The sequence below is a fragment of the Micromys minutus genome (assembly GCF_963924665.1).
Source record: "Micromys minutus genome assembly, chromosome: 5".
Classification (NCBI taxonomy): domain Eukaryota; kingdom Metazoa; phylum Chordata; class Mammalia; order Rodentia; family Muridae; genus Micromys; species Micromys minutus.
Genome location: NC_137974.1, coordinates 78,047,442 through 78,114,102, shown reverse-complemented (window position 1 = coordinate 78,114,102; position 66,661 = coordinate 78,047,442). Strand labels below are relative to the sequence as shown.

The 66,661-nt window shown below is 49.8% G+C and overlaps 1 protein-coding gene across 1 annotated transcript; it reads right to left on the bottom strand.

Moving 5' to 3' along the window:
- Positions 1-15,753: 15,753 nt before the first annotated feature.
- Positions 15,754-52,698, bottom strand: HS6ST1 (heparan sulfate 6-O-sulfotransferase 1). The gene is made up of 2 exons (XM_080917528.1): positions 51,963-52,698; positions 15,754-18,681 (listed from the first exon to the last, which is right to left on the bottom strand). The coding sequence occupies exons 1-2, from the start codon at positions 52,487-52,489 to the stop codon at positions 17,973-17,975; spliced, it is 1,236 nt and encodes a 411-aa protein (XP_080773654.1). The 5' UTR covers positions 52,490-52,698; the 3' UTR covers positions 15,754-17,972.
- Positions 52,699-66,661: the final 13,963 nt, after the last annotated feature.

Sequence of the window (66,661 nt, the reverse complement as noted above, 5' to 3'; positions counted from 1 at the left end):
TGCTCTCATACTTTCCTTTGGGCTAGATTCTTCTTATTTTGATTTTTGTTTGTTTTTGTTTTTTGTTTTTTTTTTTTTTTAATTTTTGGTTTTGTTTTTTGTGGTTATTTTTTTGTTTGTTTGTTTGTGTTTTTTTTTTTTTTTTTTTTTTTTTGGACAAGATTTCTCTCCGTAACAGTCCTGGCTGTCCTGGAACTTAGTTTGTGGACCAGTCTGACTTCAAATTCACAGAAATCTTTGCCTTTGTCTCCCAAGTGCTGGAATCAAAAAGTGTAGGCTACTACACCTGGCTTTTTTTTTTTTTTTTAATGTGACAGTTTTATCATGAGGAACAAAGCCCTGACTATGTCCTTCTGCCTGGGTGTATGTTAATCAGGACGTAGACAGTTCACGGATAGAAATTGGGTCCCTGTAGTGTCTCAGGCTCTTCTGATCCCGTGGGTTTTGTGCCCTAGCTGACCTTGTTGCTTAGCATGGATGGATGCTCATTTTCCAGCTATCACACGTGCTTCTGGCAACAGGACAGAGGGAAGGGGACTGAAGAGTATACTTTGTCCTTTGCAGGGAACTTTTCTATAGGCGTCACATTGAATCTGCATGGGTTTCCATGTCCTTGGTGGTGAGGAGGGACAAATTCTAAAAACATAGACTTTATGAAAATCAGAAACTTTTCTTCAAGAGAGTAAAAGGACAAACCAAAGACTGGGAAAGGTGCTCAGTTAAAAGCACAGAAGAGGGCAGGGGACTATTCCATGGGGATGACACAAGTTTGAATCCCCGGAACCTGGCAGAGCCAGGCCTGGTGGCATGCGTGTACAATCTCAGTGCTTCTACAGGAAGATGGGGGTAGAGTCAGGAGAACCCCCCACCCATGAGAAACATATTGTCTTCTCCATTGAAAGGTCAGCTGAGGGCTGGAGAGACATTTCCAAGGTGAAGTTCTAGCGGACTTGGGTTCTTTTCCCAGCATCCGCATTGCCGGTCACCATTCTTGTCACTGCAGTCCCAAGTGGATCCTGTGAGAGGTCAGTGGAAGGTCAGAGGGAAAAAAAAGATAACATTCATCTGGAAGAGAATAAGGTTCCCACCCGGAAGGAGAACAACCTCTGGAAAGGGCTTAAGCGACAAGGCCATCTATCAACCAGGACCATCAATCAAATCAAGGCCGTTCTGTGAACAATGAGTCATGTCTGACTATTTTGGACAAACAATGCTGTTTTGAAGGGTACTTTCAGTTTGCAAAGAGGAAATAACATATAAGAAAGAGAGTCAAAGGGGAAAAGGGTCTAGAGGTTTCACAAAGGGACCAGCTCGGAGGACCTCCTCTTCACAATAGGGTGCTTTCTGCTCTTTGCTTTCTTCCTCCATAAATCCCTATTTCCACCTTTTCTGTGTCTTTCCTTTTGGTCCCTGGCCATTCTATTATCATTCACCTTTGGGAAGAACCTGGATACTGCAGACTGTTCACCCTACGGTAGCCACAACTCCAGCAACAATCTGACCTCCTGGCCTCTTGCATACACACACACACACACACACACACACACACACAAGAATCACAGATAAAGACACAGAAAAAAGACCATATTGTAGTGGTTTGAATCAGAGTGGCCCCCAGAAGCTCCTCTGTTTGAATGCTTCGTCCCCAGTTGGTGGAATTGTTTGAATCCCCATATATAAATCTCTAGTCTCTAGTTCCTGAAATGTAAGTTTGCCTGTGTTACAGTGGGGTCTGGGCTGGATGTTGCGATTCCTGGGTCTCCAGTGCAGACGCTGCTGGGATAGCATTGGGAGTTGGGAACGGCGTCCACAGGTCCACGCTTCCCCACAGAGTGTGTAAAGGCCAGACAGGAAGGGGATGGCGAAACAGGGATGAGGGCAGAATCTAGTTCGGTTCTGAGTGTGTGGGGTGAGTACAGAGGGGCTAGAAGAGAGAAGGCCTTCTCTGGGAGATTTGGATGTGGCTCTTTACGAGCAAGACCTCCCCCCCAAGGTTATCCTTGATGCTTTCATCAAGGTCCTTGCTTGCTCAAACTGCTGTATTTAATGGTAGATGTGAACACATACATCTTACTCAGGGCGAGCCAGGGATTAAATACATTTATCGGAAAGGAATGCCCAGGAAGGGAAGTTCATTGGCTAAACACTTGGGGGGCTATCTGGCTATCTCATTAGCATGGAGAACTCCAGGTTTACCAACTGTCATAGTCCTTTCAGTGGGGTGTCATGGTTCCCTGTTCCAGATCAGTAGTTCAGCAGGGAGTGGGCCTCATGCCTACTGTTCTCGAATCTGAGACTCCCTGGGATTTGGGCCTGCTCAAACTTACCAATTCTTCTCTCTAGTGGCACGGTCCACTTGGCACTACACCAGGGTTGGCCTCTGGCTCCCACATGTGTGCACACGTGTATGCACATATGCAAACACATTGAAGGAGAGAAGCTGGGTTGACGAGGCTGCAGACAATGCTGGAGAAAGAGAAATAAAGCTCAGTGTTGGCAGATGGATATAGGTCAAGGGATGGGGGGATGGAGGGAAGGAGGCAGAGTCCTGGGACTGTGAGAACAGTGAAAGCATCCCATATGACACATGTCAGCAGACACAGACCCTGATGGGACCCAGCCCATGCAGGAGCGACTGGTTTACTCTGAGCTCTGAGACAAGGCCTCACTTTGTAGACCAAGATGACCTCAAACTGATACACAATCAGCCTGAGAGGGAGATGGAGGCGTTCTCTGTCACCACAGGAGTTACAGTGCTTGGGGCTCATAGCCACATGGAACTTCTGCTGAGTCAGGGGCCTTTGGGTGTAAGGGTCCAGGATTGGCTGAAGAATGACACCCCAGTTTCAAATATGCAAATGCAAAGAGTGTTTTATTCTGCATAGGTCCAGCGTGCTGGGGTCTCCCAGTTACCAAGATAGAGAGACCCCGAAGTGAGCTCACATACTCAATCTAAAGCACCTTAGGGGAATCCTGGAGTAGGTGGGCTTTGTCTTACTCTATCTCCAAGGACATTCCATTACTGGAACATGGTGGCTAGCTGGAAACTGCTGACCCATTGTCCTTGCTTCAGGCCAGGAGCAGTTTGTGACTAGCTGCCTGAAGGCTGGGTTCTTAGGCCTCGTCTCTCTCACTGCCCGTTTGAAGCCTGTCATGGGATCAGCCTAGCCTTCTCATGAGTTCTTGTTCCTCAAACTCAAAGGATGACATTCACAGACTATAGAAGGGGAGTATATGTATGGCAGGGAAGTTCCCAGAAAATAGGGTACTACCGGGCTGCTAGTCTGGAGCTTTTGATAAAGCCGATGGCAGAAAAGGGGGTGAGGCCTGGGATGGGGTGGTCCAGTTGTCTGGATGTGTGTCCAGGTGTCTCTTTCCTATTTCAGTCAGTCACACCCTCCCCTCATGGGGCTGTGAGACAGAAGCTTTCATTTAGAAAAGAACATAATAAGGAAGCAGAAGACTGCCCTCCTGGCATCCCTGGCCTCTTGCAAGAACGTCCTGAAACTGCCTTGAGGTCTGTTCTATCTCTCTTATTCATAAAAGGCTCTAGCCCAAAAAAGCAACTTAGGGAAGAAATGGTTTATTTGTCTTACAATTCCAGGTTCCAGCCCATCACGGAGGGAAGGGGTTGAGGCAGGAACTCAAAGCGTCACGTTCCAGAGGGAGACCAGCAAACCCCTGCTTATCAGTAGTTTGACCCAGCCTGCCTCTTGCCTTCCTTGATACCTCACAAGCTAAGATTGTCTGAGAGAGCTGTTTCCTTAAAGATTGTCAGCAAAGGCCTTTGCCTAAGAGCTGCAACTGCCAGCCAGACCAGTTCCTGTGGAACCCCACTCCTTCCAGACTCTATCTTATCCTCTCAGTCCAATGTGCAGCGGCATGTGAGCACCCTGAGAGGGAGGAAATGGAGAACACAGAATCACAGTGCACCCCAAAGCTCATACCACACATGGTACCCAGAACCGTGGGGCACAGTCAGCTGACGCTGTTTCCAGTACCAACAGTCATCTCTGGAAACATATACACACACAAGCAACGTTATAAAGACTGAGCAGGGCTGAAGAGATGGCTCATCAGTTAAGACCACTCACTGCTCTTCCAGAGGTCCTGAGTTCAAATCCCAGAAACTACATGGTGGCTCACAACCATCTGTATATGGGATTGAATACCTTCTTCTGGTGTGTCTGAAGACAGTGACAGTGTACTCACATACATAAAATAAATAAATACATCCTTATAATTAAAAAAAGACTGAGCAGGTTGTGCTAGGTATTCACACACACACAAACACACACACACAACAACAACAACAACAGTTAAATAAAAAGAATATAAATTTGAGTGACACTGAGCTGGGTTACATTGGAGGAATTGGAGGGGAGAAAGGGAAGGGGGGTGGGGAATGATGTAATTATATTATAATCCCCCAAAGAGAAAAAAAATATATCTAAAAAAGAAAAAATACCAACTAGTCCAGAGTTCCTGCCCTACTTGGCCAGCTTCTATCAAAACTTCCGGGGACCTTTCGCATGCTCCACCATGCCCAGCTTTCAACTAGCCCATTGTGGGAAACTGACAGCTTGTTCTAAAGTTCAAATACACAGGGAGATGTCCCCCCAAGTTCCAATGTGGTGCTGTAAGAAACATTAAGTATTAGTCTTTCCAATCAAACACTGTGTTTAATTCGGCGGGCCCTGCCCTGTGCCTGGGCAGCACATTGGAGCTGCTCCTGCTAGCTCAGGGACTCTGGGAGCCAGCCCCAAGGGCATAAGAGCAGGGCGAGCTGGCTCTGCCCCTTGCCAGCTGCAGCACTGGGCGAGCCAGCTGGGTTAGAGCTGGAGAGCTGGCCCTGGTGGTGTGGGTGCAGGAAAGCGGACAAGCTGAGCAGCTCAGATACCAGCCAGGCCCAGACAGAAAGCTTTGAGTTGGCCCACCCCAACATCTACCCCATTGGTGAACTGCTGGACTGTGTGAAGGGGCTGGTCCTACAGATCCACAGCTGCAGGATCTCCATGACACAGAGCAACAACAGGTCATTGGACAGGAGTCCCAGTGGGGATCCAATACTGATGGTACTGCAGGAACCAGAGGTCTCTAACCAGATCAAGGACTCACTGCAGTGAGCATTTGCAAGCGGGAAGTGTGGACAGAAGGATGTAATGTGGGACACACTACAGCTTCCAAAACACATGGAAGGTTGCCAGGGTGGATACAAAGGGATGGGGATGTGAATTAGGTTGTGGTGCTTGATGGGAAATTCACAAAAAAGTAAACAAACATTAAAAAAAAAAAAAAAAAAAAAAAAACCCAAAAAACCCTCCTATGTTTAGGGAAAGGAATTCAAATCTTTTTAACTTCTTCACCTTGTAAGATTTTTATGCAAACGTAATCAGTGTAATCCCTTCCACTGGTTAAAGTCTGAATTACAAATGCCTTCCTTTGTGATAGGCCTGCTCCAGTGTGCTGTGGCTCACAGTGTAAGGCAGGAATTAGGGCTGCAAGGTTATTAAGGGAGTCCCCCAGAGATGACCACTCACAGTTTCTAGACAATTGAAAAGTCTTTATCCCAGCTGCTGGGAGCACACTCAGGTATTTGGGACCTAAGAAAGTCTTTTACAATTAATACCCGGGCTGAAGAGATGGCTCAGTGGTTAAGAGCACTGACTGCTCTTCCAGAGGTCCTGAGTTCAATTCCCAGCAACCACATGGTGGCTCACAACCATCTGTAATGGGATCTGATGCCCTCTTCTGGTGTGTCTGAAGACAGCTACAGTGTACTCATGTACATAAATAAATAATCCTTTAAAAAAAATCCCAAACCATCACACCCCAGGATCTCACTCTGCAGCTTTGGGGGGAGGAAGGCTTCTGCACAAGCAGGTGGTTTAACAGAAGCTAAGTTAGCTGGGACATCTTGGTCTTGGGTCCCAGTATAGAAATTTTACAGGAGATTCTCCATCATCAAGAGCAAATTCTAGTTAAAATAGAGGCATGAAAGATGGAGGAAACTATGCACTGTCTTACCTCGTCATATTCCTCACTGGTTCTATGGGCATGAGTCAAATTGTTGACTCGTCCTGTCTCTAGTGAGGCATATTGGCCCTGGGGAACAGTAGCTTCACTGAGCTTATTCTCTGGTTGACATAGTTGGCCATGCAGTTAAGCCATATCAGAATAGGACTCAATGGTCCAGCTGATGCTAACAGTAAGATGGTCTGCCCTGGGGACCCAGGAAACAGAGACTGATACCGATTATCTGATAATCTGATGTATGGTTTTGTTTTTTGTTTTTTGTTTTTTCTTCTTCTTCTTTTCATTGAGGTTTTCTCTGACCATGGCAAGGTTTTCCCTAATTATCACAGCTTGATTGGCATAGAACCAGCAAGTTTCTCCTAAGGCCATGCAAATCCCTCCCTGTTTCATAGGCCCCTCAGTTTAGTGCTATCCTTAAGAGAGAATTAACTTGGCTTGCCATCTTGGAAATAGAATTCTCCAAATGGCTTGGGTCTAATTCTATCTGGGAACTGAGTTCCCTAAAGTTTTGTTTCCCCAACAATCAAGACTAAGGTGCCCAGGGCTGCCACACCGACTATTCCAGGGCCTATTAAGATCAGGACTGGGATTGGGGCCTGTTAGAACTTTGTTAACATTGAATCAAAGTCATCTCCTTCTTCATTACAGACATATACCTGGGTATACAAAAAGTGGGGGTGTAACTATTTAATGAGTCAGAGGAGGAACATTTAGTCAAACTGTTACGACAAGCAAGCTAGGTAATTTGAGGTGATCCTTGGCAGGATGATTCACATAAGCAGGGCAAACATAAAATTGTAATCCCTGAAGGCTTTCTTCAAGCCAGCCTTCTCCACTACCTGGTTTACTGAGCCCCTTATTATGAAATATAATGCAGTGAGGGGGTGCCTGGAGGACCCATGCCAAGGTGCAACCCTGAGAAATTACCCCATGCAACAGACTCGGTATAAAGGGGTTTATGGCAGGAAGGGAGAGGAGTGTGGACCTGGAGAAGAGGCAGAGGCAGCAGTAGACATGGAGACAGGCAGACAGATGGGAACAGAGCCATGGGAACTGGGGGAGGGGGCGGCGAGGAGCAGGGGGGGAAGGGGGAAGAGAGAGAGAGCTGAACCTGGCAGCAGCAGCAGATGATGATTTAAGTCATTGCTAGGTTCCCGAGACATGTCACAAAATTGCCTGTACGCTAACACTCAGCCCTCCCCCAAAACCATATTGTCCCGTGCTTACAAAAGAGAGGGAGAGAACCACACACAAGAGTCTCGAATCTCTGTTTTTCTGAATTTACATGTTAGGTTGAGGTTGATGGGGATTTTGTACCCCAGATTAAGAAACTCTGGGTCAGCCTTTTCTTTAAGGGGTTCAAGTTGACAGCTCATCCATCTTCAGTGACCTTGTCCAAGGAATGACACCAGCTACCTTGACAGCAGTTGGAGTGGCCAGAATGACTGGGCAGGGTCCGTTCCAGACAGGTTCCAGGATCAGGGGAGGGAACGCTGTTTATCCCAACCATGTCTCCTGGATGGAACCGGTGGACGGGTTTGGAGGTTGGAGATGACGAAATTCCCTTCACAGTCTGGTCAATGGCATGATGAGCCACACCCATCCTGAGAAGGTGTCTACAAACACCAGCAAATACTTAGAGCAAAAAAAGAAAAAGAAAAAGAAAAAGAGAATAGATTCAGGTTTCAGTAAAGTCCGACTCCCTAGGATTCTTTAAGCCCAGATCCTTGAGGGACCTTTCTTTCCCACTCTGGGGTCTACCTGAGTAAAGACACCTAAAACATGTCTTTAACCAGGCTTTTCAAATTTGAAACATTATATCTGGGTCTGAGGAATTCAGCACCATTTTTTTTTTTTTTTTTTTTTTTTTTTTTTTTTTTGTGGCTCCTAACTGGGCAGCTTGGCAGAGATACATAACTGGTTACCTTCCCAGAGTCAGCACCCAACACCCCTGTTTATTCTATTTGGTTAGTTCTTGCTTAGCCCCATCCATCTTGTCCCGGGGTGTATTCTGGGCAGTCTAGTAAGCTGGGCTCCAGCAGCGCTGCAAACACCAGGGGAGGTTGGCTGGCTCTAGGACCACTTCCTGGGTGGTTCTGTTGCTTCTGGCTTCTGCAGAATCTTTCTTTCTTTCTTTCTTTTTTTTTAGATTTACTTATTTATTTATTATATATAAGTACACTGTAGCTGTCTTCAGACACACCAGAAGAGGGCATCAGATCTCATTACAGATGGTTGTGAACCACCATGTGGTTGCTGGGATTTGAATTCAGGAACTCTAGAAGAGCAGTCAGTGCTCTTAACCACTGGGCCATCTCTCCAGCCCCAGAATCTCTTTCTTGGTATCCTTTGCAATGAACAATGGACCCCCTATTGGGTAACCGGATCCCTTTCAATAGGACTAAGTTTTCTTCTCTATTTGTGATTTCTTTTACTGTTAGGTTAGCAGAGATCTTTACCTATATGGAGCCCCACTGGATATGGGCCATGGCAAACGCATATCATTTATCAGTGTGTATAGTGATAGCCTTGTTTTCCCCTCAGTGGAGGGTTTGAGCCAAAGCAAAAGTTTAGATTGTTGAGCTAAGGTTTCCATTTAAAGATTGTGCCCAGACACGTTTGTCTTCGGCCACCACCACTGACCCTGCATGCCTGATCCTGTTTTTGGAAGAAAACTGTTCAGAACTGAGAAGACCTTGTCCGGTGTCACCAATGGGACATCAGTCAGATCAGGCCTGACGGACCAGTTACCTCAAGACATGCAGGAGATTTGTGACATCATCACAGAGTTGAGGGCTGATGTCTTGTGGAACTGAATGAGGGTTGACCCAGAAGCAGGGTTTGGTATTGGGTCACCTGGGCATTGGACATCCTATGATCACAGTGGCCATGTTTCTTTCTTCTTCACATGACCTGTATCTTGGTGCCGTATATACTTCCTGAACAATTTCCAGAAGAAGTTGGAACCTTTCATTTCTTCAAATCTAAGTTCCAGTGCTTTCTCCTTATATCTGGGGCCAGACAAAAGTGACATTAGTAGCTCTCTGGTTTTCAGGGACATCTGGGTCTATGGGAGTAAACACCCGATATCTCAGAGCTTGTCCAGAAGCCCAGCAGCTAATTCATCAGCTCGCTGAGCAACCTGACGACCGTGGCTTAGTCTTACGTTGGGTAAGCTTCTGACTGCTGCTTTTAATCCTCCTACTAACGTTTAAAAAAGGACATCCAACGTCTTCTTGCCTTGAGATAGCTTTGAACCGGCTGGTCAGAGAGGGTTCTTGAGTCTTCCAGTGATACAAATGATTGGTAGACAAGGAAACATAGGTGATGAAGGAGAAAGAAGTTTAACTTTCTACTTTTCCTCTTGGTGTGACTGAGAGAATTACTTCCCCCTTCCCTGGGTACAACCAGCTGCTTGGAGCAGGCCAGTGAAGAAGCAGCGGCTATTTCTCCTGCCTGTGAGCACTCCGAGACCCTCTCTACTTTCAGACAGAAAATGACCAGGACCCTCAGGCCTCAAACAGGAGTCAAGGGGTTAAACAACTCAGAAGTGAGTAATTTCAACACAACTGAGAAGTGTGTGTGTGTGTGTGTGTGTGTGTGTGTGTGTGTGTGTGTGTGTATAGTGAAGGCCAATTTCCTCTAACTAGACTGGAGGTTTTGGATTTCTCTGGACAACCTGGCCAGGTCAAAAGGATTCAGGTACCCAACAAGAGAGCACAGGTCTTAAGCTGTGTGTGCGTGTGTGTACATGCATATGTGGTATGTGTGAATGTTTCTTGAACCAGAAAAATCCACTGGTTATTACCAGGAAATTGGGGCTACCACCATGGTTTAGGAGCCACCGGCATTGCCATAGTGATAGCAGAGCAGCTGCTGTAGGGCCACAGTTGCCACCGGAAGGAACACCACAGTGCAAACGGGCAGCCTAGCATGGTCCATGAATCTGAGAGGTAATGGTGCCCCACCTAAGGAGCAGCTATGGCCGTGGTATGGCTCACTCTCCCTTCATTTCTGATCTGTTTCTCCAATCAACAGAACTGACAGAAACACAGAGTCACACAGAAAGGCAGTCGTATAAACACACAGTGAAGGCCACCACACATTCATTCACCTGAACGCATTAGGGGAGCCTGGTGATGTCACAGGATCCCAGGCAGTCAAGTCTATCCTCCCCTCGTGTGTTCTACCCAGACAGTGCCTCTTATAGACCAAATATCTTCTGGAGGCATTCAGACAAGATGACTTCTAATTTACCTTTTTTCTCCTGGTGATGGCATGGGGGTGACTCAGGAATGATTGGCAGTCATCAGCGGGAGAGGATTTTCCTGAGGTCCTGAATCATCTCAGGGGCCACATTCTCTGTCTGAGTCAGGGTTTCTATTCCTGCACAAACATCATGACCAAGAAGCAAGTTGGGAAGGAAAGGATTTTTGCAGCTTACACTTCCACATTGCTGTTCATCACCAAAGGAAGTCAGGACTGGAATTCAAGCAGATCAGGAAGCAGGAGCTGATGCAGAGGCCATGGAGGGATGTTACTTACTGGCTTGCTTCCCCTGGCTTCCTCAGCTTGCTTTCTTATAAAACTCAGGTCTACCAGCCCAGGGATGGCACCACCCACAATGGGCTGGGCCCTCCTCCCTTGATCACTAGTTGAGAAAATGCCTTACAGCTGGATCTCATGAGGCATTTCCTCAAGAGAGGTTCCTTTCTCTGTGATAACTCCAGCTTGTGTCAAGTTGACACAAAACCAGCCAGCACAATTGATCCCTTGTCAACTTGACACACAAACACATCACTATTAAGCTTCAACCCTTACTTTCTTATTCATCCCCAAGGCCTAAATAACTTTAAAAGTCCCACAGTCTTTACAGATTCTTACATATTAAAATTTCAACCCCTTTAGAATACCCAATCTCATTTAAAATTCGAAATTTTTTTTACAATTCTAAGTCTTAACTGTGAGCTCCACTAAAATACTTTTCTCCTTCAAGTGGGAAAAATATCAGGGCACAGTCACAATCAGAATCAAACTCTAACTGTACAATATCTGGGATCCACTCATGATCTTGTGGGCTTCTCCAAGGGCTTGGGTCACTTCTCCAGCTCCATCCTCTGTAGCACTCTAAGCTCAGATTGGTTTACTTCACTGCTGCTGCTGTTCTTCGTGATTATCCCATGGTATTGGCATCTCCAATACAGTGGGGTCTTCTGCTGCAACTAGGCTTCACCTATAGCCTCTCATAGGCTTTCTTCATGGTGCCAAGCCTCAACTCCTTTGCATGATCCTTTCAGTCCTGAGCCTTCAACTGTAACTGAGGCCGCACCTTCATCAATGGCCGTCCATGGCCACTCACAGCCCCAAGCCTCAGTTGCTTTTGGTGATCCCTTCATGACTTCAAAACCAGTACCACCTGAGTGACTCTTACACATTACCAAGTCCAGCTGCAGCACGACCTTGGCCATCTCTGGGAACACAGCTTCTTTGTGCTCTTCCCAGAAGATTTCACCTCAGTGATGCTGGTCTCTTCTTAATCATCGCTAATTTCTTAGCTTTAGCTGATCAGCATCAATTGTCCCCGTAGTCCCTTCTATTTTTCACTTTAAAGCTAGAGCCACATGATGCTTGTAGGAGCTGGAACAAGGCCTCCTTGTTTTATTACCTTATCACTACCTTCTGTTTTCAAACTACTTCACTGCCTCATCTTGGCTGTCCTGGATGCTGCTATGCTCACACCTTGATGATACTGGACTGAACCTCTGGACCTGTAAGCCAGCCCTAATTAAATGTTGTCTTTATAAGAGTTGCTTTGGTCATGGGGTCTCTTCTTCACAGCAGTTAAACCCTAACTAAGACACTCTCTAAGAGTCCTCTCTAGCTGGTGTACTTTTCGGGTGTACTGAGGCCCCAAAGTGTTCATTCTTTGGGGATCTCACTGGGGCTTCCAAATGTTACAGAGAGCTCACCAGATATGACCACTCTGATATATTTTATAGCCAATTGAAAGCCTTTATCCAGCTCTCTGGGACTCAAGCATTCAGGACCTGTGTGTAGCCATGAACATTTATATCAAAGGGCCTTTAAAGGCAAAATCCATATCCTGATATCTTGCTCAGAAGTTGCAGGTAAAGTTTTGTGCATGCAAGCAGTTTAACAGAAGCAAAGTTAGTTGGGGCATCTTGGCTTTGGATCCTTGGATAATTTTCCAAGGGATTCTCCATTAAGGAAATTAAATTCTAGTTAAACATAAAATGGCCTCAGCAAGAATACAAGGATGGTGGAACCTCTGTATTCTCTTTTCCTGTCACACAGTCCTGATTTCTTGAGAGTTCCAAGGACTGAGGGCAACATCCATGTTTGTGATCCATGGTGTTGATTCTGTTAACTATTCTGTTGACAGCACCACAGCCCATGTACTGCTAAGATGGGTATATTGGACATCGAAGTGAAGATCATGTCTGGGACCCAAGTACTAACTTTGACCCCAAGATTCCTCTGTCTAGCCAGGTGAGTATTGTGGAGACTAATTATGAGATCCTACATGCCCTGTCCCTTCATCTCAGAACAGAAGGGTTGGAAGCCAGAGATGCCTGTTACATCCTAGCCAATAACTACAGCATAACAGGTTCTTGGCAGCTACACGTGAAGGCTGGATATTGGTCTGCAAAGACATTTAGTAACATTTGGCGTAGAGACAAAGAAAGAGAACTTGATAGTAACTTTATTCATAAAGACACAAACCCTTAACCAACCTCATATCCAAAGTCAGGAAGACAAAGAAGTTATGGTAGCTTTGTATAATGCAGATATAGAAAGAACAAAGACCCATTGCTACCAGTCATGCCTGGCAGGGGAACTGACGAGCTCTGGACTTGCCTGACATCTTGTGTCGCAGTTTGGTAGTGAGTGATGCCAAAAGTGAGCATCCACAGTTCGGAGTAGAGACAACAGCCCATGGAAGCCAGTACACCTCTCAGGCACAGCCCAGATGAACTCAGCTGATCCCTGAAAGGTAGTACACAACACAAACATTGCGAGATGCATGTATTAATGTATGGCACATGTACTGTCCTTCAGATAGAAGAGAACAGCAGGTGCTTGGTAATTGAGGCTCTGAGAAAGGATGTTTTTCTCTTTGTTTGACAAAAAAGTGTTTTCCAAAACTCTCTGGCCCCTCAGAAATCACAGGGTTCTGGGGAGTACCGGAGGGTGTGGGGTGGCAGAGGGAGGGTATAGCCTTACAGGACTTCAATAAAGAAGCCCTTAGGGGTCTTATATCAGGACCCTCCCTGGATAGAAGAGGACACACCTTGGCTTTCTGCCAGGACTGGGGGGGGGGCTGGATGGGGAAGGAGGGTGAAAGCTGGGTACATGGTGTTGCTGGGAGGTGGGTAGACAGTCTCACTCCCTTAGGGCAGGCTAAGGGACTGTAGGGGGATGTTGGGTGTGCTAAGGTGACAGAGACCCAAGGGTCAGGACACTCCTAGAGTCTCTGTGCTTTCCTTCAGCAGAGCCTAGGCTGCCCTAACCCCACAGCCAGCCACAGAGGAGAGCTGACAAAGGGATATGGGAGGAGGGGTATCAGTCTGCATGGCACAGAGGTCAAAGGTCAACTTTCCGGAGTCCATTCTTTCTACCGTGTGAATTCTTGGGCTTGGACTCAGCTTTATTTTAATCTCTCATTTTCAGGAGCTTTGGGATGGGCAGGACAAGCTGTGCAGCAGACCCCTGAGACCCCCCCCCCCCGTCTCCATTTGCCCAGTGTGATGATTCCCCTAGCATTGGATTTTATGTGGGTTCCGGAAACAGAACTCAGATCCTCGTACTTGGGTGGCAGGCTTCTAAGCTCTCTCCCCAGCCCGACCCCTCTTAAGATTTTGCTATCCTTCTTCATGTGGACTCGGTGGTCAAGGACCGAGATAAGGCTGGGATCCACATACCCACCAATAAGCTTGATGCAAGGCCCCAGTTAGTGACAAGGGTTCCTCTTGGTGTCAAGTTAGTTTCTGTGGGTTCTGTAGGGTTGTTGGGGTTCCTGGTGACTCTTCACCTTCCTTTATAGGAAATGGGGAAGACTCAGTTCTTCCAGGCCCTGGGACAGAATCAATGTCCAGCAGCACCAGGCCCCTACCTATTGTTCAGGTTCAAGGTGGTTAAATTATTAGATGGGGATGGTATGGGGGTCGTGGATCTTGTAAGAGATAAGTGGTTCATATTAGTTATAGTATCAGTGGGGCAGGGAGACGGGAGCTGGCTCAGCACAGCAAAGTGTTTGCCACAAAAGAGGACCTGAGTTCATAAATATGTCTAAGAGGAAACAGGAAGCTGAGACAGGAGAATCCCCCAACACTTGCCTGGTGTAGGGAGAAGAAAATAAAGAGATCCTCTCTAAACAAGATGGAAAGTGAGATGTAACACCTGAGGTCACCCCAGACCGTTGCATGTGTCGAGCTGTGGAATTCTTGTACCTTTATTTACACATATCCTCAATCAATGGTGCACTGGGGAGCAAGGGAGGGTCTGGGCTCTAGTTAAGCCATACGGGAGAAGCACAAGAAGCAACTGTGGTTCCGAAGACAGCTCTGGGATAAGGATATACTAGATAACAATCCTGCGTATGGATTATGCCTGGGAGGATCTGGCGGTTGTGTTGAATGCTGCATCCGAGTGTCAGTTTGGTAGACATGTATGTAAGGGTTTCAGGGTGGGGGAGTCTGATGTCCATAACCAACCTTCAGATATTTCAGGAGGTATGAGAGTGCACGTGTGTCTGGAAGATGGAAAACGAAACGCTGAGCTAAGAGTGTGAGGAAATATTACTTCCACTGAAGTCTCAGGGCTCGTGGTTTCCATGATTGGAGTGTCCCCTAAGGAAGGCCTGGTGCAGAGCTTAGTCCACATTGGGGGTAATAAAAGTCGGACTTCCTCTATGGCATTCAGAGGTGGGACCATGTAAGAATCAACTCGGGTAGGACGTGAACAGATCCTGTGGCTCTATCAGAGGACACATAAGTTCTTTTAGTGTGTGTTACCCAGACTATAATCTCTGCTGTCATTACTCAGGTGCCACCCACCTTGTTGATTTGAGTCAGGGTCTCTCAGTAGACTGGAACTCACCAAGTGGGCAAGGCTGGCTGGGTCCGTCGTTTTGGGTTTTTTTTTTGTTGTTGCTGTGCTGTTAGCAACAGATAAGGAACTAACAGGGAGCCGCTGGTCTAAGAACAGCTCCTCACCTCTCAACATAAATATTTTCTATCAACTCATAATTTCTTATAATGAAGGATAAGCCTAGTTTTATTGAGACAACTGACTTCAGACTTCCTGTCAGTCAAGGATGACCATGACCCGAGTCTCCTGCCTCAGCTCCTGAGTGTTGGGAATCAAACCTAGGCTTCCTGCATGCTAGACACGGCCAGCCGAGAGGCATGACCAGAGACTTCTCTTTGAGTGACAGATGGCACAGTCACTGATGTCGGCGACAGTTCCCCCATTTCAGTCACCTGGGCACGTTCTATAATCAATGATGAACCTTTCCACCTTTTGTGGTTTATGAGTGTTTTTACTTACCCAGCACCTCGCTTTGTGTAGGGATTGGGGTGGACCTGTACCCGAGAAGCCTGTCACTCCTGACTAAATATGATACAGGTAGTCACCCTGCCTGGGAGGACTATGTCACCACAGACCACAGCACACAATGACCTTTTCAGGGTTTATTCATCTGCTAATGTTCAGTCTCCATCTGGACAAAGACAATTAGAAGACAGCCAGTTGCTTTTCCATGATCAATTCCATACCAATAACCAAAAGATTCCTTCTCAACACTTTTTAAAAAATTTTTTTTAATAAGAAGCTATAAATAAATAAAGCTTTAACGCTCCTGGGTTCAAGTGGAATAGTTCCAGTTCAGACTCGTCAGCTGGACAGTTCTGTGGTCCCTGCTTCCCACTCTAGGAGGGGGTGTCTGCGGGGCTGCAGGGTGCCTTGGGACTGAGTTATCAGCTTGTTGGATTTGCATGGCCTTTTAGCCCCAGGAAACAGTCCTGCAGGCAGAGTCCTTGGAGCTGGAAGGATGGGGAAGCACCCTGTTCTGAGATGCTGAGAGTACCAGGAAGCTGCGCCCCAAAGCTGGTAGCCTGAACCTTAGGCAGGAGTGGACAGTTGAGGGACTGAGGATGCCTCAACCTGGCGCTGGCCTGAGATGGAAGGGAATATTTTTCAAATGCAGCAAAGATTGAGACCCGTGCTTCCGTGTGAGTCAGGATGGCGGGGCATACGTTAAAACATATTCTAGTATGTACAGAACAGATCTTATGTTCGGGTCCTGTATACAAGAAGGTTGTGAATGGGGCAGGGTATGTGGAGCTGGGGTACTTCCTGACAGAAGCAGCAGCAACCAACGTGACGTGACCTGTAAAAGATCCCAGGGCTCCCCAAATTGCTCCAGGCTCCCCACAGATATACAGTCACCCTGAACTGGGCATCTAAGCCAATCCCTTTCAGTGACCTTGACCTCCTAACTCATCTTGCTACCTACATCCTCAGAGATCAACCACCATAAAGGTGGCCGCGGACTGGGCTGGACAACGCATATCAGAACTCAAATCCTGCCTGTGGACCCCAAGGTCAAGTGCCTGAGTGTAGGTCTCATACCACACACATGTGAAAGTTAACCCATTACTCTAGGGCGGCAGTGACACCTGCCAACATCTGGAATATTGCTGTGCTACATAAGGCCCCCCTCTTGTCTGTGGTGACCCACCCCTTCTTAGCCTGAGTGTTAAGTGAGGCAGAGGCAGAGGCCGGGAGTGGGCCCTGTCCTGTCTCAGGGTCAGCTCACAACCCTTGGCTGCATGCATAAGGACTCTGCAAAAGCCATGATACCTCCACTGAGGGCCTGCCAGGGCCTCTTAAAGAACATAAGGGACAGGGAACTAAGCAAGTGCTTTAAAAAAAAAAAGCTCGATATGCAACATGGCTTCTAGTATGCTCCCTGGCTGGCTCGTGGGGCTGCTGGAAATAGCCGGGTCAGACTTTGTGAAGGGTAGGAAGATGTAGGGAGAGCCAGAGTGGGGAGGGTTATGCAGACAGGCCCAGAAAGGACACCCAGAACGGTCTTCCTCCAACCTTAACCGAGAATGGGAAAGTCCCCATCCTGGCCATCCATTACCAACTCAGGTCGCTGTGGCCCTGTGTCCCGGCCAAAGGATGCTTTTATGCACGGGACTGAAAGAGTTGCTGGTATGGTAGGAACATTGGCACACAAGCCCTTGTATAAATGTTTCAGTGATGGGGGAGGGGCAGTGCATCAGAAAGCATAGGGATTGGTGGGGGGAAACTCTCGGTGTCCATCCCTTTCCTGCTTGAACCTGGTTTCCCCAAAGCCAGGATACACCGTGAACTCTGATCATGGCCCAGAGAGTGCAGTGGCCAGGTGCCAGACTTGAGTCTTCTCTGCCACAGTTGGGGCTGACCCTGACCTTGAAAGCAGCTTTGATGGGTGGGGGTTGGGGGAGCACTCCAGGTCTGAGGACGCCTCTGAGATATGCTTGTATTCTCAGAGAAAAAGTCTCCCCAAGATTCTGGGTTATTAGGGTTCCCCAGAGGTCCAGGAGCTTCAACCAAACTATTAGGAGCTAGTAACATGTTCCTAGAGGGCTGGTCATTGGGGGCCAGTGCGTGCATAGTAGGTGTGGGAGTCTCAGCTGAGCAGACACATCCCCTCGCCAGTCTTTTTTCAAATCTTTGTCAGTTTTTAACTGTGACATAGGGGCCAGGAGAGCAGGGAGGCCATCTGCCCCAGAGGTCCTACCTTGCCCACCAAGGCCTAGGGCATCCCTACTAACGCACTTCCCGCTGCACCGGACAGGAAGAACTGTTGGCCCCATTTCTTTCCCTGTTAAATCTTGCCCATCACTCTCTGTCCCCTGACACTATTACCACTTCTCAATGATATGGCTCATGTAGTCCTCGGTGGGCACGCGGCCTGGCTCTTCTGCGTCCTCCCGTGGCAGCGCTTCCTTGGAGCGGTGCAGGAGGCGCTCCTCACGATTGCGCAGGCGCTGCTCCCTGCGCTCCAGTTGTCTCTTGTACTGATAACGCTGCTGGAAGAGGTCCTTGGCATAGTCATACAGTTGCATGTCCAGGTCATTGAGCTCCTCGATGTGCCGGATAGTGTCCTCATCTACCTCCACACCGCCCGCCCGCGTACTGTTGTACTGCATGAAGGGCCGGATGAACTTGAGGTTGAACGTCCGCTCAAATAGGTACTGCGTCTTGCGTTGGAACTCGGTGAGGCCGAAGAAAGCCATGCCGCGCAGGTTCTTCTTGGCGCTCTCGAGCAGCAACTGGGCCCGCTTGCTCTCGGGGATGAAAGACAGGTTGTAGCAGCCCACCAGGCTGAGGTCAGCCAGCATGCGAACCTGCCGGTTGTTGGCCAGGTTGTAGGGACAATCCATGAACTCCTGTAACGTGCAGCCCGACCAGTCTGTGCCCTCGTAGCAGGGCGGCAGCTCCTCCGGGGTCGGTGTGCGCCCGTCACACATGTGCAAGGAGGTCTTCCACGTGGCCCCGCGCTGCACGTGTCGCCATTCACTCAGGTAGCGGGATACGGGGTCTCGCAGCAAGGTGATGTAGTAGAACTTTCTACAACGAGAACGGGGAAGAGATCAGTAGCGTTTGAAAGGGGACAGAGCTGCGCTCACTGTGGTGATTGTGGCTACTGAACTCCTGAAGGGTGAGCTGCTCAAGGAAGGGACTGGCAGTTTCTCTCAGTGGGTCAGATGGTGGCTGTACCCCTCAAAGGTTGGAGCGGAATGAGACCCATCTGGCCTTATGCCTGGGACCTATACACCTTGCTGACATGTTGTGTGGTTGCCTTTGACCTTCGGAAGCATTTTGTGTTCCTGGTGTCAGATGCCCATCAGTACTGAACTAATGGTAAGTCTAGGGTCAGACATCTCAACAGGGCTGCCTTCCTCCTGGGGTGAGCTCTGTGCGGCTGAGAGCCAGCAGCCCCCAGGTCTAAGCTCCCTCACGTCAAGCATCTGCTATGCCCCATCTCATGGTTCATGGCACCCCGACTTCAGCAACAGGCCAGGTACATTAAAAAGTCCCACCATACTATCTACGGTCCTATAAAATACTATGTCTTCTATCTGTGTGGTCACCTGGTTTATTGAACAGACAGACTGGGCTCAGAAGCCAGGTTTTGCCACAGATACAACAACAATAATAATAGTAATGATAATAATGATGATAATAATAACATTTATCAAGTTTTCAGAAGTAAGAACTGGTGTTAGAGAGATGATCAGTGGTTAAAAAACATTTGCTGTCCTTCAAGAGGTCAAAGGTCTGTACCCAGTACTTAGGTGGCTCACAACTGCCCGTAACTCCAATTCTAGGAGATCTGAGGTACTTTTCTTGCTTTCTCAGTTACTCACACACAGATACACATACATACTGACACATGTGCAGACGAGCTCACACACACATACACACACACCAAAAGAAAACCCCAAGAAACTACAGTCATAGAAGTTTATGTTGAAGCCATTGATAATTTCATTGTATTGAGATAGTATAGCTGGAAATTCAAGACAGAGGCTAGAGCTAGTGTGTTCTGAGGGTGAGTCCCCCAGGACACCAATTCTTTGGGATGGGCTTAGGACAGCAAGGATATAGGTCTTCAGTGCTGTGAGTTAGTTGTCTTTCATAGACATGATACAAGTTCTTAGGGGCGAGCAAGACGGCTCAATGATTAGGAATACTTGCTGTTCTTGCAAAGGACTTGATCAGTTCTCAACACTCACGTCCTGGCTCACAACCATCTATAACTCTGGCTCCAGGCACTCCAACACCTTCTTCTGGCATTACCAGGCACCCACACATAAATACAATCTTTTTGACAAAAGGAGACAGGGGTTGGAGAGATGGCTCAGTGGTTATAAGTATGCACTGCTCTTCCAGACTAGGACTTTGTTCCCAGCATCCACATCAGGTGGAGACTCCTTGGGATAGCACCTCTGCAGCTGAGGGCTTCAAGTGATGTCTCCAGGCCACGCCCCACTTCTTATCTGCTTGTAATTCTGGGAAAGTTGGTCTGTTTCAGCCTGTCTAGGCAATTCTAGGCATCTGATGGTGCCCAGAGTCATGGTGTGTGTGTGTGTGTGTGTGTGTGTGTGTGTGTGTGTGTGTGTAGGTGAGAGTCAAGGAGAGGGCAAGGAGACTATAAGACTTTCTTTCTTCCTTTGTAGCTCCACCCACACCATGCTGGGCGGAACCATTCTACAAAGTACATTCAGTGCTAATGTCAACCGGAGAGGTGAGGAATCTGGGCCAAGGGGTAGGGGAGCTGAGGGCACCTCCTCCAGCCCCCACATTGCCACCTGGCATCTGGTGGGTGATGGCTGATGCGGAGCTTGAAGGGGAAACAGAAATAGTAAGCTTCCACATTAATTGGCACGATTAATGGACTGACTTAGGAAAGATTAGGGACACAGGAGTAAGAACACAGAGCCTGGAGCCTCTGCCTCTGATCTGAGACGACAGGGCTAACCCAGCCTGCCGATCTCTGCTTGAGTGAACCTGCTTGCCCATTCCTTTTTTCTGGAAGAGGTATATGTCTGCTCTTCTCTGACGAGCAGTGACCACCACCCAGGCCTGCTGAGACATCAAGTTCTTCAAACTACAAACCTGCAAGTCGCAGCTTCTATAAACTCAGATCCGGAGGGGGAAAAAAATCACCTCTGGGAAAATCATGAAGGATCACTCTGGAATGGTCATTTATATAAAATAATGACAATGCCCACCTCTGCTGACGCTATGAAATACTTCTGATGGAGGCCGTGTCTCTTGAAGCAACAGCTAGAGCCTACAAGTGCATGCCAATTAGGGTTTCTGCCCTTTATCTCCAGAGGACAGAATTTCTCACTGGGGAAGGTTGAGCTCCCTTAATAGACTCTGGGGTCAGATCTGCTGCATGAAGGCTGTTCCCAAACCTCTACAGAAATACTCATGTGATGGACATGAAATGGTAGTACTCAGCCTTTCTGACAACAGCCATGTTAACACCTGTCCACAGACTGGTCGTCAAGGACTCGGGAGAAACACTGGCTCCTAACTAATACTTATGAGTTCTCTAGCATGGACAGGTGGGAACAAGGATATGGGGGTGCCAGCCCTGATTGGGGGTGGGAGGGGGGGTCACTGGGGTTGTGGGCAGCACTCCCAAATAGGATAGGGCGGAGAGTCTTCTTAGCAGAATGAGACCATACAGTTTTGACATCAGGAGGGACAGTGGGGGAGGCCAAGGCAAGGCCAGACCACAGAGTGTCTTCCTCATTTGTAGGTGGCCCAGGAGGGACTGGGAGGGGTTCAGAGAGTGAACTGTTTGCTGGACAATCACAAGGATTCAAGTCTGGGTCCTAGCACCCACATCAAGGCTGAGCATGGTAGCATACACCACAATCCCAGCATTTGAGGGGAACGGGAGGGGGATGGGTCGATCCCAGCCAGTCTAGCTGGTTCAGTGAGAGGCCCTATCTCTAAACATGAGCTGGACCATGACAGAAGACAGCTTTGGTGTCCGACTCTGGCCTCCATATGTACCCACACAGGTGAGAACACCCCAAGACCTGCACACGCTATGGAGTGGGGGGAGAGGGATCAAGGAGGAAGTGAGAAAGAAGAGGCTGGGTCAGGAATGGCCTCAAGGATAAAACTCACAAGCAAAGCAGACCTCAGAGGACTGTCTAATAATGGAAAATTCCGGTCCTGCAGACGGAAGTTTGCCATTAGCTCAGGCATATCTGGATCTATCACTTAGATCTTTTAAAGACTGGGTCTTCTTGTCAGTCGCCTTACTTACTTAAGTAGCCTAACTGGCCTGGAATTCGCTTATACTGACCAGGCTGGCCTCCAACTCACAGCAGTTTGCCTGCCTACGGAATGCTGGGGTTCATGGCATGTACCATCAGGTCTGGCTAACTTAATTATCTAGTTATGGCTAGCTTAATCTTTTTCTGAGATGTTCAGTCATCTTAACTGTGTGTTTGTGTGTGTGTGTATGCACACTGGTTTGGTGGATCTCCCAATCATGTACCTTCAGGACAAGGAAGGCACCACTGCCTTTTGTAGCCTCTTAAGTAAGTTAAAACTCACAGGAGGGGGCTGGGCAAGATGGCTTAGTGGGTAAAGACATTTGCTGCTAAGCCTCTGGGTAAGACTAGCCAGAGGTGCAATGGTCAAGATTTCAGCCATGGGTCCTAGAACTCAGACCCTGAGACAAAGACAGACTTAAAACAAAAAACAGCACCAGATCAGCTGTGTCATCCTGATCAGCCCAGGCTGGCCATCAAGTCTCAGCAGTCCTCCTGCCTCAGCTTCTGAGTGTTAAGATTCTAGGCATGTGCCACCAGGACTGGTACAATTCAGTTATCAAGCAAATGATATAGTACCGTCTACTCGAGTGAGCAGTTTCCCAGGACCTGGCTCTCATCCGCCTCCTGACACTGTATGCAGGGACAAGCAGCCCTTCCTGGTACCTGTGGGGCTCCCAGCCCATCAAGTTTTAGCTGCTTGTTAGTAGCTGGAAGTAGTGTGTGTGTGTGTGTGTGTGTGTGTGTGTGTGTGTGTGTGTGTGTGTGTGTGTGCTTCTCTCCAAATGCTGCATAGGAGATGCTGGTTTAAGGCCACCCCTCTGCTAATACCCAAAATAAAGTGGCAATTTCTGTTGAGTCACTGAATCTGTTTCCAAAAATGCCCAGGTTCAATTCCAGGCCCCATGACATCAGGGGTCAGGAGCTCTGTAGGCAGAGGAACAGGCAGACCCTGCTCACAGCCTTCCTAAGAGCTCCTTCCTTTGAGCTCCTTTGGCCTTCAGATGCCCAGAGCAAACAGCCCTTGTGGAACAGTGGAATGGAACCCTTTCTTGGGTTGGAGTGAGTAGAGCTGAGCCCTTGATGGCCCTCTGCCATCTGCTGATGCAGCTAGCTGAAGAAACAGGAAACAGCTACCCTGAGTTGTAAGCAGTTAGCCCAGCATCAATCACTTGGACCCTGAAAGAGCTCTGGCCTAAGCTCACTTCTTACACACAGCACAAAAGGCAATGGGGAGAGAGAAGTTACCCTTCAAGATGATAGCATCCGAGGGGGAAGAAGCCCAGAAGGTGATGTGCAGCTAAGTGTGGTTGGGTGACTAAGCCTGGACATCACGATGTCCCTGGGGACACTCTTTGTCCTCTTCTACCCTGGCTGGCTGGAGTGTGGCTGTGGCTGCTGAGGGAGAATCTGCAGTCAACTGGGGTCTGCAAGCAGAAGCTCCATTTTCTGGCCAAGTAAAGGCAGGAGGAAGAACATGGGTCTCTGGTGTCTCCACGGCTGTACTCTTTCTGGCCTGTGTCTGGCCCCTTTTCAAAGGGAGGGATATAAGCTTCTACCCTGTCTTTGTCTCTGACCTAATCCATCTGCTTAGGCCCCCACATGGAGGACCTTATACAATGTGAGGGTAGGCTCTTGGGTTCAGGGCTACAGGGTCCAGGGGGTATCAGGGTATCAATAATAGTCACATTTATTAATCTGGTGAGTCCGAAGGCCAGGCAAACATGTCCATTTAGTGTGTGCCTGGAAAACTTCTTTTTAAAAAAATTATTTATTTTATGTATGTGAGTACAGTGTAGCTATCTGCAGACCAAAAGAGGATATCAGATCCCATTACAGATGGTTGCGAGCCACCATGTAGTTGCTGGGATTTGAACTCAGGACCTCTGGAAGAGCAGTCAGTGCTCTTAACCACTGAGCCATCTCTCTGCCCCTTGGACAACTTCTTGATAGTTGTCCAGTTCATAGTCTGGGGTAGTGTAATTCAGCTCTGAGCAGACCCAACCACCACCACCACCAACAAGCAAAACCATCACAGGTCATTTCTGCTAAGATATGTCAGTTATAAGCCAGAGAGGTCCTCATGAAGGAGACTGAGCCAATCCTGAGAGGAAAATGCTGCATCCCAGGTGAGTGACTTTAAACAAAAATTGGCATTGCCCTAGGGGCCAGAGCTTACAGCTTGGACACCTCTGCCATACTGTGAGCTCTTGGACAGGTTCCCCCTGCTTCATCACCTACCCCCCATTCCATCCTAGACTCTAAGGGTAGATAGTCAGGGGCAGGAATCCTAATAGATTCTTGTTAGAAAAAGATGCTTGGTGCAGGTCTCTAAAGTGGTGGCCTTTAGTGGCCATATTCACAACCAGAACTGTGCAAGGGCTGGCTGTTGAGTGTCCTGAGCCTCACGCCTGTGACCAGCCAGCAGGGTGGACTCCTGGCCAGGGCACAGGTGCTCCTGTCTGTGTCAAGAGGCATCTAACCTCTTAATAAAGTCCTGGGGATCCCTCGCCTGCTCCCTGGACTCAGAGGCACCCTCTGCTGCAGAAGCAGCTCTCTAAAGGCATGCCCTGAGTCTCTGGGAAAGATGCACATGGAAATGGCAAATCAGACACGCTGCTAAGAACCCCACTTCATAGGCTGACAACTGGCGGGGTACAGAATGCCCTCACCTACAGAAAAACTGGCCTGAATCAAGCTGGACACGGGCAGCGATCTGTCCTGTGCTCAGCCCTGTGGCCACTCCGGAGACAGCCTAGCAACCTCATCCTGAGTACTGGTCTCTCTCAGCCAGGTCCACAACCGTCTTTCCTGCTCGGCCTTGGCCTTCCTGCCAAGAGGCAGGGTGCCTGGCTTGGGCCTTCCTGCAGACTTCTATGGCTAAGCACACAGCTCAGGCATGCTTTGGGGCCTCTACCCCATCTCCAGGGTTTCCCCTTGAGTCTTCCTAATTTGTCCCCAGCCACACTTGGCTCCAGGTCACTGCCATCTACCTTGTACACAGAAGGTGCTCACCCAGCCTGTGCACTGAGCTCTCCCCTGCCTTACAAGCCCCAGACATGCCAGTGTCTACACCTCAGAGAGGCGGTGCCTTTCCTGGGCTAGAGCCAGGACACGGTGATGCAGCTAGACCTTCCATCCCCTTCTTTGGCCATTGGTGCTCCGGTCAAGTGGACTCCTGTACTGTTCTGGGTGTCTGAACATGTGTATCATCAAACCCATTTCTGGTCTCAAGCATCCCCCCAAAACTCATACTGAGAGGGTACCCACTGCTTGTTCCAGTTAACCCACTCACTGGACTCGGGTCCCGGGGCCACTCTCTCGGGGACGTGGGCTCAGAAAGCAGAGCATGCTCATTTGAACTTGGTCCACACTATTTTCTCACACAGGTGTGAGGCGGTAGGCACCGTGTGGCTCCAAGCAGCGTGGGCGGTGGGTAGTATGTCCCAAATGTCCTGCTTGGGTTGGGCAGACCGATGAGGCCCAGGACCAGTGCAGGTCCTTTCTAGGGAACTAGTTTTCTATGCTTCTGTCTTTTGTGTGCATACACACAAGCGTGCCCACATACATATGTGCCATGGTACATATATGGGAGTCAGAGGACAGTCTCAGGTGTAGGTTCTTGGCCTTCAAAGTCCGACTTTCTTATCACCCTCTGATACCTGTGTTAAACTAGCTAGCCTGCTGGATTCCAAGGACCCTCCTGTCTCTGTAGAAATCACAGATTTCCACCGGCAGTTTTCCAGGATCCTAGATGCTCACACTATACATCTGGTTCGAGTGCTGGTTCTGGGGATTCAGACCCAGACCTCCTGTTTGTGTGACACTGAAGCCATTTCCAGCTCTCTGTCTCTTAATGTGAGTACATGGGGCCTCCCTTGTCTGCAGAAAGCTGTGGTCCTTCAAGTTTTGCTGTGACCTTGCTACAGGTTCTGGGGTGAGGCTGATCCTATTTCCTGGAGCTAGGGTGATGTGTGACCCGAGTTACCTGGGGCTCCATCCCTCTTCACTGTGGCCATTGGCCCGTATATTTGGTGAAGGCCCAAAACCCTTTAGCCCATGACCATGGTATAGAGGGGCAGAAAGACCAAGGCAGACCTGAAGTGACTTCTCCAACCTGCTTTTTTCTGGGTGGGCAGACCCAGTGGGGCCAACAAGCCTTGGCTGGCACAGACCAACAAGGCATAGGGTCTGCCTTCCTTGGTACTAGGCACCTCTGTACTGAGGCCTCCCAGGGCCTCTGCTCAGCTTTGGAATCACAATCAAGCTGCTTACCAGGTAGGTCACTGGGTGGCAGGGTGGGTTGTGGTTGATCTTGCTCTATTATCCAGTACCTAGTTCCTGCCGGTCCTATGCTGGTCTCGCTTCTGAGCAGGGACCAGGCCCTGGCTATTAGAAGTTCTTGGAAGAAAAGAATGCCCAGGTAGCGTTCATTCAGGTGTGGGTAGCATACGGAGGAGTGCCAGTAGCCTGTGGAAAGTGGCTGCCAGGCCGAGGGACTGTGTCTGGATACTGCATACCTGCAGGACAGCAGAGCCCATCCAAGTCACCCTCCTCACCTCTAACCACAACAGGTATGATGCTTATTAATGTCAACTTGATGGGATGTAGAATCAAAAAGGAGATAAATGTCTCACCGTGTGGGTTAGCTGAGGTGAGGAGACTAGCCTGAACGGAGTCAGAAGCAGCTCGGGGAGCTCATCCGAGATGAGCGTCAACACCCATCTCTCTGTAGTTGCAATGGGACCAGCTGCCTCCAGCTCCTCCCACTGTGTCCTGCTTGATTCAACTGTGAGCCAAAGCACCCGCCTTCCTGAAGTTTCTCTAGTCAGATATTTTGTTGCAGCGATGAAGAAAGTAGCTGACAAATCCTGTCCATGACAGCCACCCACCCAGTGGCTGGCCTTTCTCTGTAGGGTGCATGGGAATGGGGTACTCATTCCTGCCCTAGCGTTCAAGACTCTACACCCACTGTCCCCAACCCCTAGCACTGACTGGGAAATGGGCCAGCAACGGCGGATGGACGGGTGGACAGGATGGTCATTCAGCCACCCGGCTCTGCATCTGTTAAAGAGGCTGACAAAAAATATCTACTTCCAGGACTACGAATATTTGGTGGAGCGGTATCTATTAAAGAACACCACTGGTTTGGGAGTTGGGGGTGGGAGATGGGGGCTAGGGAAACACATAATCTTAACACCCCCCCCCCAGTGATATGGGAGGCAGAGACAGGTGACCCTTTGAAGAAGCTCATTGGCCGGCTAGCCAGGCGTGGCTGAGTCCTGGGGCGGGAGGCCTCACTCAGCCTTAAGGAGTGCTGCCCTTTCCTAAAACATAGGAGTAATGGAGTATCATTTCCATGACAAGGACAAGGAAGAAAGGACAGGATAGGGCCCTGTCATGAACAAAATGAAATCTCTCATTCTTGTTTCAAGACACCAAACTACTTAAGACAACCAAAGTGAGAAAGTGCATCATTACTGGTTGAGCTATAGGAAACCCTGATCTCCCCCCCCACACACCCCGCTGGCTGCACCTAGTGGCTTAGTGGGAGTGTGAAAATCTTTGCTCACTTTATAAATGAAGCTGGCTGCTTTACCAAGAAGCCTCACTGCCAGAGAGCCGCACCCACAGAGAAACTGAGCTATTGTGTGGGCATCTGGGCTGCAGCACAAAGATCCCCAAAGTCCCTTCTCCCTAGGACAAGGCAGGGAATCGTGGTCCCACCCTCGGGGAAGTGCAAACTATTGCAAAGTTCCTAGAGCCATGCAGATCCCATGAGGCTCAGACAAAGCCCAGCAGAGTTCAGAGCTGCCCCAGGCCCAGTTTGTGTGCTGACTGGGAAGGCACAGGTGATGTCCCTTCTGCACAGCACACTTCCTGGTTGCCCGCTGGACCAACCTCAACCCTTCACTATCCCAAGCTCCCTACTGGGGCTCAGAGGACTGGGCTGGGGCTGGGATACCAGGCCCATGAATACTTTTAACCTGGCTTCTGTCAGTATGGCTGGCTCAGGGGAGGTTCTGGGAGAGCCTTGCCCAGGAGAGGCTGCTGGAAGAGATGCTATCAATGCCTTCAAGCAGGACAGACCATAAAGTTAACTCTGTGAGAGCTACCAGCTCTCTTGAGGGAAGAGGAGAGGGGTGGTTAGGTTCAGGGGTTCTCATTTTCTGTGCCCTGCCAGTCTTGCTGCACGGCTTTCCTGAAATCACCCTAAGCAGGTAGGTGGGGCCTTGTCCTGGCATCTGTCTGAAGCATCTAGGCAGGGCTCCAGTGAGTGGGACTCTCTAGTGAGAAGAGGCTGCTTCGGGCCCCAGGCCAGGGAAGAGGGGAGTAGGAGAGGCCTGCTGTAACTCATTCATATTTTACACCCACCTGCCTGGTACTTTTTGGCTCCTGATGCAGGGCAGGCAAGATGTGGCTTATGCACATTGCATGCACACACACACTCATACTCTGAGGTCAAGGGAAGGGGACAGAACTCTGTTTCTTTGCTGGGTGTGTGCAGGAAGGGGGTGGGCACGGAGCTGCTCACTCAGTCTGAGACCTGGGGACCGGGAGGGATGGGCAACTGGCTCTTTTGACCTCCTCGCCTCTGAGGGGGGTGGGTGCTTAGAGCTCATTTTGTTCTTTCTCACATCCTGCAACTGGCTTCTACCCTCTTCCCCCATGAATACCAGGCCAAAGGGGAAATAGAGGCCTCTGAGGGCACGTGGGCTCTGCCAGTGTGTGTGGTATATGTACTTGGCTGGGCCAAGGCACCCATAACCAGTTCCCATCTGTTCAGCCGCTAGCCAGGCAGTGTCCAGCTCTGGTTATCTGTGCCAGGCACGTTGCTCCGTATACACAGCCAGAACCCCACAAAGTGACATGCAGTGTGCCACAGCTTAACAGGAACATCCCTGCCAGGACTGAAAGTGCACAGGACTTACAAGCCAAAGCCAGTGACAAACTGTACCTAGAGATTACATGGCTGATGGGAGGCATAGGCTGGGGCCTCTGTCTCTAGTGCCCGGGGAGATTTTATTTTTTCTGCTTTCCTTGTATTTTTCCATTGTTCTTAATAACTAAAGAAATAAAACAAAACAAAAAAAAAGTATACAATCTAAAGTGACTCCAGAAAGTTGTTCTCTGACACACACACACACACACACAAACACACACACGTGTGCACACCTATATGTACACTTTAATCTATAAATTCATGTGTCTATCTAGAAATTGATTTTTTAAATATAATGTATTTATTTTACATGCATTGGTGTTTTACCTGAATGCATGTCTCTGTAAGGGTGCTGGATCCCCTGGAACTGAAGTCATAGATAGTTGTGAGCTGCCATGTGATTGCTGGGAATCGAACTCAGGTCCTCTGGAAGAACAGCTGAGCCATCCCCCCAGCCCCATGAGTGAGTTTTCATACACGAGCACAAAACCGATGGTTTGGTGAGGGCTCACTGTCATCTCAGCTGTGTGAAGATCTGACTGTGTGCGCATCTGTGAAAAGCACAGGTCAGCACTAGGTGTCTTTCTCTTTCCTTTATGTTTTGAGGCAGGGTTTTTCACTGAACTTGGAGCTTACCAGTGTAGCGAGACTAGCTGGCCAATAAGCCCCAGGGATCCTTCTGCCTTGGCGCTCCCTGTGCTGGGGTTGCAGGCCTATGCTACCATGCCCAGCTTCCTACTTGGACACTGAAGGCCAGAACCCACTCATCCTGAGTCTGCGCTATAAGCACGTTACCCATTAAGCCATCTCCTTCTGATTTGGTATTTTTCCAAATTAAAAAAAAAAAAAATGCAGGGGAAAATTCCTACAAAAATGCCAACTTATTTCTACTGACATTTAAAAGAATAGATTACCCAATGTTTGGGTGCTGCCTACTGGACAGGAAAGGAGATGCCAATGCTCTTTGGGGCATATCCCAAAGCCAACAGAAGTGTAATGTTGAAGCTCAGACAAACCACGAGAGGACAGCTCAGATGTCAAGCATCTGGAACAGAACTACTCATCTTCAAGAGAACATAATGTGGCTGGGTCAGGTCCTGACAGGCGCACTGGTTACTTTTTTGTTGCTATGTTAAATGCTCAACAAAAGCAACTTAAGGAAGGAGGGTTTATTCAGGCTAACAGTCTGAAGGTGTAGTCAGTCCATCATGGAGACGAAGGCAGGGCAGCAAGAGTGTGAAGCACGTCACGTCTCACCCGAAGTCAGGGAGCAGAGATGGTCACTGCTTGGCTTCCTTTGTCCTGTCCGTCACTCTAGGACCTGGGCCTACGGAATGGTGCCAACCACCAGGAGCAGGTTATCTTTCCCACCTCAACGCGCCTAGCACCTAATCCAGACACTCCCCACAGACTCGCACAACAGCTTGTTTCCATGGCGATTCTAAATCAACAACTTGACAATCAAGATACGGATCACCAGGTATGCGAGATGATCCATCGTTAAAAAAAAAAAGAAAAGAAAAGAAAAGAAAAACTCCCCGTGGTGGGCTCTGCATTTTGCAGATTATAGACCTCAATAGGGATTCAGGAACATTTGCTAAAATGGAATGCCTCTTAAGTTTGAAGTCCCCAGGAAAGTAGAAATACAGAATCCCCATCATATGAGAATTCCTCAAATACAACCACGCCTCCCACATTATTTCCCTGCTGATGTGAGGTGATACAGGATTCAGGGGCACCACTGTCCAGGGTCTCTCCTATGTGCACACAGCACATAGGGCAGCAGGAAGAAGACCTACTATAAGGCGGACAACTTTACTCCCAGCAGTCTTTGCCTTGGGTCCTAGCTGCTAAGCTGTGTCTGTGTTCACAGAGACTTTGTCCTAGAGGCTGGAGATGGCAGTGGGTGGGCAGTGGCCTCCTTACCCATCTCCTCCTTGTACTGGCCTGGCCTCCTGGGCACCAGTGAGCTCAGCAGTGCGTCAGTCAGGGCCCAGTTCAATACCCTCAGGGAGGCTCTGGCTGTGACATTGGGGCCTTGGGGCCTCCAGGGGCTAGTACCCTGCCTAGAGGAGAATATACCTCTCTAAGGAGCAGTGCTGCCTACAGCGAGTTTATTCATGTATGTGGACTAAGCATGTGTGTGCGTGTCAGAGGGCAGTCAGTTCTCTCCTTCCACAATGTTGGGTCCCAGGAACCAGAGTCAAACCATCAGGCTTCCCAGCCAGCACTATGTCCCAGTGAACCTTCTCACTAGCCCATGGCAGGGTGTTTAAGGATGTGCATATGGGCAAGGCTGGGCCTTTCCAATCCTCTGCTGCCTTCGTCTGTTTCTGTGGGAGGGCTGGAGATGGACAAGGGACAGGGCCTGGAAGCCTGCCTGCATGCCCATGGTTACTTCTGAGGACATACTTAGCTGGCTTCTAAGGTGTTCCCAGAGTTCCTCCCTGCCCAACTCTGGCCTGGGCAGTACCACAAAGTCCTCTCCGAAGTTTCTAAACCCCGGGGAGGATGTGTAGCCCAGATGGCCTTACAGTATTGAGAAGTCAGGCTTATCCTAGGCTGGGTCGGTCCCCGCAAGGAAAGGGTTAACAGGGAGCAGCTAGAACAGGGAAGTGGGAGGCAGAGCAAGTACAATAGGGACTTAGCCCAGACAGTGCCCTAGGCCCTCCTCCGGCACTAAAACCAGGCCAAGAGGATCTAGAGGATCATCCAGGCTGGCCTGGACAGGCACAGACTTGATGGCTCTGGGCCCCCATGGCTTTGACCTGCTCTGGCTGGGAGCAGTAGGGTTTCTGAAATGGCAGAAAGTGTCAGCTTCTGGCCCATATGTCCTCCAGACACTCCGGTCAGGGGTGGGTACAACCACACCCACCAGGGTAGAGACGCCAGGGTTTGAGGCTCATCCAGAAAAAAAAAGGCCTTCCCTTCCAGCAGCCTGGGAGCACACTTTCTGGTAGTTAGCCATGAGAGTTCACTTTGGGTGGGATGCTAAGAGTTGTTGAATGGGCAGACTGAGGCCCAGGGTTGTGTTAATATGCAGTGAGGGCTAAGGGGGGGGGGGCTGGCTATCCTGTCAGGTATAGGGAAGGACAAGCAAGTAGAGGAGGCTAGACCCCAGACCCCAGACTGGGATCCAATGGGCCAAAGGCACTATGGCCTGCTGGAATGGGAGGCAGTGGGAGGAGCATGTGGTGTGGTGTCAGCTGACAGGCCCCCAGTGGAAACAAGGCTTGACTCACCCAGGAGAGGCCTGAGACAGGAGGGTGAAGCTGAGGGCAGCCTGCAGCTGAAAGCCTGTCACTACTGTTCCTCTGGTGATGGGGAACATCACCAGCACGTGATGCCCGCCAGCAGCTACAGAGTGTTCCCATGCTTCCTGGAGGGAAGGAGACAGGCGCTGAGAGTCAGACGTGTGCACCCCTAGACCCCGAGAGCCGAGTCCCTAGGCTGTGCAGAGAGGTGTGAGGTCCGGAGAAGGGGAGAGAATCCACTCACAGCACAGGGCACCACAAGCCCTGGATTGCAGAGTGTGGGACATCCAGTGTCCGAGTTATACAGCAAGAGCGCAGAGCTAGAACTCAAGAGTTCCCACGGATGCTGTGACCACATGGTCCCACTGTGTCTGCCACTAGTTTGTCTCCTTAGACTTTCAAGGTGGGGGCCTGTCTCATGTGCAAAGGGTGTGCCCCTGGGAACAGAGAGACCCTTTGGCACCTTGGATTGGGTATAGGTGACAGTGAGGTCACATGCCCCTTTGCAGAAAGGCTGCCTCAGCCTTGGCCCTGACAGCACTCTGAGAGGCTCTGAAGGCAGGTCCCAGCTCTGTTACTGGAGCACCACTAAAGCTCATGTTATTTTTCCTTTTAATTAAATCTATAGTAGTATTAGAGTGTGCATTTTTGTGTGGTGTGTGTGTGTGTGTGCGCGCACCATGGTGCATGTATAGAGAGCAAAGAACAACTCTGGAGTCTCTTTCCTGCACAGTGAGCACACTGTTTGCAAATGTTCTCCCCCCAACACCCGCTTCTCTCTTTAAAAAAAACAAAACAAAACAAAACAAAAAACAGGGCCCTACAGATCGCCCAGGGAGCACCTGGAGTCCTTGTCACAGCTGCAGCTGCACACCTCTGCACAGCCTCCATGGGGGCCCACCCCAGCACTGCACACATGTGCCAAAGCACACACCTCACCACGCTCTTCAGAAGCCAGCATAGGCCACACGCGCCACCCCACACCTATCTTCTAAGGGGGTGCCTGCTCTTAGCCAGGGCCTGCTTGAGGGCCCTATACACACCAGGCAGAGAGAGCTGTGCTGTTTTCTTTTCTTTCTTTCCTGCTTTGTTTCTCTACTAGTCTGGTCCCATGGGGCCTGGGTGGAATGATGAGGCCTCAGCTAAGCCTCTGAGGTGAGGCTTGGCATGAAGCCCACTGGCCCACAATCCCAAAGCCACTCCCTAAAGCTGAGAGCAAATACATCCCGGGCAGTGACTGTCTTCAGCTCGAACTGGGTGGGGGGTAGGGAGGCCCCGGTCGGAGCAGCAGAGAAGGAACTAGATAATAAGTAAAATTAAATAAGTAATCTGGGAGAGGTGTACCCTGAGGGACGGTTCAAGGGTCAAGTCTCCTAAGGTCACAGCCTCTGGGTGTGTGCATCCTGTGATGTAGGGTGGGTCTGGGTAATGGGAAGACCAGAACAGGCAGAAAGCAGGCCCTGGTTAGGTGTCAAATTCCCTTCCCTGACACTTACCCTTTTCGTATTGTGACTAGCCTTGGCCTGACTGCCAACACAAAGATGCGGATAGAAAGACAGATGGACAAACGACACACCAACACACATACACACACACCACACGCAAGCACACACAGAGTTTCTCACAAAGGGCAAGACAACAAGAAGCTGTGCAGAGGCTTAGACAAAGTACTGGGGCCATCATCCCTCTGAGGGGTCTCTAGGGTCCTCTGGGCTGGTGGAGGTTCCCACACACACGGGAGTGGCCTGCTGTTGAGTGTGTGAAGGCACTGACTCCTGACTGTCCTGAAACTGCTGTGAGCAGTGCTGTAGGCTCGGTTAGAGACCCTGTGGTATCCAGGTCAGTAGCCCAGGACTCAGGAGCCTCTACAGCCCTTGGCCACCCTGCACAGGGCTCTTGTTAAACCAGGTCTCTGAGGCTTCAGAGATGACAACCAAGACAAGGAAAGGGCTCCGGGGCATCAGAAATAAAACAAAGACACCCACTTGCTCTCTCTAGTCAACATGATCCCAGAAATAGGCAAGGAAAAAGAAATAAAAGCCATCCAAACGGGAAGAGACGCGTAGAGTTATGTTTGCAGAGGGACTGTTTTATACACAGAAGACCCCAGATAATGGGAGGAAAATGACAACCGATGGATCTGGCAGTGTTGTAGGTAGGATAGAAATTTAAAAATTGGTTTTATATACTAGTGATAAACAATTTGAAAAGGAAGCGAACGGAACAACTACTTTTACAGCTGCATCAAGAGCGAGCTTAACCAAGGAGCCCGGAGATTTGTATACAGAGAGCTGTAGTGCAGGACAGACAGACAGTCGTGAAACCCAACACGGACAGAAGAGGCCGCTTACGCAGATGGATTAGAAGACCCAACCAGATCTGTGGATCGGCAGATCACTGTACCCCTCAGAACTACAAAATGCTTGCTGTGTATACGGAGCTCCTCTTAGAGTCACATCTTAAATAAGCAAAGTATGTCATAAAGAGCAAAGTTAAAGGACAAACTTAACTAGAAAACGGTGGCAATTAAAACCTTGTGGCGCTCACACAGAGATGGGAACAGCAAGGAGTTACACAGAAATGCTTATATATATATATATATATATACATATATATATATATATATATATTTGCACATATTTCGCAGACACACAAATATGTACGTGTGCAGACAGACACACACACACACAAATTCTGCCTCCCACAATGATTCAACAAAGATGTTAAGATAATTCCTAGGGAAACGGATGAAGACCTAGACCACCATTTCCTACAGAATGAATTTGAAACCTATTGCCTGTGGGGGTTTGACTAGGTATGGCCATTCAAACTCAAGTGCTTGAATGCTTGGCCCGTAGGGAGTGGCACTATTAAAAGTGTGCCCTTATTGGAGGAAGTGTGTCACTGTGGATGCTGGCTTTGTGATCTCACACACACTTGAGCTATGACTTGAGAGTCTCCTGTCACTGGTGAATAAGATGTAGAACTCTCAGCTCCTTCTCTAGGACTATGTCTGCCTATGTGCCACCATGTTTCCCACCATGATGATAGCTATAAGCCAGCCCCAGTTAGAGTTGCTGTGGTCATGGTATCTCTTCACAGCAGAGGAAACCTTAATTATAAGCCACCACTCCATCCCACCTTGTAGGGCTGGGGATTGGAACCCGGGCCTGGTATAGGCTAGGCAAGTGCTTAGTCTGTACCTTGAATCCTTAGAATTTTGTCTTCTTTTATGTATCAAAACCAATGCTAAATGGGTCATCAATGAGCTAAAAATTAAATGAACATTGGAGGAAGTTTATGAGGTTGGACTTAGACTAACGGGGCTTCATTGTAATTAAAAACCTTTTAAGTCAAAGTCATCAGAGTGAAATGACAATCTGCTGAACAGGAGAAAATGTTTGCAAATGTTGTATTTGGAAAGATCCATATCCAGAGATCCATCATATGTAAAGAACTCTTATGACTTAATAAAACAGCAACCCATTGAAAAATGAGTAAAGAAGTTGAACAGACATTTCTCCAAAGATATGCAAATGGCTAAGAAGTATACAAGATGCTGACCACCAGTGTGCATGACAGGACTGCTAACCCAAACCCCAGCGAGAAGGGGCGGTGGGCAAAGCTTAAGACACACGCAAAAGAGGATCCAGTTCCAATCTCCAATAAAAAGCAGGGCATGGTACCACATGCCTGGAACCACAGCACTGGGTATGCAGCAGAGACAGGGGAATCTCTGGAACTTGCTGGCCAGATAGTCCATCTAATGGGTGAGCTCCAGGTTCACCGAGAATTCCTGTCTCAAAAATATAAGGAGAGGGCTGGATGTGGTGGTACACCACTTTAATGCCAGGACTCAGGAGTGGAAGCAGGAAGATCTCTGTGAGTTGGAGGGCAGCCTGGTCTCCTGAGCAGGTTTCAGGCTAGCCAGGGACACAGTGACACCCTGTCACAAAGAGGCAAAAACAAACAACAGCAAAACTAAACAAATAGAAAAGTGGAGAGAGATGGAAGGAGATACTTGACATTGGCCTTTACACACACACACACACACACACACACACACACACACACACGACTGCATAGACATATACTCAAAACCACAATTAGGTGCCGCTTCAAATGCTCTTAAAACCAACCAACCAACCAAGTATTACTGGTACACAGCCACAGTCCTGGCTACTCTGGAGGCTAAGGCAGAGAGGATTGCTTGAGCCCAGAGTCAGAGGCTATACAGTGTGCTATGCTTGTAAGCAGTAGTAACAATGGTGGGATTGGGCTGTGAACAGCTATTGTGGTCTAGCCTGGGCAAGGGGAGCCGTTAGCACAAAACGAAGCAGCTAGAAAATGAGAGCTGGTGGTGAGTCAGAGGACAAATTAGAACCCTGCACATTCCTGTTGGGGAGATAATGAAGAGCTGTGGACAAACAGATTTGCTACGCAATCCTGGAATTCTCCTTTTGGATGCACACCATCCAAGAACCAAAGGCAGAGAGGTTCGAGGAGATGTTTGCACACCCACATGGACAACAGCATTGTTCCCAAGAAGGAAAAGCAGCCAAATAACTACTGAGGGACAACCTAGCAAGACGAGCATATATGCATGCACAGCGGGGTATTGTTCAGCCTTAAACAGGGAATTTGGGGCCTGGGGATAGCTCAGGGGATAGCAGGCTTGCCTCACAAACATGAAGCCTGGAGTTCGGATTCCCAGCAACCACATAAAAAGTTAGGCAGGCGGCAGTGTGTCTGTAACTGTGGGGCTCAGGAGACAGACACTGGGGATCCCTAGGATAGGCTGGCCAGGTGGACTAGCCAATCAGCAGGCTCTGGGTTCAGTGAGAAACCCCGCCTCAGGCTATGAAGTGGAGGGTGATTGAGTAAAACCCCTGATGTCTTATTCAGTAAGAAATCTTGTTGTCAGCCTCTGGCTTACACACTCACACACACCTGCACATCCAAACATATGAGAACATGCACAAACACATACATATACAAAGCATGTTATCATCTCTGAAGACATTATGCAAAGCCAGTCACCAAAATACAAATGTCATGTATTACCACTTATAGAAGGCGTCCAGAGGAGACAGGTTGCTCGAGACAGTCAAATTGTGGTTGCTAGAGGCCAGGCAGAGGACCGGAGAGTTAGGGTTTGAAGAAGATGAGGTTTCCATTTGGGAAAGTCGAAGATGCTATGGAGGTGGATGGTGTGTGTGCACAGTTACTAAGATGCCCAAGTGGTTGACATGTATATATTATACGTATACATGTATGTATATGTATACACACACACACACACACACGTATGAACAACTCAAAACCAGGTATCCACAGTGAGAACTGGTCACAGACAACCCTGGGCAGATTTGTCTCCTGGAGCCCTCTGGGCAGCACAGGAAAGGAGGTACTCCTTTCTAGGACACATGGGACCTGCCTGGTGGTCTATGCTAGCTCCCCACCCGCATTCTCTGACGTAGGTAGGAGGGGTGAGGCTGGAGAGCCCTGGGGCCGAGCAGAGGCTGCACAGGATGCTCACTCATACACATAACTGCACACTCCCCCATCCGTTTGTTCCTGCCGGCCACTCCCCGGTGAGAAAGAAGGGCAACTGACTCCGTGTGACTCTCCACCCAGGGTCCCACTGGTAATGGCTCTGTGCCAGGGTAACACCTGGAAAGGAGGGGCTGGCCAGCACGGGTGAAGAAAGGCACCCTAAGACTGTCAGTCTCACCCTGTTCCTCGTATGCACACCCCAGGTCCCTGTGCTGAGAGCTGCCTTCCAGCTGTCCCAATAGTAGGAGCCAGAGGTGGGACCTTGGGCCTGTCTTCTGGGCTGTTGGAACAGAGGCTCGGTGTTTTCTTCAGTCTGTCCCAGTTGTTGGTCCCTGTCCTTTCTCACTGGCTGTGAGGAGAATAGCACACACAGTTCACCTAAGACACAAGGTTTGTTATCCTTTTAGATGAGTCTCTATCTCCCAGGAGGGCACATGGGAAAAGAGGGAGCCTTTGGCTCACATCATCTTATACCAGGTAAGTTTTCAAATACAGACACACCAGCAACATTCTCTGTATGGCCTGGGGACTTCATCCTGAGGCTTCAGCCCACCCTCCCACCCTCCCCCCCCCCGCAGCGACAGAAACATATCCTACAATGTGGTCATCCTGAAGGCTTCTGAAGGGCCAGGCTGCAGAAACCGCCCAGCCACCAAGTGAAAAATTGCTCAGCTCTTAGCAGGCACTGGTGGGAAAGAATTCCAACCAAGAGGAAATGTCTGAGTGCCAAGTGCTTGTAAGGAGAAATGGGATTCTCGCTCTGGAATGTTTGCGTGACTACTGGCTGCAAAACATGAGCTGATGTATTAGTAGGCGTGCACACACCCAAGGATTTAGGCGAGGGCATGCGCTGAGAGCAGGCATCCTGTCCTCCTGGCCTCTGCTTTCGTATCCCTTGTACGGGGAACATATGTGCAGGTGAGACTTGTGGCTCAGCTGCCACAGACCAGTCCCCAGCAGGATCCCAGAGAATCACTGGTATGTCCTCAAGGTTTGGCAAGTCTGTTTCTACACTGGCTCACAGGAACAGCAGAATGAGGCAGTCAAGAGTTCTTTGGGACCTCATGGGTCCAAAAAGTGTAGGTCTGGGCCTGAAAGATTAAAGGCAAATGCCCATGCCCCAGGTCTAATCACCCCAACAGTAGAAACCAGAGGTGGGGTACACATGTGTATATGTACACGTACACACACACACACACACACACACACACACACACACACACACACACACCAGTTAGAAGAGCCTTCTGCTATGCCTTAAAGTCAGTCCACACTGCCAAAGGAAGGAGGCACCATCGTGCACATAGGGTTGGGTGCAGACCCTGAATAGCAGGACTCCCGCCAGGCTCTGGCCAGGCCTGCGTTGGGTTAGCATTCTTCCCTCAGGGGCAGAAGAGGAAGGGCCCTTGCTCCTGGATCTTGCCACTCAGTGGTCAGCTATTGTGCTGCAAGACCCAAGCTCACTGATGTTGGGGTGGGTGGGGTAGGGGTGGGTGTGGGTGGGGCGTGTGTATGTGGGGGGGTGTCGAGGGTGCTGCTGGTGGGTAGGCAGAGGGCTAGGTCCGTTTAGTCAAGACTAGAAAAATGTGTGACCTTGTGCTTACTTCCTCGCTGAACCTCCAGCAGAGAAGGCCTGCATCCTTAACATCCTCTTCTGGGGGGAGGGGTGTGTCTCACTGTGGCTCCTTAGGAATGCATGGTAACTCCCTAGGGGGTCTCAGTCCCTCCCTGGATCAAGAAAGGCGCTGCAGAGGTGTCTGGTACCCAACCAGAGGCTTTCCACTGTGTGCACTATTAACTTCTCACTCAAACAACACATCCTGCCTCCTAGGCTCTAGTCTATATCCAGCTTGTTCTTTAGGGACATCAAGCAGGCATCTGGAAATACCAGTCATTTAGAAGGGGTACTTGACACTGGTATCTGGCCTTGGGTACTGTGTCAAAGTGTACTTCAGTGACTAACTTTAGGTGTCACCTGCCTACACTCAGGACTCCCAGAGGGCTGGAAAAGCAAGCCTGGCACTGGAATCAGTAGCCCAAGTAAGGCTCTCTCCCTGAGTGTGGATAGGTACCACATGAAGAGCCACAGGGTCTGCCCATAAGGAAATGGTACAGCAGGGTGGGTACGTGCTCTCCAGCATCTGGGAGGTACCCTCCTCCTACTGTTGGGTTTCATCACTTTGGGTTATCAGTGGCTGCCGGGTTCAGAGGCCCTCAGCCTTGGACCGAGCCATGGTTTCCCTGGATTTCCAGCTTGCAGAGAACGTGCCTTGAAGTAAGGCAGCTTCCATGGTCATGTGAGCAATTTCCCACAAGTCTGTTCTCATGAGCATCCCAACCCATTATGTCCTGTGGGTTCTGTTTCTCTGGAGGTCTAGTACAGCCACCCTTTGGGGACTCTGCTGGCTATGCCCATCACCCCAAAGCGTACCCAGTCTTCTAAGAGCTTGAACTCTTACATACAATGGAAGAGAACAGGACCATGAGGTCATCAAGGCAGACCTCGCTGCTGTTCCAAGAACAGGCGCTTCGTCATTTGTGGGTTGAGTGAAAAAACTCAGGCTAGATAAGTAGAGTGCAGCCTTGGAAGCAGATGTTAGCACAGGCCTCTGGAAAGGCCCTGGGCTAGCACATCTTCTGATGACCAGTTTGGGACCATGATGAGTCCCTCAACTCCGAGTGGTTTTCCAGCTAAGCTCTTGCAGCAAGACTGTAGCAGCCGCACATAGATACCTAGAGGACCCCACACGTAACCGCTCAGCATCTGTCTCCTCAAGGATGGCCACTGGCTCGCTTTCTCACTATCAAGTGCACACTCTGTAGAGCATCATCACCTCACGCTCTGTGGCAACCCTTCGTATCACCAGCTGCCAAAGTTCCTGTGACATATCCCAAGGATAGGGTCACTCACAGTTCACCTCTTCCTCCTATTACACACACAGCACTAAGCCAAGACCACACACGGTCCCATCTTGACCAGCAAAAGACAGGGGCTAGGGGGGATGGAGGGGGGAGAGGGAACACAGTGACTAGCAATAGCAAGACTGAAGCTGGGGGAAGGAAACAGAGGAGGGATGGTAGGTGATGGTAACTGGAAGGGCCTGCTTGGCTAAACGGTTAGCTCAGGTTCAAATCTCCAAAGCACATAACTTCTTGTCTGGGAGCCCGCGCCATGTGGAGATCACGTGGTGCTCACTTGTAAATAAAGAATGTCAGAGAGGATGCTGCAGTGGGGAGGGGGTGGGGGGATCTCAGCCCTGGCTGCATAGTACCTCCTCAGGAGGAGAGGGGGCCTGGCCTGTAATGCAGACTGAGTCAGCAAAAGATACCTGTGATGGCTGTCTCTATTGCATCTAGAATCTACTAGCCGACACATCTGGGTAGGGTTTGTTTCCAGCACAGCCTGCAAACCAGAGATGCTCCAGGAATCCTCTGGCCTTCAGATGTAAATCACCTCTTGGAATCAGCAGCAACTGGGCTTCTGGGATTTTAGCTTCTCTAGCATGCTCACAATCTGAGGTCAACTACCCAGACATTCTAACACATATCCTCCCTACCCAGTTCTGCATGTTAGACCCTGCTTAACATGACCGTCCCATGCTGCTGAGATGTGCTCTGGATCCAAGGCCTGACAGGCATTTCATGTATGACTATCAGGACTGACTTCACCTGGGTGGGTCCCTTTCTGAGCGAGTTCCCCTAGAGTTGGGTATACGTGCTTCTGCTTCAAATGGCCTACGGGTCCCATTCCTCTCCTAACCAAGTGACTAATGAAGCCGGCTGCTCCCCTACAGAAGCTGTATTTTCTGCTGGGCATGTGGCCAGCCCAGCTTCCAGGAAAGCCAAGGCATAAACCTGTCCTCACAGGACTGGACTTCCTGATAGCTATAAACAGCATGGAGGGGAAGCAGTGAACCCTTTGAGAGTTCAGGAGGTGGGCTGGCATGTGTGCCTGATCTCACAGGAGCAGAACAACTCTATCTACCTACCCACCTGTCCCAAGAACAGAGGCAGTAGAGGAAGCCCCAGCCCCTCAAGGTCATCTTGGGCATGGCCATCAAAGTCTTTGTCTACAAAGAGGAGCTGTAACCCACTCTCCTTGTGGCCCATTCTCTGCCACCTCTGCCTGGGCAGGGCTTCTCCAGACTCAGGCTACTGAGGTGACTCAGCAGGTAAACTTTCCACAGAGCCTAACCATTCCTGGAACCCACATGGTGGAAGGGGGGCCATTACTACTACTTGTGCTTTGACCTCCACATGACCTCCACATGCAGCAGCTAATTAGATTAAAACTGAGAGGCTAGGGAGAGCTCAGGAATTAAGGCTCTGCGTTGCTCTTGCAGAGGACCTGAGTTTCGTTCCTAGTGTCGACAATGGGTGGTTCATAACTACCTGTAACTCCAGATCCAGGGAACCCAGTGTCTTCCTCTGGAGTCTGGCCTCAAAACCCACCCCTACACATGCCTAGTATATGCGCACAGAAATACACATACATCATATACATAAATAACACATACGAATAAATCTTTTAAAACTATACTTTAAAAGGCCTCTAGATTACTAGGGAGACTATCTGTTCGTTTCACCCCTGACTTTGATCTCTGGGGAGTCACCATGTTACACCTAATGAACCAGGGTAACCATTCATTTAACTAAACTCTTTGGGAACCTAGTGGTCAGCCAGGCCCTCTGCACTATCACAGGCCTCTGGCAGCCATGACTAGCTGCATTTGTCCCTATCACAGACAGACAGTGCAGTAAATCTGAGACCCTGGCAGGAGCCACTCCTAGATGCCCTGGTACCGAGGCCACCTTGCTGTCTGTCATTGTGGGGAGGTAGGGGATACAGGGGACTTTGGAACCATAAGCTTGTGGCTCTGCCATGGGTGACCTTATGTGGCAATTCATTTAGGCCTTCTTTTCCTCATTTTACTGTCTGCAGAATTGGGGCTCCTAAGCTGGTACCGAGTGAGGGTTTTGTAGGTCACAGTTACCATTTATCTGGGCAAAGCCTCTCTGCCTTGGTTCCCGACAGTGTCCCTCTTTGGTGACTTCCCCAAGTCCCCCATTTCCAGTAGCGCTTATGACAAAGCTTTCGTTGAGGTCTAGGATTCAGGAAGGCTCATACTATATAACCCATACCCCCAATTCCTTGCTCGAAAGGACACCCATCTTAACTCTCACCATGGTGATATCAACACCGAAACTCAGTGCCTCCAGCCTCTGTTTCCCAAGGACACCAAATCTCCAGAGAGGTAAATATTTACACGGGAGTTTCAGTGCTGACTTGGAGGGAGATGTTCTCCTTTGCTGCCCAGGAACTAGAAGCAACTGTCTACATTTGTCCCCTGGGACGTGGGGGCAGGGGAGGCACTTTGTCAGGATCTCTTATCCCAAGCTTGCAGAGGAAGGCATCAGAGGCTGGGGCTCAGTATGTGTGTGGGCATCTCGAGATAAGTTCCTCTCCTGTGAGGGCAGTGCCAAGAGCTCTGTGCACAAAGCAGCACCATGCAGGGGTCAGCCCCTGGTGTGACTGCAGAAGATGGTGCTGTCTATGGATGGGGAGGGGAGAAGGGGCAGGTACCAGATGTAGACAAGTAGTGTCCTAGTCAGGGTGTGAGTAATATGGATGGGACTTTTAGACTTACCTTCCCATGCAGAGACAGAGTGTGGATTTTCCAGGCAGCAGCTCCAGGCTCTGGTTTTAGTTGTAAGGCCCTCTTGCTTACCTGGCCTTCCTGGACTCAGCTAGTGTATCTGTGTCCTGCTGGACACCTTTGAAGGCGGCCTTAAAGTATCCACATTCTGGGAAGGCAATGATAAGCTTACCACCTGTCCACTCTGCAGGTACCTGTGTTAGGCACAAGCCAGAGCCACGGTAAAGGTGGATGAGAATGCAGGAGGGCAGATCACCCATGAAACTTGGCCCCAAGATACACAGAGGACCCTACCGGCCAACAGGAAGAGGATAAACAACTCCACAGAGGAAAACCAAGGCCGAAGGCACAAACAAGCCATGGTCAGAGAAAGCCTCCGCAGATGACACGAGACCCAAGGCCACTCACACTTATTTCATAGCAGATAAAGTACATTCCTAGTCTGCAGGGCCTATTCTGGGCCGAGAATGGGATGCTCCGACTTACTGGATGGTGTCTATAGGACCACAAACAGGTGCGGTTTTAATAAACTGCACTGTGGCAGGCAACCATGAATGAAGCTCCCTCCGGCTGCTTACAGAACAAAGCCGAGAAAACAGGAGCTGCGTCTAGACAGCCACGGGGCTGAACTGGGAGGTGGCTGGATTAAATATGCATGTCATGGACCAGTAAGGATACATCTCTGAGACAGGCTGAGCACAGACGGCAGGTTGCAGGAAGCTAAGTATAAATGGATACAAGGCCTAGAAAGTTTGCAACATTGAAACAGCTTTAAGTGTGTGGGTTAAGAGAGTTGCAGCCTAGGTGCTAAGATAGGCAGTAAAAAGATAGAATTGTGAAATTGCAGACAATAGGCTGGGGCAGACGTGGAAAGGCACTATCTTAGGTTACAATGAGATAGCAGTGGATGTATCCCCCACCCCCTCTGAAGACTCCACTGTACCCTTGTGTAGGAGTATACACTGTGGGGTTATTAGAATCTGGGCTTGACCCAATGCCATATTCCAAGGACCATGTTCCATGGCAAGTTCACCCTTCCTGCCCTGTGCCCCTCAGTGCTGTAGGTTCGTTAAACATCTCAGAGGAACAGAGGGGAGGAGATCCGAAGACAACAGGTTCTATATCTATATGCCTGTCTCTACGTGGGGGCTGGGGATGTAGCTTAAGTGACAGGTAATGTCTAGCATACACAGAGGCCGGAGTTCGATCCCACCACTAAATAAACCACGCACGGCAGTGTATGCCTCCAGTCTCAACATTCAGAGGACACATCAGTTCAAGATCATCCTCTGCTACATTTGGGGGTTCAAGGACAACTTGGAATACTCACGGGACCCTGTTTAGGCTTTAACTGCTGGCTTCACAGCCCACCAGTTCACGGAGTAAGGTCAAGAGCTGGCTCTGGAGGTTCCTTTTTTATTCTGTTCCCAGAAGTGGCCAGATTCATTATAACCTCTCAAAGAAACAGGCCCATGGGGGAACTGTATGTGGGGGAACCGATCTGTACCCCTGTGGCAGACACAGTCAAGGTGACCATTTAAAGAAGGGCCAGATGTCTACAGAAAAGCAAAGCTGGGATTGTACCTGGATGGAACAACTTTGGGCCCCTCACCTACTTGCTGCTACCTCAGCATGGCCCTCTAGACACTTGCCAGTCCCAGCTCTTGCTCTCCTGTGTCTGCCCAGCTGGCTTCCTTGCTGTAGGGAAGCCACAGTACTTTCTGTCCTTGCCTGCTCCACTGGACTGAATAGAACTTATCACCTGAGCCCTGCTGGGACTCTCACCAGTCCCCAAGGGAGTAAAGGAAACTGAAAATGAGGCTTCAAGTGGACCAGGCAGGGAGCAGCCAACTTGGAGTCTACAGAGTTCTGACTCCAGATGCAGGCATGACAGACAGGGTCCCCATGGCAAACACGGTTTCTAGGGAGTGGCCTCGCTGACAGGCAGAGGACCTTATGCTGGATTAGCCTGACCGTGAGAGGGAAGAAGCTCGTCATGGCCAGGGGTGTAGATGACTTTAGCCACTGACCTCTGGGCTTTACAGACATGTAAACCATTAATTCCCAGTTTAATCTGTCCACTGGTTATTTTTCCAGACAACTACTGATTTGTTCTGATGTCCCCGCTGCTGGGCCTTTTAACATTCTCCGTGTAAACAAACAGAGGCAGCTGAACAGCTCACGGCCTTCAAAGCTGGGCCAGATGCCGGGCTGTGGGGAATGGCTTCTCTCCAACACCCCATGCATATGTGCAAGGCCCTGCTCAGTCGTGCCCACCATGGTACTACAAACAGCCTGCTCGCCAGATGGGAAGCTGGGTCCTCTCTGTTGGCAGAATGTGGAACTCAAGGGTCATAAGAACTATGGTTCCCATGATACGTGGACACAATGAGAAACCATGAAGTCACCAGACCCTTTCTAGACCCCGATGGTGAATGGACATCTAGACCTCAAAAATGAAGATGTGTTTACTGAGTCCCAGAGTCACTGGCTCTGCTCACAAGGCAGAAGAGGGGACTTAGAGGATCCCTCTAGTTTTGAGGATCCAGCTTTGGAACCTATAGAACATACACTCCTAAGACATGAACAGTCAGGCAGGTTACTTCCTATGTGTTCCCTGCTCTGGTACCTAAGCCCTATGTGTATGAGGATATGAACATTCCTGGAACTTTGGTTTTGTCTCCTGCGACAGGCTACCTAGGCCAAAGTCTGCTGCTCAGTCAATGAATGAATAACCAGGGAAGCTGGGAATAGGGTGGAGCCTCCAAAAGGTGGGTGGTACCTTTGGCAGAGCATGAGCCAGCCATAGAGAGTAAAGAGGCCTCTTCAACATGACAAGTTTCACGGGTGAATAGGTGTGTAGACTAAAAGCAGGACAGGGCTGCTAGGGGGGTTTGCCTCTAGTATGTGGGAGCCAGTGCCCACAGAATGGGCCTGGCCTCAGAGGGGCCAGTGGTAGAGGAAACAAGGTTTATCCAAGCTAGGTTTGCCTGGCACCAGCTTCCCACCAAGACTGTCTCCAAGTGGGAACTATCTAGAAGCTGGAGAATCGCATTTCTCCAGTCAGAGGTCAGAAATGACTGGCTTTTAGCTCTCTCCTGTGTGTGGCAATGTACATCCTGTTTCTGCAACGTGATAGGCCTTGTACTCAGGGAACTTGGGATAATACTGAAACAGGAAGGGGTGACTTATTCTGGGGACATGCAAAGTTAGGAGTTCAACAGCCAGCAAATGACAGGCCTGAATTCTAGATGAGTCACTAACTCCTGGGCTATCTCTCTCCACTTAGGGATATCTCTAGGTTCCTCTCTGGCCCCTAGTTATCCCTCTCACCAGCTCTCGGCAACATGCCTGAACCTTACCTGGTTCTAGAGGGCTAAACCCTACACATAGGAAAGGGTGCTGCCCACATCACTTCCCACTGGCACCCTGCAGCCCCTGCTGGTCAGTGAGCCCTCACCTTAGTCTCCCTTCTCCCGACGCCCCCCCCCCCCCAGTCTAATATACAATCCCTTCAACACAAAAGCAAAATGACAAAGTCTTACTTGGGAGAGAAAAGGGCAACTGAGTTCTCCAAAAGAAAAGATCTTAAAAGAGGATAGTCAAATGACCTTGCTGATAGACCCTGAAAGGGGGGAGGGGCAGAGGTACCCACCCCACGGGGGTGGGGGGGGGCATAGTTTATTCAGGCGTTACAGAGAGCATGGGTGGGACTGCTCAAAGCATCAGCTTGGAGTCTGACCAGATGAACTGACCACCTCACTCTGACTGCTCTCCAACACATGGTCTCTTCTTGTCCTTTACTCTTTTCAGACCCACTACGTGAGTGGGGAGCCCTGGTGACAGTCCCTTCTGACTCTGTGGCTTCATGTCTGCTCTGGAGACATCTCTCAAGTCCTTTGCATTGGGGACAACAGAGGAAGGGTGGAAAGGCTCAAGTTTGTAGAGTGCCAAGCAGACAGAGACAGGTTGGCCAAGGTCTCCAAAGCCTCTTACCCCATCTACCCTTCCCAGGAAACTGGTGGAGTGGGCAGCCTAGCACTAAGGAGTCACCAGAGAACAATCCAGCCATGCAGGGGAGACTACTGGAAGCTGCTGTGTGCCACCACGGCTGGCCTTGGCTGGCCATCAGCAGATCTCACTGGTGGTCCCTTTCTAAAGCCAAGAGGACATGGCATGATTCCTGCCCTGCAGCAAGGCTGTTTGGTGGTTTCTAGTAAGCTGGATGGCTCAAGTTTCAAGCTCAAGTGTACATTTCTGTCTAGGTATGGAAAAACCTATATAACCTGAACCTATGGCTGCCTTTCTTACCTGGGGGCAGTCATCCCCAGGAGCAGGAGGCAGTAGTGGGCTGGCTGAGGTACAGGGCTTGGGATGGACAGTTATCCAAATGCTGCCCCAGGCCTTCCATGCTAAGACTCTCTGATGGGTTCACACAGCTGCTTTATGGCCGGTGAGGACTATCTCACACTGTGTCCCACTGATCTAACGAAATCCCTGGGGCTGGGTGCTTTCCAAAGCAAAGCTGACTAACTCAGTTTCTAGAGGTTCAAGGACATGATGTCAGCAGCAGCTCAGATTTAGTGAGGGCCTTGTACAGAGATGACATCATGACAGGATCGTGTGCAAGAGAGGCTACATGGCTGGACAGGAAGCCACAGAGCATCCATAGATAGGCCCAGATTCAGCCTTTCAAGAACTAGCTGGGATCTCCCTATCCTTTTCCAGGAAGGTGTCTTCAAATAGCCAAGTCCCTGAGGCGCCACCTCTTAAAGGACCAGAACAGCAAAACCATCGCATTGGGGACAGAGCTGCCCCACCCACAGCACCTCAGTCTGCCCTCTGACCCTCACTGTACACATCCCTAAGCAGGTGGGGAGGCAACTGGGGTGACGGGACACCATGTCCTGTTCCTTTCAAGGCTGTGCCACCTCAAAGATATGAGTAGGGTGGAGTTTTATACTAAAAAAAAAAAGTACTTTTTGTTCACTAAAAACAAGTCAAACAAACAAATCAAAAAATATTGGGAACCAGTAAGATGGACGGTTCATAAGAACATTTGACCCCACATGGTAGGAGAGAACTGACTTCCAGAAGTTGTTCTCTAACCTCTGATGCATGTCCATGGCAGGCACAAGCACACACGCACAGTACACACGCACAGTACACACGCACACAAACACACACATGCACGCATGTGGCCATGCAATAAGTAAAATGTAATAATAGTTATCTTTTTTTCCTTTTTAAAAATTAAAAAAAGCAGTTTCCAAGTTGGGGCCTACCTTTTAGGGGAAAAGAAAAACTTTGTTATTGTTGCTTTTGAGGCGCGGTCTCATGTAGCATGGGCTGGAATTCACTATATAGCCAAGGAAGACCCTGAGCTCTGACCATGCAGCCCCCCCTCCCTGGAGTGCTGGAGGTAGGGAATGCACCCTCACCTGGTTCGATACTGTACTAGGGACAGAACTTAGGGCCTCCTGTATGCTAGCCATCCTCCACTCAGCTGCATTCCTGGATCCTAGGGAGGTGGGGGCTGGGAAGGGTACTCTGACGGCCCAGGCTAGAAAGCACAAAGCAAAGATGTCCCCACTAGTAAACTAACGTGGATGCTCTCCAGAGCTGCAAAGCGTTCAAATATTCCCCTCGGAGGAATTTCCAAAGGAAATCGAAGCTGTGCAAACTATTTGCACACAGGAGTGTCCACTTGACACTTCCTTAGAGAAGAGAAAAGCTCCCATTCTATCACGTGGCAGCAAGAGTGGGTACACAGAGGGCCTGGCTGTAATTGCCACAGACTGAGCTTTTCATGATGCCCAATATAAACAAAACCAGGGGACGGGTTCTTCCTTTACTGCTCGGTCACGGAAAACCATCACCACAATGGGTGGGAGCACTTCAAGGTCTCTTACTATAACGCCAGGCTCCTCCTTTTCCTCTCTGCTGGATCCTGGAGGACCAGTAGGTCTGGACTGCTGGTACCATCCCAAAGTGACATGCAAATCTCCCACCTCTACCTGTTAATGATGTCACCAAACTGAGCCCATAGCCACCAACTGTGGGTTTCACTGGCCCCCTGGGGCATGTTGTGTCCATCAGAGTTAGGGTTCTCTGACCCAGATAGTCACACTGTCAGACTAGAGCTGGCCCAGATGCCAGTGGTCCTTGGTAACACTCATCCCCTGGCAACTCCATCTGTCCAAGGCCAGCCAGCAAGCCTTCTGTCTCTCCAGACTGGTCTCGTAAGCACACAGGCTCATGCTAGCAGATGTGAGACATCTGTAGCGGACAGAGGCCACAGAAACCTCCAGTGCTCTGCTCACACACCTGTTCCCCTAACGAGGCAGGAAGTTAGGTTGTAAGTTACAAACCGAGGAGGGAGTGAAGGACCTGTCCAGCCTCATGAGTCACGCAGATGTATGCCCAGTTCAGAGCAGTCGCAGACAGATGTGTATTGGGGAGGTTGGGAGCTGGGTAGAGTCATTTGTCCAAGCTCTACCATAACCCTGAGGGCAGAGAGAAGAGGAAGAGAAGGCCCACCCTTCTCTGGAGAGGGAATGGGGCCTTAAAGGGTGATAGTGAGTGCTACTTAACACCAGCCATCATGCCAACCCTGACAGCGACAGGGTTCCTGGACAGATGGGGAACTCACATAGGAGTTCAATACATGAAAGTCCCCCAGGTTAGTTTTTGGGGAAACGCTATATACCTAGTGCCTAAAAAAGAAACAAATGGAACACAGTGAAGAGAGTAACATAGAGGAACCCAGTGTCACTTATTGGGTGGCACAGTTAGACAAGGGCCCTAGAGGCCCCTCCCCCACCTTGCACACTGTTGCTGAGTCAGCAACTTCCTGGCTGTGGGAGTCCATCCTGCATTCATCCCTGTCCCCTCACATCCTCTGCAGGCATTCGAGGCCTGTGAGCAGCATCTGGGGCCATCCACCTCCCTGTTCCTTCCATTCATAGCCATGAGGTCACCTGAGCCTCTGACAAACTAGCCAAGTCCTTCACTCTGGGAACCCATAGGGCTGCAAGAAGATCATCCTGGTTACAATCTGTGGCCAATGTCGTCCATAAGGGGTAGGGTCACCCCAAAGCTCTGGCCTCTTCTCTATAGCCCTAAGAGCAGCATGCACAGTTTGCCTGGGCCTCCTTTAATTAGGATGCCCACTGTTTCATGCCCCACATCCTGCAGACAGAGAGAGGGCTTCCCTGAGCCTGCTGGGCTGTACCCAGCACTGGGCACCCACAGTCTTGATCGGTGGACCACTGGTTAGCTGCTATGGCCAGACCCAGACTCTAGCACAGCACAGCTGAACCATTGGGATGGGTCCTGTAATTGAAACCTGTTTGTGTCACAGCAGAGCTAATGTGGACAGGAAACAGTTTCAAGGGCCTGGGAAGGAGTCTGTGGGTTCAGATTAGAGCCACAGAATACCTCCATGGAGACTGCTCGGGGTGGTGTGCAGTTGTATATCACCCAACTCTAGAATCCCTGTGTCCTGACAGTTCAGGAAATAAATCCTCGAGACTGTAAGGCAAGCAGTGCCGTGGACCACAGACAGCCCCAGGACGGTTGGACGTTGGAGGGTCCCAACCCCACTGGAGAGTCAGCACCTTCCTACCTGTAAAGTACCAAAGCAAATAGTGACTTCAGTCAAGACTTGCCCACACCCACTTCCTTGCTCATCTGTAAAAATCGGCCCTACAGTAAATGTGGAAGAGAAACAAAGGCAGACAAGAAGCCCTAATTCTGGGGGTGGGGTGAGGCAAGGGGAAGATAATCCTGAGAGGACCGGCCGGGCACTAACAGAAACAGGGTTACAATCTCAACTTTACAAAGTGCTTTCGGAGGGGCTGGCCCTCACCCACATCCCCCAGACAAGGAGGAGAATGAAAGGCCGTGGTGGAAGGTCCCTGACTGCACAAGTAGTTTAGACTGTCTCAGCTATCCCTGATCTGGACGGCGGATAGATTTTTACGGAAGGCAGTCTCCAACTGGAGGCCTTTGTTTCACTTCTGTGGCTGGGAAGGCCAGGTATGCTGCCTTCTCTCCGTCTTCAGCCCGGGTCACACGGGCCTTTGTTCTACCTGCACACACCGGCAGGCAGAGCCCACCCCTTTCCCCCGGCAGCTCCTCCCAGGCTGGTAGGCACTGGAGGGCCTGGAGATAGCACAGGTACAGAGGAGGAACCTCATTTCTCTTGCTCCACTTCCACTTTTAGTGCTAGAGAGGTATGGGCTACACACACACACACACACACACACACACACACACACACACACACACACACACACTTGTTTTTCTGACTCTAGAGCCAAGCCTGGACCTTTAGTCCCCAAGGTTTCTCTCTCAGGCTAGCCGGCAGTGAACTGCAGGTCGGGTGCACAGAGAACAGCGGGCAGTGACCCAGGAGTTAGTCTGAGCATTGCGCAGACAGGCCAGTGGTGAAAGGCACAGAACAGAGGGTGAAAAGAGGGATCAGAAGTCAGGAGTGGCAGTTGCGGGGACAGATGAATGGGGATCTGTGATCAGGCAGATCGGAAGGGGCCCCAAGAAAGCAAAGAGAGCAGATCTGGCCCGGGGTTTCGGGTACCCCCCACCATCACACTCGCCCGCGGCGGGCGCTCACCTGGGCGAACGCAGACCTGCTGGGTCGCGGCGGTCTAGCACACCGGGCACACAGTTGGTGAGTTCGGTCCAGTCAGCGTGCAGCCCGCAGCTCCAGCCCGTGGAGAAGCGAGAGAAGAGCCACGTCTCGCGGCGATTGGGCCGATAGCAGGTGCACTTCTTCTGGCCGGGGCGACAGTCGCAGGGCACCTCGAGGCGCACGTTCTGCACTAGGTGGCGGCCGAAGGTGGTGCCGCCGGTCTTCTGGATGTGCAGGAAAACGATCACGTCGTCGCCCTTCATGTCGAAGCGCAGCGAGCGCTCCAGCTCGCGCACCGGGAAGTAGTACTTTTTCTCGTAATGTGGGTCCGGCGTGGGGAAGAGATCCAGGTCGTCGGGGGGCGCGCGGCCACCGGGCGCGCCCAGACTCAGCCCCGGGCCCGCGTACTGGTAGAGGATGAGCATGAAGCACACCGAGCCCGCCACCACCAGCACGAACTTGCTGGCGCGCTCAACCATGGTCCTGCCGCCGGCGCGCCGCCGCCGCATGTGTCACCATCGCCAGCGGCCCGGGCACCGGGCCTGGGAGGGCGGGGGGCGCAGCTGCTCCGCCACCGCCGCCGCCACCGCCGCCCGCGCTCCGGCCCGGCCCGGCTACTCGGCGCCCAGGCTGTGCGCAGCGTCTCGGGCCCCCGGTCTCGGCGGCGCCGTGGCTGCTCCCCGCCCCGATCCCCGGCTCGGCTAGCGTACAGCCCGGCCCCCGCCACAGCGCCCCGCAGCCGCGCGCTCCCGCACCCGCCCGCAAAGCTCAGCGCCGAGAACGCTCTGCACCGCCCCGTGCGCCGCCGCGTCTCCGCAGTCCGTCGCGGCTCCGCCCCGCCCCGCCCCCGGGCCCGCCCTCGCGGCGCCTCTTGCTGTCGCCGCCCGCTCCGATCCTCCGCTCCGCCTCTGGAGCGCCCTGGGGGAGGGGAGGGGCTGGAGGAGGCCCAGGCACAGGCCAGTGCGGGGAGCCGGGTCGCGTGTCTCTCACGCCGTCATCGCCGATCGCTACGGAAAGGGCATTGGTTCCAGCTCGCAGGCCTGTGGGTGGTGTCTGGGTTCCCGAGGACAGGAGTGGGTGGCTCTTTTGGACATTGATTGGCCTTGGATTCGGGAGCCCGAGTTTCTTTTTCACCTTCCCTGGTCATGGTAGTTTGTGTCACCCGCGCTCTCTCCCACGGGAATACAGAGGCTTTGACCTTCACACTGAAGGATCCAAAGTTCCAAGTTCGAGAGCGTTGGGAGTCGGGACCGCCACGCGGTCTGGGGTTACTAATAGGGGTGGGGAAGGAAGAGAGACCTGAGGGCATAGATCCGGCTTTTCTGTGGATATCACCATTCCCCTAGCGGCCCTGGGACGATGACCCTAAGTCCTTAGTGAAGATAAACGGAAACGTGTGCAGAGGCCCCGAGGACGAGCTTTAAGTTGTCACTCTACCCCAGCATGCATTGTTTATTTTAGATCCTGGTCGTACTCCAAAAAAAAAAAAAAAAAAGTTACAAAAATTGAACCAACATTAATTAGAAAAAAATTATAAAATTCCAACCTTCGTGGGGATTTTTATTTTTATTTTTTTGGTGTTTTGTTTTTTTTTGTTTTTAGTTGGCAGCAGGACCTGCAGCCTTGATTGGTGCTCAGCCCGCAGGGCACTACCTCCTGGGCCCTCGCTTGCAAAGTTGGAGGATCTAGTATTACTTTAGTAGTAGCTCCATGCGGCCTGTGGCATCTGGAAGGTCCTCACACTGGCGTTGTAGTCTATACTGGGCCCTTAGCTATACTTAGGCCGTGGGAGCAACTGGAGGTGGGGAGTGAAAAGAGCGGTACAGAATCCACACCCTAGGGCAGCTGGGAGGGGCTCGGGTGCTTGGATTCAGGCCAGAGTGGCCTCCGGGAGGCACTCCTGCTGCTGCCGGGCACCCCTGGGTAATGCCCTGAGTCTGTCCTGCTAAGGGGTGAGTCAAAAGGTGGGGGGAGGGGATAGCAAGAGGGTGCCAGGGCATTTATTGCTTGTCAAAAAAAAAAAAAAAAAAAAAAAAAAAAAAAAAAAAAAAAAGACTTGGAAATAAGAGAAAGACCTCCCAAACTGGGAGAACAGGAGAGAATGCACACACTGAAGTCCAACTAGTAGGGACATGAAGAAGCTGGGCCGACAGCTCAGCTGGCAGAGCACTTGCCATAGGGACATGTAAGACCCTAGACGAGCTTGCATGTTGTGTTTGCGACCTCAGGACTGGGGAGGAAGAGACGGGCAGATCCCTCTAGCCCATACGGTAACAGGTCAATGCAAGACACTGTCTCAAAAACTAAGGTGGGCACCTCTTAAAATACAATATCCAAGGTGCCCATTGTCTTCCGTCCTACACACACACACACACACACACACACACACACACACACACAGAACATATTTTGCAGACAGACTGAAGAAGTAACCACTATAGTCAGATGGGCACATGGCCCTGAACATACTACACAATGACCTAAAACCAGGGGAAGGGGTGTCCCTGGTAAGACCCAGGGTCTTTTGCCCCTGGCCCAGAGAAACCCAAGGGCGGTCTATTTGGTAATGATGTATTCTGCTTAGGTATGGAGACACAGCAGTGTGCTGGGGGAGCTCCCTTTCAGTAGCTGACCTGGGGCAGTGTTCCTGCATGGAATTTGGTTGACAGTGGTCCAGACTTCCCAGTGCACTGCTCCAAGCTAACCCATCTAACGTTTTTTGCTCTGACGCTAAGGATCTACCAAGAGGCCAACCCCAAGTTGTCCTCACTGCTCCAGTACCAGGCATAGCAGATGTGTCGTTACCAATTCCACTAGCAAGCCTTGCAAACACAGGCGTGGAGCTGCTTCCGGAGCTCTGGCTTTGCCCAGCCTGCGTTCATCTCTGTTCTCCCAGGCCGGAGGAAAAAGCAGAAGGTCACTACACCGATTTTTATTGCCAAGTGCCCCCCCACCAAACATTCAAGAGAGACCCGCCCATGCTTGACTGTCCCCTGAGGGAAACCGGAAGCCTAGTGATCGCAGAAGAGTCTGGTTTAGGTACCCGGTGGGTGGCTGTGCCCGTGACAAACTGCAGGGGTGGCCTCAGCACACAGGCTCAGGGATGGACAACAGCTCATCAAGCGAAGCTGCTTCTTCAAACTTCATTCTTGCCAGAACGATTAAAAAGGCCCCTCCTGAACCAGGACGTCCTCTCTTTCCTAAACTCTGAAAAGGAAGTTTTTTTTTTTTTTTACCCACTCCCCCTATTTATAATAAGCCCAGCAGGTGCAGCTTGGTACTCCTGAGGCAATTGGTGAATGGGAATTTCCGGAAGTCACCTCCCCAGCCCAGTCTTAGGTCAAGGAGTGAGGCTTTTCAGCCAGACTAGCTAGGTTTCAGCAGGCTCTTTCCCCTGAAAAACTGGCAGAAATGTGACACCGAGGTTTTGCTGTGGATTGCTCATGAGATCGATGAGGCCCAGCTGTCACCGGGACTCGGTGAGGTGAGAGTTCTATTTGCTGTTTCTTTTCTCTCCCTGGTAGCCAAGGCTTCTAATGGCCCTAGGAGTGCGCAGGAAAAGGAGAAACCCCTCTAAAGGTTTGCAGGAGGGAGTACCCAGCCTCAGCATTTGCAGCCACTTTGTCCCCTACCTTTGTCCTCACACAAGACCTCTGAGCTAATACGGAGGAAAAAAAGAAAAGGACGGGGCTAGTAGTAGGATGTGAAAGAAAAACGGGTTACTATACTTTTGCTGGAGAAAAGATTCAGCCAGCTAAACATAATTCCCTACCCATCCTGTGTACTTATAGTCTGAGAACCAAGAGATCAATTTCCCCCTCCTGCTATCCCCGGGAGTGCAGTCCCGCGGGCGGACACGCGGGGGCATAGCCATCGGCTGTTCCCTGGTTCAGCAGCTGACATTGTAAAATTGGGGGATTTTCCACACTTGCTTCGCTGGTTCTCCGTCGGCTGTCTGCCCATTGTTTCTGAAGGAGTGTGCGCTGGGGTGGGGTGGGGGGAGGAGTCACGTTGTCTTTAGAGCCTCCCCTGGGGCTGCAGGCAGGGAGCAGAGAGAGGTTTTGCTTAAGGACAAACTTTTAAAGGTGGCTCGGTGAAGCCATGGAATCTCGGGCTAATGGACTGAGTCCAGAGCTGCTACTGTTGGGGCCAGGGAAGCCGAGCTGGGGCCACTCTCCTGGAATCTGAGCCCACCAGTCTCCGCAGACCTCCTCTACTCCATATGCCGTCTGTTGTCACCTGGTCTGAAGGGTACTTCCTTGGAGTCCCCAGCGTCCTCTACCAAACAGCCTTTTCCCCTATTCTCTTCCCTCCCGTGACAGAGTTGTGCGGTGGCCAGGTGAACCCCTACTGGCAGAACTTTGTAGAACCTTCCTGCAAAGGCCTGCCTTCTGGGACCCCGGAGAACACACAGGATCTAGTTGTCCTCTAAAAATACTCCACTACCAGTGGATCGAAGGACTTCTGACCTGAATTGGCCATCGGAGCTCCTGAAACTGTGCTCTCCTTTACCGGAGAGTCTGAAGAGTCCTCTGCATGCTGGGACCACTCTGAAGAAGGCCACCCCCAAGGAATTACCTTCCCTGCCCAGAGGCTGCCTGTGTAAGGGACTGACATCACTGGCTATGCATCCAGCAGTGGAAACTTCATTTCAGGCCCCTCTTTCTCTTGATCTTTCCAGTGCTAAACTGTGTCTCCCCAGGGCTAGACTACCTGAGCCTCTGATACTACCTGATGGCCGGTCCCACAGTGGCAGGCAGGGCAAGGCAGATTCCTAGAGTTTGATGAGACCTGGGCAGACATACTGTTACCCAAAGGGTAATGCCTGTCTGTGCATGCGTAATTTGCTTGCGTGTATGTGTGAGTGTTGTACGTGTGTGTGTGTGTATGTATTTTCCACATAAGTGTGTAAGTGGGCCTGCATGTGTTTGCATGTGAAGGTCAGAGGATGACAACTTGCAAATCTTCCTTGATGTCTGTTTTATTTCCTGAGTCAGGGTCTCTTGCTGTCCCTGGAGTTTTGCTAATCTAGCTAATAATCCCTGGTTCTGGGAATCTCCTTTCTCTGCCTTCCAAGACAGTGATTACAGGCAGGCTGCCATGCCCACCTGGTTTGTATTCGGGTCTCTGGGGATTCAAACTCTGGCCTTCATATTTGTATAGTAGTGCTTTATCTGCTAAGCCACCACCCTTGACACCGGGCTGGTCCTTTCTGCCTGGAACATCTGCCAGGCCCTGCCTTGAGGGTGTGTGAGAGGGAGGCCTCCTACCAAATTCCTGCCATGGCTTTCCTTTTTCCAGCTGGGGTAGGGGAATCATGGGAGAGGACAGTGAGTGGTCTAGGAAAAATGCATGGTCTGTCCCACTGAGGAGTGTCCATGACTCTGTGGAGGGTTGACCTCCACAGGCTGAGACAAGCAACCTAGACTGAGGTCTTCTATTGGTGCCTTGCCTGGCTAGGCAAAGACGGCCTCTGTCCTGGTCCTATGCCACACAGAACCTCGTGAGGGTGGTAGCTAGCGTTCAGCATCTTGAGTTTCCATCAACCATGCCACGGCTAGCAGCTCTCCTTTGTCTTCTGCTTGTGACTCCTCCTTCACCTGAGACACACTTTATCTCTCCTGCCTCGGCTGGAAGAGAGCAGAGCCCCTCCCTCCCTTATCTTTTTAACTGCTCACCTCTGCAGACATCAATGGTTGCTTTCCTGATAGGCTAAAGTCAGCTGCGGCTGAGCTCTGTGGGAGCTGCTTTCTTAGGGTAGTACTCTGGGGGTGCTTTAAGGAGAGCGCCAGTGTTTCAGAATTCTTTGCCAGCAAGCTCTTGGATGTGAAAGGGGGTGCATTTACACTTACGAGTACCTGTGTGTGCATGCACAGGAGAGCCAGAAGTCGGGCTCCAGTATTGTTCCCTCAAAGACATCCACTGTGGTTTTTTTTTTTTTTTTTGAGGCATCGTCTTTTTCCAGGACCTGGGACTTGCTGTTAGAGTTAGGCTGGGTGGCCGCTCAGGTGCCAGGTTTATAAACATACACACCATGCCAGGCTCTTTGTGGGGTTGTTAGAAATTAAACTTAGGCAATCATTCTTGATGACCAGCATCTTTTGTCTACTAAGGGATCTCTCTAGCACCCTGAGTAGCAACATTCTTGCTACTTGCCTTCATAAACTGTTCTCCCCCAAGGAGAGGATTTCCAATGAAGTGGGCCTGGTCCAGGGGTACACGGTAGTTTGGAGTGGAGGGGAAGGCTGGCAACCTACTCTGAGTCTAAGAAAAATATCAGGCATGTTGGGTGACCCTACAAAATCTGAAAACAGGGCAGGGCCTGCCAGCCAAAGATGGGGCTTTGAACAGATTTTCCTAACAGTGGCAGTACCAGCTACAAGGAAGAGGCCAGCTCCTAAAGGGGTGGCAGGGTGCAGGCTGGCTTTCTTTCAGCAGTAGGGATGGGGATGGGTGCTTAGACCTGTCCTGCCTGAGGATAGTCATTCAGCTCAGAGAGAGCCCTGTGTAGCTTGTGACAATGGCTGGCCCTTTGGTCTGAGTTGCGCTGCTATGTTCAGCCCTCAGACTTCGGTCAGTGCTGCACGGGGGCTGCCTTGTGGGTGGGGCCCTCTTTATCTCCTCCTTCCTAATGGATGTGAGAGCTTTGGTGGGAGTTCATTGGGAAGGCTGTGGAGCTTCAGGTCAAGTTGAGTGGGGCTCAGGGGCCTACAGACACAGAGGCCTCCTGCTAGGTGCTTGCTCCCCTCTCCGCCCCCAATAGCTTTTGAGTAACTGGGGCTTTGTATATTTCTTTGGCCTTCCCAGCTAGGCTAGAGGGTTCAAGGATAGTTCTGGACTCAGATTATGGAGGCCAAGTGTAGCCGAAGGTAGCCCAGCACGTTTGGACCCTTACTTAAGTTCATATTGCTGCAATAGAACACCATGTCTAAAAGCAACCTGGGGAGAAACAACTTTATTTTAGCTCACCGTCGCCCCTCATTGTCCATCACTGAGGAGAGGTCAGAAGGTTACGAGCAGGGTCCCTGGATTGGGAGAGAAGGCATACACTTCAGGCCATTCCTGGAGTCTTTGGTGCAGAGATAGGGCCCAGAGGCTACAGTGCCCCAAATGGGGATGCAGAACTCAGAGATCTAGGCTAAGTAAGAAAGGGTGGAGGCTGTAGGTACCTGGGCCAAGTTATCCCCATGACAATCAAATCTAGGCTGTTCCTGGAGTCTCAGACCTGCTGCCTGTAACCCTCTATGTATCTCTTGCAGGTCCAGAGCCTCGCTGTGCTGGATTGTGGACACCCAAGGGTGTACTCCCATGGCATCACACGTGGTCCGGTGAGATTCCCTAAGTCTAGAAATTTCAAAGACCACAAATGCCCTTGAGCCATGCAAATAGACAGCAGACCGTCCAAAGAGCTGAGCGGTTTGTCTGTTGACTATCTGAGATGTGACTGACTCTACAGCTTGCTTCAAATCTTCCGGAGGCCCTGGGGGCTGTGAGAAATCTGATGGGCTTCTGGCTGGGGTAGGGGTGGGGGACGGACTGGGAGTGAGCAAGCCCATTGTGATAACACCTGCTCCACATCTGTGTCAGTTTAACTTTTCCTACACAAAAGCTAGGACACAAAAGAAAGCCTCAGCAATTACTGAATCTGCTGGCTCCCTGGGTGAGGTTGAGTCAGGCTTTTTCTCCATCACAATGGTTTGGTGTTTAGACTGGTAGGAACAGGTTCACACTGACAAGGCAGTGGTCCTGATTCTGGTCTGGACCTGGTGGTTTGGATTCTTTTCGAGTTCTGTCCACGGATAATGGCATCAGACAAGCAAAGGTGGGTCAAGTGGCTGAGCGAGAGCCTTCTCTAGAGCGTGTGCCTCTGGGTGTGGCTCTCAGGGAACCTTTTCCTCGGTATAGCTCTCAAGGTAACCTCCACAGATGGGCTGTAAAGTGTGTTTCTATCTTGGTAAGCCTCCAGGTGAACCTTGCATTTTCTTCCTGTGGGAGTTTCGATAACAGACTAGATGGGGGAAATTCCTTTCCCTGAGGTTCCAGCCCTGTCTCCACGCATTCTCAGCACTGTCACCCGGTGACAGCCCAGTGCACCCCCACCCCATGTCTATACACACACTCAGAGCAGCCTGTACAAAAGGTAAGTCATCACGGGTTTATTGTGAGTGTGAAGAGCGCTTAGGGCTCATTAGAGAAATACAGATAAGCAGGAGGCTCTTTCCACGTACACTTCCCTCGAAAGTGCCTAGAAGCTGATTGTCCCAGATCTCTGAGGGATGGAAAATTGCGGGCAGTCTGTTCCATGGCTGAGCCTACTCTCCTAAAAGGGGGCAGTCTCAAGCCCCAGGACATTCATTAGATAAAGCTTTTGCATCCTTAACAGACAGAAGGAGGACTAGGGGAAGGGATGGGTATGCTAAAAGAGCTCAGATTGCAACTCAGTGGAAAGCCAGCCTGGGGGGACAGGGGGCTGGGGTTTCTCAATCAGGGGCTTTCAACGCCTTTTCTCTAGGCTGCTGTCCTTTTTTTTTCCAGAGTTGAATGGACTGTTTCCCTTTCGCTAGCCTCTTGAGCTCGTGGTTGGAGAGTGGGGTTTGTTTCTTACACTCGAAGCCCCTTCAGCTTAACTGGCTGGAACATTCCTTCGACTTCCTGGAGGACTGACTGATTCACTTGGCCCTCGGTCCCCAGCAGTAGTACCAGAAGAACCAGATAAACCACACAGACAGAAGCAGTGCAGGAAAAGGCTTCAGAAATGAGATTCTTACAGAGCCACAGCCCACTATACACAGGCTGGGACCTGCCTGCCTGTTCAGCCTCACGGGGAATGACTGCTGAAATAAAAACACTCACCAGCATTCCTGTATCTTAATGTAATAGAAAACACGTCTGGGACATCACAACAAAACAACAACACACTCATCACTCCCCCAAAACGGGGGAAAATTGATGCCAACACACAGTTAAGTCAGGTGTTGGAATTATCTGGAAGGATTTCCAAGTAACCATCCTAAAAATGCTTCAATAAGCAATTATACACTCTCTTAAAACACATTATAAAAATAGAAGAAGTAAGAAATAGGCCTGGGAAGATTACTGAGTGGATGAGGTTCTTGCTCTGTAAGCAGGAGGCCTGGATGGTTACTTCCAGGATGTGTGTAAAGCATCTGTAATCCCAGCATGCCTCCGGGGAGATGTGGGGCTGGAGATGAAAATCTCTGGAAGCTTGTGGACAAATCTAGCCTAGTATATGTGTGCAGTGATAAAGAACTAGAGACCCTGTCTCTAACAAGCAAAGACCAACCTCAGGTGGTCCTCTTTAATTTATTACTAGTACATGTATGAATACATATATTCCTGTATTCATACATGTACTAGTAATAAATTAAAGAAACAGAAGTTCTATAAACTGTACCTGGATCCAGCTTAGCTCTTCTCTGCGGACACCCCCTTAGCCGCTCTTTCCAGCTAACTAGCTATCACCGTTCCCTCGTGTCAGCTGACAATCCTCAGAAACACTTCCTGCTGGGGACCTCAGTGATTGCACCAGGCATCATCACAGAGGCTTCGTGCACTGGATGCACACTCATAGCTACTCAGAGTTGGACGGTGTGCAGAGTCCCGGAGACTTTGGAACGTGCGGCTGTAGATGGGCTGACTTCATCAAACCCTCTCCTCAGGGCTGGGGAGCAATGCAGAAGAGGAAGCAGAAAGATTTTAAGAGCCAGAGGGGATGGCTGACTCTAAGGAAATGTATATCCTCCAGATACAACAGGGCTGAGGCACATAGGAACTCAGAGACTGAGGCTGTGTGCACAGAGCCCACACAGGTCCGAGCACTGAGAGAGGAAAATGGACACAGCCTTCTACCTGCTGACATAGAACGACTATTCTTCTCCAATGGAGTCTCCCTGGACATATTAACTACTTGAGGGATGACCCATGCCCAGTAGGAGATGACTGACACAAAACAAACTTGATGGCATTTTGGTAGACTTTCTGTCCCATTTTGATTTGTTTAAGCTTTTTTTTTTTTTGGTCTTATTGGTCTGGGTCTTTTGCTTGTGTATTTTGGTTTCCATTTTTATGTTGTGAGTTTGTGGGAAAAGTGTTTTATATTTTTATTTTTAGAGAAAGGGGGTAGAGATGGACAGGTGAGGAGGGGGGGGGATCTGAGAGAAGTTGGGGGAAGGGAAACCATGATTAGAATATATTGCATTAATTTTTAAAAAATTAACAAAATAAAACAGTACCTGAAAAAGGAGATGAAAGAAGGTGGAATCCATGAAATGACAGAATCCTCACAGTCTGAATAACAGGAAGTAGACTTAAGGAAACAAAACAAAACAAAACAAAAAACTTCACCACAGCCGCAGAGATCAGGAGACAATAAGGAGACCCAGTCTTTCTATGACTGAAGTCCATCTAGAGACCAAGAGCGAAAGGGAAACAGTATTTAAAGGAATGATGGATAGAAGCATCTCATCCTCTGTTGTAACCCGCCATTGGAGCCTGGCCTTATTTTCCCTTACCCTGCTTGTTTTGCTAAGAACTCCTTCCTTGTATTAGTTTGGTTCTTAACCACACCCTAGAACGATCCATCCGCTATCCTTACCCTGAGGACATCCTGTTTTGTACACTCTGGACTGCACCTGGCCTCCCCAGGCTTTGCTGTTCACCTATATAAAAGCAGTCCTGAGTAAAGCCTGGGTGGCATTCACCCATTATTGAGTGACCCATGTGTGTTTGTGTGTTTCTTCTTCAATCCCCCAGGCCTCTGTCCAAGGCTCGGTGACAGTGGCGGTGTGGGCGTCGACAATCCTCTAACAAATGGTTAAAAAACTATGGTATGTCTATACACTGGAATACTATACACAGCTGAAAAGGAACAAAATACTGATGCTGGCTGAGGATAGGGTTGCTGGTGGCAGTGGTGGTGACACATGCCTTTAACCCAAGCACTCAAGAGGCAGAGGCAGGGGGGGGGATCTCTGAGTTCAAGGCCAGCTTGGTCTACAGAGCAAGTTCTAGGATAGCCAGAGCTATATAAAGAAACCTTGTTTCTAACAAAAACAAACAAATCCCGAAGTAACAACTTGGAAACATTTTAACAGCATTAAGCAGAGTGGGAGGTTCCATTAAAAATGTTGCACAGACTAATTCCATTCCCTGTGATGACAAAGAACTGGCTGTCACACTGCGAGGCTGAGACAAGGAGCCTTAATAAAGAGACAGGATCTTTCACCTTGAGGGTCCTGGGTTTTGGATTCAGGTTGTCAAGCTTGGCAGTAGAACCTCTACCTGCCTGACCATTTTGAGGACCCTATCTTCCTTTTAAAGTAAGGGTTTCTCACTGTCCCAGAACCTAGCCAGTGAGCCCCAGGGATTCCTCCTGTCTTTCCCTCTCCTCTTCAGTATTGAGATTACAGGCACATACTACCATATGCAGCTCAACTGTGGGTTCCGGACATTAAACTCTGGTCCTACATTAACCAACGGTCTCCCTAATAGACTTTAAATGTTTTCTCAAAGAATCAGACTTCTGTGGTTTCTTCAGTGGAAGCTTCCTAGTATGGCAGTGTTGGGAGGTGAGATCTGGGAGAGATGGTGGGAGTGTCAGAGCAGAGGCCCCAGGAAGAGGTTGTGATCTGAAGGGAGAGGGCAGCTATGCCTATGTACTGGCCTGGGTGCTTTCTCTTTCTGCACATGGTTTGCCCTTGCCTATTCTCAAGCCCTGGTGGAAGCCAAGGTCCCTCTGCAAAAGGTAGTTCCATGTGTGTAAACTTCCAGCCTTCAATTGGTGAGCTAAATGAACCACCCTACCTTAACACACCATCTAGAGATGGGGATGCAGCTCAGTCAGTAAATTGCTTGTCTAGTGTGGGCAAAGCCCGGGGTCTCAGCTCTAGCACCTTATAATCTAGACATGGTGGCACTTTTGTTTAATCAAAGCCCTTGGGAGATGGAGCCAGGAGGATCAGAATCCAAAGTCATCCTCAGCTACACGTGTGTGTGTGTGTGTGTGTGTGTGTGTGTGTGTATGTTACACACATGCAACACAAACACAAGTATCACTGGCTACAGGAGACACTATCTCAACAAACAAACAAACAAACAAACAAAAACCAAGTAAAACAAGTAAGCAAGCAAAACCACCTGATACCAAGACAGAAATTATTCTGTTAAGTCTAGAATAAAATTCAAATATGGAAAAGTAGGAAACTTTTGTAAATAAAAGAGACATTTCCCCATAATTCCATTATCTGACTAATGAATTTTTATTTCTTTATGATTTGTTTTGTTTGCACATATTAAGTCAGAGGTTAAAAGCGTGCTGTTCATGTGATGTGGAACTATGAAGGCTTTATTTAATGCTTTATCTCAGGAAATTTTGCAAATTATCAGGGAATGCTTAAAAGTGTTTGCCTACCTTAGTATTTGGAGATGCCATGATTTGCTTCATAGTTTTCTTATTATTGAACTTTTGAGTGTTTAAAATTGGAAAAAGTTTAAATTACACTGTAGTGTGTTTGTCTGTGTATGTGTGTGTTTGTGTGTGAGCATGTGTGGAGGTCAAAGGACAAATTCAAGTGCTTGTCTGCTTGTCTTTGGCCTAGGGACTTCTGAGAAGTATCTTACTCTATAGCCTTGCTACAGGAGTGCTGGGTTACAGACACATGCTACCACATCTGGCTTTGCATAGGTTCTGGGTGTTCAAACTCTGGTGTTCACATTGCATGGCAAGCATTTTTTTTTCCAGTAGCTACCACCCCAGGCACAAACCATAGTGTTCAGAAACCCATTAGATAGCTGGGGTTATAAGAAACAATGGGACATTGAACTTCAGAAAGTGGGTGAAAGTTGGGATAACTTTCATCTTCGAAGGTCAGGAAGGACATGCTTGCTGCAGGGAAGGAAGAGGCAACTGACACTCTTGTTTTGTGTTGAGTGAGACAGGATCTCACTGTGTAGCCCCAGTTCATCTGGAACTCTTACGTGAGCCAGGCTAACTTTGAACCCACAGAGAACATACTCCACTGCCTCCCAAGCCTTGGGGCTAAAAGTATGCAGCACCATGACAGTTGACAGTCAACATCTTAATGAACTGTTTAGCCTTGTGTGGCTAGATAGTACTTGGAGCATACACCACAAGGTGAATCCATGTGATTTGCCAACTTTAAGTGACTAAAGCCAAATGTGGTTTATCTCTGCAAGGCAGTGGCTACATCAAAAAAAGGGATATTTCACTAGAAGCATATGTCATTAACTTCTATCTCAACTATTATTTAACAGACAGAGTTTGGTATTCCCAACCAGTGGTGAGACCCCAAGACATAATAGAGAATGGCCACACCCAAAAGGGGAAGAAACCACAGACACAGAAACAGGCCCAGATGTTGGGATTCTCAGACAGGTGTGAACGCAATCATGAAACATACATTAAAGAGTTCAGCAGCAAAAAGACAACTCACACAAATACGGTTCAGGTATTTTAACAGAGATATGGAAAGTATGAGGAACTGGAGCTATGATTTCCTCAGAACTGTGGTTCAGGAGACTTAAAATCAGGGAGCCCTGAACCAAAATGAAGGGATTCCAAAAGCAGGAAATAAACACTTTTGTCTCTCTATGACATCTTCCTTTCACAAGTTTCCTTCTCTTACAAATTTATTATCATTCATTTCCTTGGTTATCTGTCTATTGAGGCGTTCGTGACTGTGTTTACAATAGCCTGAGCACATTAATGGTGTGAATGCGGGTGGTGACACACACTGGAGCCAGAGGTAAGAGGATTGAGAGTTTCCAGTGAACTGGCTCCACGGCCTCTGCTTCAGTTCCTGCCTCGAGTACCTGTGCTGCCCCTCCTCCACAGGTTGTCAGCTGCAGGCTGAAATAAACCCTTTCTTCCCTGGGTTGCTCTTGGTCATGGTGCTGCATCTCCTAGAGAGAGTGAACAAAGACCGTGGGTGAGTCTGTGTGGCTGGAAGAGGAGGGGAGCCGATGGAAACTTTCTTGGGGTGTGTGTGGGAATATTACAGACCTTGACTTGCATGTCCAAGTTCACCCTGCTTCTATACTGCTTGGCCTCTCTTTGGGTGGTACTCCTTTCCGTCAACTGTCTTGGTGCCTGGAGCTATGGTCACAGAGACCCTAGTTGCTACTTCGGTTTGATCTTCTCTTTTTTAATGGTGTGGACGTGTGCGTGTTTTCTGTGTGTATGATGTGTGTATGTTTATTTCTTTGTTCGTGTGTAGGTATACATGTGTACACGTGTGGAAGTCAGGGGACAGACTTGGATGTTGGTCCTTACCTTGTACCATGAATAAGACAGGATCTCTTGTTCCTGTATGCCAGTCAGGCTGGCTGGCTTGAAAGCTTCTAGGGCAGTGATGCTCCTCTTCCCAATGCTGTGACCCTTTACTACAGTTTCCCATGTTGGGTTACCCACAACCATAAAGTTATTTTCCTTGCTACTTCATTGTTGCAGTAAATATTAAGAAATATTATCTCTTTACCGGCCCTGAGATCTCACTCCTCAGGCCCGACCCTGATACCTCTGGAGCCCAGTCTGAGCCGCCAACATGGCCCAACTTGTCCGCGCAACTCCCTTCCCTGGCGTTTTCTACCGCCTGTTCTCTGCCTCTGTCCTGGGGTGTTTCTCTACCCCAAAATCCTACATA

What these genes read in the sequence shown, in the direction of transcription:
- HS6ST1 (XM_080917528.1), bottom strand. Translation starts at nt 52,489, where the DNA reads ATGCGGCGGCGGCGCGCCGGCGGCAGGACCATGGTTGAGCGCGCCAGC. An exon ending in GCAGGTCTGCGTTCGCCCAG is followed by an intron (nt 18,682 to 51,962) that starts GTGAGCGCCCGC and finishes TTCTCGTTGTAG; the next exon opens with AAAGTTCTACTACATCACCT.